At 34.6% G+C, this 72,089-nt stretch overlaps 4 protein-coding genes across 6 annotated transcripts; 1 reads left to right on the plus strand and 3 right to left on the minus strand.

Annotated features, from left to right (window-relative positions):
• Nucleotides 1-8,290: 8,290 nt before the first annotated feature.
• LOC136230502 (EPIDERMAL PATTERNING FACTOR-like protein 1) lies at nt 8,291-9,002 on the minus strand. Its single transcript, XM_066019587.1, has 2 exons — nt 8,784-9,002; nt 8,291-8,707 (listed from the first exon to the last, which is right to left on the minus strand). The coding sequence occupies exons 1-2, from the start codon at nt 8,871-8,873 to the stop codon at nt 8,468-8,470; spliced, it is 330 nt and encodes a 109-aa protein (XP_065875659.1). The 5' UTR covers nt 8,874-9,002; the 3' UTR covers nt 8,291-8,467.
• A 9,345-nt stretch (nt 9,003-18,347) lies between these two features.
• On the minus strand, nt 18,348-23,238 carry LOC136230952 (uncharacterized). The gene is made up of 14 exons (XM_066020169.1): nt 22,925-23,238; nt 22,778-22,843; nt 22,608-22,686; nt 22,058-22,170; nt 21,030-21,131; nt 20,623-20,694; nt 20,417-20,526; nt 20,233-20,314; nt 20,054-20,146; nt 19,702-19,766; nt 19,330-19,342; nt 19,175-19,255; nt 18,737-18,845; nt 18,348-18,657 (listed from the first exon to the last, which is right to left on the minus strand). The coding sequence occupies exons 1-14, from the start codon at nt 23,045-23,047 to the stop codon at nt 18,560-18,562; spliced, it is 1,206 nt and encodes a 401-aa protein (XP_065876241.1). The 5' UTR covers nt 23,048-23,238; the 3' UTR covers nt 18,348-18,559.
• Nucleotides 23,239-48,885: 25,647 nt separating this feature from the next.
• On the plus strand, nt 48,886-50,945 carry LOC136229279 (UDP-glycosyltransferase 87A2-like). 3 transcript variants are annotated; one of them, XM_066017958.1, is made up of 2 exons: nt 48,886-49,584; nt 49,677-50,945. In XM_066017958.1, exons 1-2 carry the CDS (start codon nt 49,083-49,085, stop codon nt 50,549-50,551), a joined length of 1,377 nt encoding a protein of 458 aa, XP_065874030.1. In that variant the 5' UTR covers nt 48,886-49,082; the 3' UTR covers nt 50,552-50,945. The 3 variants fall into 3 exon arrangements, with proteins under 3 accessions (XP_065874030.1, XP_065874032.1, XP_065874031.1); XM_066017960.1 differs by having other exon boundaries at nt 49,689-50,945; XM_066017959.1 differs by having other exon boundaries at nt 48,888-49,584; nt 49,680-50,945.
• Nucleotides 50,946-51,239: 294 nt separating this feature from the next.
• On the minus strand, nt 51,240-54,041 carry LOC136229280 (uncharacterized). Its single transcript, XM_066017961.1, has 3 exons — nt 53,228-54,041; nt 52,011-52,121; nt 51,240-51,449 (listed from the first exon to the last, which is right to left on the minus strand). Exons 1-3 carry the CDS (start codon nt 53,867-53,869, stop codon nt 51,258-51,260), a joined length of 945 nt encoding a protein of 314 aa, XP_065874033.1. The 5' UTR covers nt 53,870-54,041; the 3' UTR covers nt 51,240-51,257.
• Between the last annotated feature and the right edge of the window lie 18,048 nt (nt 54,042-72,089).

Below are 72,089 nucleotides of genomic sequence, written 5' to 3' on the forward strand. Positions count from 1 at the left end.
TTTAACTGATATTGTCCATAATCTTGCAACTAATGTGCAGGAACTCCAGAAACAGATGACTCAAATAGCTACAGCTCTGAGTGAGATTCAATCTCAAGGTAAAATGCCCTCTCAACCGGTGGACAATCCAAAGCAAAACGTGAGCGCAATCACCCTTCGTAACGGAAGAGAAATAGAGCAGCCCGTTTTAAACAAGCCGGCCAACAAGAAGAGCGTCATCGAGGAAGATAAAATCCTTGAAGAAGAAGTGCAAAAGCGAGATAAACTCCCTCCTTTAGTTACTCCAGCACCTTACCCGAATCGGTTCGACAAATCGAAGAAGGAAAAGGAAGAGAAGGACATCTTTGAGGTATTTTGCAAGGTCGAGGTAAATATTCCATTAATTGATATTGTTAAACAAGTTCCTCGATATGCTAAGTTCCTTAAAGATTTGTGCATTAATAAAACTAAGAGAGTTGGGTATGAAAAGATCACCATGGGTGCCAATGTGTCGGCTGTACTTCAAAGAAAAATGCCCCAAAAAAGTAAGGATAGAGGTATGTTTGTTGTTCCATGTCAGATTGGGAATACTAGTATTAAACGGGCAATGTGTGACTTAGGAGCGTCTATAAATGTCATGCCTAAGTCTGTTTATTCCTCTTTAAATGCTGGTCCTCTTGAAGAAACTGGCGTCGTTATTCAACTGGCTAACAAATCTATTGTTTACCCCGAGGGGGTGTTGGAAGATGTTTTGGTGCAGGTTGATGGATTAATTTTTCCAGCTGACTTCTTTGTTATTGACATGGAAGATGATGATCGTTCCTCGGAGGCATCCGAAATCTTGTTAGGAAGACCATTCCTAACGACCGCCCGGACCAAGATAGATGTTCATAAAGGAACACTGACTATGGAATTCGATGGTAAAACAGTTCAATTTAATGTTTATGATGCCATGGAATTTCCTAACGAAGTGCATTCCGTTTGTGGTATAGATGTTATCAAACCAATAACAGAACATGCTTTTAAGTCATATAGGGAAGATGAATTACAGGTGGTTGTTGAAGGAAGCACTGAAATCGAAAGTGTCAGGAAGCTGCAAGTACAGGAGCTTGAAGAGCTACAGAATGAAGCTAATGAGAGCTCAATGATTTACAAATTGAAGACCAAGAAATTCCATGACGACAAAATGATAGTTCAGAAACAATTTCAAATAGGACAGAAAGTGCTCCTATTCCATTCACGTTTGAAATTATTTCCAGGGAAATTAAAATCATGTTGGATCGGACCTTTCTTGGTATCTAATATCTTTCCTTATGGTGCAGTGGAAATTCAGCTTTTGGAGAACGGGAAAGTGCAGAAAGTAAATGGCCATCGTCTCACGCCATTTTATGAGAATATCCCGATTGAAAGTGGTGAAGTTATGGAGCTACAAGTTCCTGGAGACTAGTCTTAGTGCTCGAATGTGTCTAGCCGAAGACGTTAACTAAAGGCGCTACTGGGAGGCAGTCCAGAGTTAGTCTTGCTCAAGACTAACACGTATCCTTTGTTCTTGTTTCTTTTGTTACTTTTATTTTTATTTTTATTAATTTTGGACTAACTAACTTAACTGCCACCTTCTTCTTCAGTGGGCTCTGTCTGTCCTTTGATAAAAAAATTTTTACAGGTTAGAAATGGTGATTTAAGATACATGGGCTAAGAGGTGGTTTAAGTTTTAATGAAGAAGAGGAAGCCCAACATTGAGAAAATAAGGGTTAAAAAGGTCAAATGGCTCACTTAACCCTTATTACCTATCCAAATTAAAAAGAAACCTACTTTCACCGCCACTTTCTTTCACCATTTTCATCTCCCACTACCACCATCTTCTTCCAACTCCCTCACTTCCACTTTCTTATTTCATTGATTAATTCCACCACTTATATTTTTTTTTATTTTTTAATTTGACCTCACCACCACTACTTTCTCCAAATTTCAATTTTTTTTTTCCTTTCATTTCCCCCACTCCCACTTTCTGATTCCATTTAACATCACCACCTCCATTTTCCAATCCTTTGATTTCTTTCATTTCTCACTTTCTGATTTCATTTAATCCCACCACTCACCATTTGATCTCACCCCCTCACTCCCACTTTTTGATTTCATTGGATTAAACACATACCATTTTTATTTTTATTTTTACTTAAATTCCACCACCGCCACCCTCATTTTCACTCCCTTCACTCACAACCGCCGTCGCCTTCAATGACGGAACCACCGTCACCTCAAACGACAGAACGAGTGTCACCGGTGAATCTGAGTTTGGTGGTCGTCGGCAAATCTGCTCCGACCGTTGGTGATTCTCCAACACCGGCTACTCTAGCAACTGAAACAGAAATGGCGAGAGAGCAAAGAGCACCCCCTACGTGAGCTGTAACAACGTCTCGAAAGCGGAAGCCGAACTCCATCCCTTCCACAACCACTCGGGGTCCCCTCCCCTAAAAAGGGCAGTAAGCTTCTCAATCACTCGTTTATTTATTTTTTTTATCTTTTCATTGGTTATTGAGGTTGCTGCCCTTGCCCCTAATTGATTAAATTCCGCACCGAGGACGGTGCGAGGAGAAAAGCGGGGGAGGGATGATGTATTAGAAGTGCTTTTATGTGAATATGGTTGTTGCATTTTGTTGCATTTTGATAGATGTTTTGCTGTCCATTCTGTTAGTTTAATACACTCTTTAGGCTAGAAATCTGTGAAACTATTGGCATAATTTTAGAATAGTGTGAGGTAGTCGTCTCGGAAAAAAAATATGTTTGAACTAGTGTGAGGTGGCTGCCCTTTGTTTTGTTTCATTGAGATTTTACCATTGCTAGCTCATTATCTTCCAAATAGTTGATAAAGTTGCTTGTTGTTGTAGTACTGAGTCCCCTAAGTGTTATCGAGTCTTGCGAGTACCTTTCTGAACAGTCGGAGTCAAGTAAATGCTTTGCCTACACGCTGACAAACTAAATTGTTTCCAACATCGCATGAAAACTCGTTTTAATAAGTTGACTTAGAAGCATCAGCACCACTTTACACCCCATTTCTGGTAAGCATTTGAGCCTAATGGAAAGAGCAAACACATTACGCATTTGCTCTATTTTCTTTTCTGAGTGCGTCTGCATAGCATGTTAGTTTTAGAACTTGCCATGACATACGTTTCAAGACCCGATTGATGAATTTGAACTGTTAAAATGATAAGGGCATTAGGTTTCTTTTGTTGTTAACCTTTCCACACTTTTGAACCCTGAAAAAGAAAAAAAATTTACCAAAATTTAACCAGCCTTTAGACTGCCAATTTGAGCCTTTTTCCCCATTTTTGATACCTTGTTTATTCCTTTGGCCAAGGATACGTTTTAAGCCTTCAGAGTCTAGTTGAAGTTTGTACAAAATGTTGGGTCGTTTGATTTTGTGTTTTGTGTCATATTTTGAACCACAAGCTCTTTAAAGAAGAGACAACAAGCTGTTGTGCTCTATAATTACTTATTGTGGTTATGAAAAAAAAAGAAAAAAAAGAAAAAAAAAGAAAAAAAAGAGAAAATAGGGGCAGAAAAAAAATAAAAATGAAAAAAAAACAGAAAAGAAAAAGCCTCAAAGAAAAAAAAAGAAACAGAGAAAAAGAAAAAAAAGAGAAGAAAAGAAAAGAATAAATAGGTTACAGACATTTGCCTGTCCTAGTTCGTTTACTGCCTTAGTTTCTTTTGTTTATGTTCTCATTAGTTTTCATGAATATCTCGGATTGTTTTCTAGATATTCATGTGAGATTATGAGTTTGTCGTCTTATGTGTTAACCTCGTACTTGTAAATATGCAGTTTTACTTTCGTTTTGGCCTAGTTTGGAGTAGTTTGCACTATTTTACTACTCTCGGATCCCCTAAAGTTTTTTTCCCTCTCTTTTCCAACCCATGAGCTTAACCTACGTTACACCCTTGTTAAGTCCCTTTGATTTTCTGTTTGAATTCATACTATATGGTGGAGGTTCGATTGATTGGCAAGCCTATGGTAACTACATTCTATGATTGTGACTTGAGTGAATCCTCTAAAATGAACTATAAGCCTAAACACAAGAGTGCATAGAGTGATCACGTGAGGGTGTTGTTGCTTCTAGTTTCTTGTTTTACACATTACGTGCAATGTTGTTGAGACATTTTGGGAGTTAGAAGTATTCTAAAATTCGAAAGATTCTTGACTTGGATGATTGGTAGTCAATGTCTTTATAACGCTTAGGGGAATTAGGAACGAATGACAAGACAACCTAAGAGTATGCGGAGTTAATGCCATGATCTGGTATGCTTGAGGGCAAGCATTGGGCAAGTGTGAGGTGTTTGATAAGTGCATAATTCAACAATAAACTACCCCGCTTTTGTGCTTTATAATTGTCATGTTTTGTTATTTTTGCGGGTTTTATTGTTTGTTTTTGGTATTTTCATCTATACAGGACAATGATGACTAAAGGGAGATAAATTGGGCTTAATTTGGGCCAAGCTGATGTCGGGTCGTGATCCGGAGCTGATTGGGCAAATATTGGTCTGAGTCAGAGTTAGTCTTGCACAAGACTAAGGCAGTTACGGGCTGACAGTTTCCTGGTTCGAATAGGATTGCTTTCCTGATCCGGATTGGACAATTTGAGAACAAGATTTTCAGATAAAGCACGAAATTGTAGGAGACAAATGAGGAGGCAATTAATTTCAAATTTGAAGAAGGATTCTAGAGCTAATTTGAAGGGATTTTAATTCCTTATTTTGAGGAGTCGTAATAGACTTAAGGACGGCAGAATTTCCAAGTCCAGAACTTCAGTTTTTACATTTATTTTTCCAGCAGAAAGACACATACGTTCAATGGCTATTGATAGCTAATTTCTTAATTTCGGTTAAGGGTTAATTCAAGGGATTTTTCTCCGTTATCGTGAGATCGTTGTATTTCACTTTTCTCAATTTATTAAACCGTTTATTTGTTCATCGTGTTTAGAGAATTATTCTCAATTGATTGTTTGTTCTATGAATGATAACTGCAGGTTGTTTGTCGAATCGAATAATCATAAGGCTGATTTGGTTTATTAGAGTTTCACCTAAGATAGCCAAACAAAGTAGCTATTGACTATTTAAATCAAGCTAGCTTCGTATTTGGAAGAACGGACTCGAGTCGGACAAACCTGAGTTCGTCTTCCACGTGACATTAATACGAATCTAGTTGGGTTTATCTGAGCCAAATGAACAGATAAGTTAGTCCAAAATCGTCGATGCTGAGAGACGATTAACTAAGATCAGGTTCTTCTAATTCTTAAGCTGTCAATAAATTAAATCTTAGGCGCTGAGATAGGATTGTTTATTGATTAGGAACAACTTATTTGCCGTGCTTAACTAGTTCACTATTAAGGAAGAACACGCCAAACTGACCCGGTGAATACATGAGAATACAATTTTATCTGTCAATGATCGTTAACGTATGAATTATCCTGTGATTCCCCTTGACCGAATTCATCAAAATATTATTCACAAACCTTCTTTAATTTCTGTTTTGTTCTTCTTATGATTTTTGACTTGTTACATTTAAATTTAATAAACTTCACAATTCCAAACCCCCCATTTAATTATTTTGTTAGGTCATTAGAAGTTTTAAATCAATATTATTCCTTTGGGTTCGACCTCTACTTGCTCTATTACAAATTATTCGTTTAGGGAAAGTTGGGCTTCTGATAATATCGGGATATTATCCAAGGGATCAAAGGAGATATTTACCCAAACGACCGCGTATCGAACCGGTCAAAGAAGGCCATGGCGTATCAAGCAAAGACATCCGATGGGCGGATCACCGAGACTCGGTCACACGAGATCCGTAGTCAAACCTACGTTAGATTCGCCATCACCCTTCGATCCGCCAGCTGAACAGCTGAGCCGATTCCTCCATAAAGGTAATTAATGAGCTATTAATGAGCTAACAGACATACTTAAAGGAAACCAATAACTGCCATTAATGAAGCATTAATGGAGACTTTCTAGTTACTAAAGGTTACAAGTTCATGACTATATATAGCTTGCATCTCAAGCTATCAAGGTACACATTCTCACAATCCTAGCAACCCTACTTTGTCAATTCAGTTTATTCCTCCCTTCTCTATACTGACTTTGGCATTGGAGCTTCCCCCCGTCGAACCCAATGACGCCCCCACAGGGACAGAAGCTAATTGAAAATTCTCCACTAGTCATCAACGTTAGTCATATTGAGAGAGGATTTCGGTATACTCTCTCTGATGTAATATGTGAAATTCGTCATTCTTTCGACATCACAATGGGTTAAATTCATCCTAACAGATGGTTAGATCTACTCTGTGATTCATATTTGGTGAAAAAACTTAAAAGTTCCTTTTGGGCCTATGGTTTTCCGCGCTTTGCATTTGCTAACTCAAAGAGGGGTAGAGGATCATTGTACGTTCGTACGGAGACTTGGTTATAGACCCTTTTATAAGAAGGATTCAGACATCCATGAGTGGATATGGGAATTCTTCTGTATAAAGAAGATTAAAGACGTACACTTTGGCTTTCCTCGTGCATGGAATGGGAATCCCAAGTTTAAACGACCAATATCCTATGCTCCTAAGTGGAAGAGGCGAATGCGATAAAGGTGCTCCAATCAGTTCCAAGAGAGCATTGGAGATACGATTGGCGAAAGTCGCAAATGGGAAATTAGAGTGTTTCACTTACAATTCTTTCACCAGAGTTATTTATTTTACTGTTTTCCTTCTACTCTGATATGATCCTTCTTATCCCTGTGCTGAGAACCTGATAAATCGATCTCGTCTTTTGCAGAGAAGCAAAAGGCAACAGAAAAAAAGGTCCAAGAGAAAAAAGGCAAGCAAACCTCTTCTTCCGTCGAGGATGCTCCTCTCTCGAAGAGGTTTAAACCAGTCATCCATTTGTATGCCAACTCCACCACGGGATTTCAAATGTCATAGAGACATCCATTATTAGTATAATACTAATGATAGAATGATTTTAAAACAATCCAAAGAACGAAATATTGTTTTAAAATTCTAAGGATATTTTGAAATCTTAACCTATATTGACATATAATCTAAGAAACATATAAATTGATAACACACATGAGACTTAAAGGATAAAGTGCTTAGTTCTCTAGTTTTGGAAACGTAAGAGAAATTGTGTTTTTAGTCTATAAGTTTTTACATGAATTATGAATTTAGTTAACAAGTATGTTAAACAAATCATAATACTAAACGCACCAAATACATTGGATGTATTAGGTTCATTAAGTAAAACGAAGTATTTATCATATGATTAAAGGATGATAAAAGTACTTAAAGGCCAATATCTCTTCAAACTATTTAATAAGATGACTTAAAACACCACTGATTTAAACAAACACCTAAAACATCATATTAGATATGAGTGTTCTATATTACATGATATCTTAAAAGGTAAGCTAATTTTGAACTTGGATGTTCAAAAGGTAGTTTATTAATTATATCTGATTCACTAGGTTGTGAAGTCGGCTATAATCAGATAACATCTATTTTGATTAAATAGAAGGTGAGACTTGCTTTCGCAAGAAATATAATGAGAGCACAAAATAAATGTGCATAGAAAGACCTATCTAATTAGATTATCAAAGCAACAATTTTCTTAGAGGAAATAAGGATTGACAGATTGATGCTCTCGAATCATAATTAAAACTAAAATGTCATAAATTATATATAACATATGTGTCGATTTGTTTGTAAATTCCAAACAACGCATCGTTATTGATCTACCTAAAATACTAAATATGTTGTAGCATTGGATGCAACAAGATAGTTTGGATCCTGAAGCGGGTTACTGAGTTTGGAATAGAAAATTGCCATTTGTAGCTTTTTCTTCCCAATCACTAGAAAGTTTTCAAAAAATGGCAAGATTGTTTGAAATTTTCAAACACTCACCATCATAGAGCAATCGAAATTTTCAAGCACTCACCGTCACTCTATATCACAAAGCAATCTTCCAAACATACTCTATTAGAGATGCTGTAAGCTGTAGAGATTGAACCAATGATCTTACTTTTAGCGGTGGAAAATAATACTATTAGACCAAAAATAATGGATAGGATTTTTTTTTTCTTTATAGAGGATGCACATGTATTAAATTATACACCAAATTGCAATTAATATTTCCACAGTATACACATTATATGAATAATACTTTGGGCTATAAAACAAATTATTGAACACCATTAATGTTAAGGATACTCATATAAAAAAAAGAAACAAAAAAGTAATCAATAATTTGATAAAGAAAAGAGTCAATAATGTAATGTAAGGCTGGTGAAAAATCTGTACATAAAAAGTTAAAATTGTGTACAATTAATGCTGATACCTAATCCACCCCTAAAAAGAATCCAATCTTTTAGAAAGCAAGAAAAAAAAAAAAGAATGTGATCAGATGAACAAGAAAATCCAAATTCAGAAACTTTGTACAACATTATATTATTTCAAGGATTGTAAAAATGGCCATCACACCTACACTTCCAACCGAGTGGCTTGTAATTGGAGTACCTGTTACCAGAAGGATAAGGGTCAAAGAAATCGTCGACGACATGTTTGGGTTGAACTCGGTCGTGACTCGGAGCAGTAGGCACTTGAACTGCCATACACGGGTGGCATCTGTTGCACTTGTTGTGGCAACTCGGCGGTGTCGAACCCAGCCTCGTTTTATCCTCAAACAACAAGTCCTGCACAATTGAAAAAGATAAAAACAAATGAAATTTAGAGAAAGGGTGAAATTCAGGGAGTTGTTAATTAAATTACCTGAGGGGTTTGGTCTTGATTAAGAAAGGAAGAAACTATAAAAAGAGGGAGAAGAAGGAGGAGGAGTGAAAATGTAAAATTAGAAGTCATAATGGCGGTGGTGAAATAAGAAATTCATGTCACCATTAAAGAAGATGTACAAAGGAGGGTTTGAGAGATAGAGATAGAGATAGAAGGGCAGATGCAGAGAAGTTGAAAGGAACAACACAAAAAGGATGGAAAATCAGACACAATCCACTTTAAAACAAATAAAAGGGGTATTTTCGGTATACTTTTTCTATTTTTGTTTGCTTCTTGTCAGATTGCCCAAACAATTATCTATATGGTAAGAAATAAAGTAACTGATGAGGGAGAGATACTATTTATTTAATTAATTCAAACCAGACTCACTGTTTCACATTTGACTCCTTATATTTTATAAAAAAATCAATCTTACTATTACGATTGATGTAAAATACAAGTTTGGTTCAGCGGTTAGCTAATAACTATTGTAGTTGCAGTAAACTGTTAGTTGTTGCTGTTATTTGTTTGTTATTAGATATTTAATTACTAGTGTTAGGTAAAATTATATTGAACTGTTATTGTTCGGATTTAAAATGTCTAAAATGGACGTGTTTTAAATTAATCAACGTTGAAATTATAAAAGGAAAAATGTGAAAAAATGCTCATAATGTTTACAACTAGGAATAATTTTACTTTTAACGTCTAAAATAGTGCAATTTTACTCATAACGCTAGCAGTTAAGAGCAATTTTACCCCTTACATTAGCAAGTTGGGTTTTCAGATATTATTGAAAAATATAGATATTTTATTTCTTATTCTACACTAATTGCACATATCAGTATTTTTAAAAAAGAGATTTCAAAAATGTAATAATAAAATTGAAAATTACTATTTATAAATTCGGCGAAATATTTTTTTGTCCAACTCATACAAAAGACTATTTTTTTTCTTAAAAAGAAATTTTACGTCTAATCATATTTTGTAATCTGTTACTAATGATGATAAAATGATGCACATGTGAATTGTAGATCATAATATTGATGACCAAAAAGGCAGTCTGATAAATTATTTCTCAAATTTACCAAACTTGTCAATGTTAGGGTAAAATTGCTTTTGGTTGCCAACATTAGGGGTATAATTGCACTATTTTAGACGTTAAGGATAAAATTGCTCCTAGCTATAAATGTTACGGGTATTTTTGCATCTTATCCTATTATAAAATAAAAAATATGTTACACAAATTAATAAAAGTAATCTATATAAAAAATAAAAAATTTATTAAACGCAACAAAACCTTATTCTTCCGATAATTATGTTGTATAAATATAAATAATGTTAAAGAATAAACATATTTTTGTGGAAATAAGAATAATAATTTTGTCAATAACAAATAACTACAAACAATTATTTATGAAAAGCTCCAAATAGGAGCTTTTTGTGAAACGCTGCAATTTCTAGAAAAAATGTTAAACGCTGCGGCTGTATAAACCTAATTAAATGCTATATTTCTTGCGATTTGGAGTGAAACGCTAAACGCTCCTCCGAACAGTTGAAACAAACACCCTCTAAATTAGTTCAAAATAGTAAACTCAAAATGAATGATATTGGTATCCTTTATACTAAATTCTATCTTCCGGTGATATGAGATGACAACAAACAATTAGAAAGAGGTTAGATTTCGGCGAACTCCCCTTGATGTTTAAGTCAAAATGGTATTGAGGAGTACGAAATCAACTTGAAAGCAATGATTAAAAGACAGTATGTAATCGGTGACTTGGATAAAGGTTTGTGTACTTTACATGTGGCAACCTTCTATTGGATTTGGATTTTAACCTTCATAAAGCTCCGCATTTAGTGGGAGCTAGGAGCATGCTTTTGAAATCCGAACTGTTATTAGTCCAAGTGTATATTTAGACAGTTCCTAATGAAGATTCTTCATAATTGGCTTTTGTACCTCCATTAAACATGGTCTCAATGAATTAGATGCTAGATTCGGGCCGTAAGTCCTTACTCGATGGTTTTAGTCCCAATCATTTGCTATGGTATCATATATGTTAAAAAATATCAAATTGAAAAATAAAACTGTAAAAGATTTCATTTTATTAGTGCAAAACAATCAGAGTTGAAAGAGCAAATTAAACTTTTAAACATGTTGAAAAGCATTGATAGATATTTTGTAATATTGTGGGTTGCAATTAAAATAAACAAGGAGTTGTGTATACTGGTCCTAGTAGAGTACATATTGATATTGATTGTAATGGTATCTTTACCCAACAGTACTGTTCATTGAATACCTCATCTTTTTCATGTTTTTACACTTGCATATATATGGAACTAAAATGATAATATAAGACACAAGTAAGTTTATTTATATGGAAAAGGATGGTGATGGTGAATTTGAAAGGGATACTTTTTACAGAGATTTATTTAGGGAAAGACAGTAATTGCATATTTACATGTAGAGAGAGGTATATGTATTTAAAGTTATGATAGAAACAGGTAAAGCATGAACTAGTGTTAAATGAATGAATGTTTTTGAATGAGATTTCATATATTTAATTAAAAATAGTAATAAAGGAAGGTTTTTGAGTTGAAATATTAAAATGTTTCTCCAGATTTGTTTTTTTGTTTGCTTCGATTTATGAGGTTGGTTGGTAGCACTTCTTTTTAGTTCTGCTTCTACAGATTGACAGTGATATGCCACAGCCACAGTCACACTCTGCTCTTTTCTACCAATTTTAATCTCAAACACAGATCTTATTATTTTTTATTCTTTTTATCTTCCTCAACTTTTCCTTTCACCGATACAATTTTCAATATTTTATTTCACTTTCAATTTTCAATATTTTATTTAATTTTAATTCACTTTCACACTATGCTCTTAATGATCCAAATCCAGTCGGCAACACGATTACCCTCGTGATAAGAATGAATACACTAAATCTCTCACTGCATGTCTCGAAACTCACAACAATGACTCATACGCCAATTATAAGGATGATGAGCTACCATGCCACCAAATATATAACCTGCAATATTAATGTAATCAAATTCCACAATTACCATACTGAACCCATTTCCAAACGAGTTTGAGCCCAAAATAAGCTCCCCAAAGCTTAGAGACACCATTTAAATACCAATTTTAATTGCAAAACCCCATAGTTATTTCCCATTCGTATCATGCAGCACATCTCCGACCGATGCAAAGTCCATATTTCCTTTACAAGCTCTATTTCTATTCATCTTGACCCAATTTCTATTAGGTGGAGTCCAATTGATCTAGATTACACGAGTCTCCTAAAAAATAGAGAAGGCAACCGTCTCAAAAGCAATAGCAAACTCTTTATTTTTGTTAGTTAAGAAATGGATAAATCACCATCAAAGTACACCCCTTCAAACACTCATCCATTACGTCACTTCCACAATCACCAGGCACCAAGAGCAAACAAAATGTGCTAGTGGATGAACTGAAATTGACCTTTGTGCTATTAGGTTGTATCGTAACCAGCTTATAAAAAAACGAGCGGACGAAGGACTTTGAACCTGAGCTGGAATGAGATTCGTACAAACCCTCTCCTCCTTCACACAATCCTTCAATAAATGCAGGTTTCACAAGTATAGCCTACTTTGTAGGTCTTCTCAAGAAGGGATAGATGGGTAATAAATACACCTACCGAAATGACAACAGTCAAATAGAATCCACAACATAAAAAATGGGCTTCCAAAATGAAACAATTGAGCCCATCATTGCAGAAAGGAAATAAATAAAACCGTAAAGAGCTTTGACACAAGTTGGGGGGCATTTGATATTGTATGGAACTAAGGACCAGACATGTGGACCAATATGGAGCTTAAAGCACAAAATGTAACCGTCCATATAGGTGGACCAATAATGAGGCCATATTCAAAAGTTACACTCCTAACCCCCATGTCACGTCGTAAAATGCGGAAAAGGAAAAGACGCACAAGTAAAAGCTAACATCTGTTTACATGTGGAAAGCTACTCAATGATAGGTACATTTTAGATTGTCTATAAATAAGTCATTCCTCACATACCACAAGGTACATAATCACATACATTCAAACTCTACGTTCAAGTCTATTTACTTTCTAAGTAAGATGCTGACTTAAGCATCAAAGAAATGGACGCCAGATTCCGGCCTCTCTTTGACCATTTGTTCATTCTATTCAGGTGCTTTTAGCCTAATGATAGCTCTCATTTGTATAGGGTTTTTAGGCCCCTTTTAGCTTCCTTTTGCTTTATTTCCTTTCAGTTTTATTATCGTTTTGTTGTCTTTTAGTTAGAATTAGTAATTTCTGTTATTTATTGCATTTTCTGTGTTTTCAGGTGTTTTTAGGCCTATTTGAGCATTCCCGAACCAGACCGAGCCTTTTGGAGCAATTCTGGACAATTCAGGGACCGTCGGAGCACTTTTGGGACTCGCTAGGGACCATTAGAGCATATTTCGGAAGCCTAGGGACCAAAACGGATAAAAACCAGAGTTCTGCCCCATTTTGGCACTTGTCTCGACGAGACACAAAAGCGTCTCGGCGAGACAAGGCCTGTCTCGACGAGACACATAAGTGTCTCGACGAGACAGGTCCTCGTCTCGACGAGACATTGCCTGTCTCGACGAGACGAGGCGGGAGAGGAGCAAAAACGTCTCTCCCTTGCTGGAATGTCGAACTATTATGCCCAAAAAGCCCCTGTTAATATAGAAAACGACCTTTGTACCTCCGGAGACACTAGGGTTTCGCCCTATCTCTATAAATAGGGAGCTCCTCTCAGTTATTCGGGGACGGATTCAATAGGGAGCCGTCGTAATGTAGAATTTTTAGCTTTTTCCTTGCTTTCTAGATTAGGTTTATTTTCTGTTTTGTCTTTTCTTTCAAGAACAATTGATGGGAGAAGTTCCTCATCTTCTATTTCTGTAATTGGAATCGGCAAAACGGATTTTGGATTTCTATCTCTTTCCCTTTTATCTTTTACGATTATATTCAATTGAAGATGTTTTTCCATTATTCCTATTTTCCTATTGCTATGATTGGTTTGTCTATGAACTGATCTCCATCCAATTTGGGATGGGGATGAAATTGATTATATGAATATGTATGATTAGGGATCTAGGACCCTTGATTGATCAGTTTATGCATGCTTAATGCCTAGATATTGTTAGGAACAGGATTTATGCTAGAATGAACATTGATAATGATCAACTAGCCTGTTTATGTATATAATGTGCCTAATGCCTGTTACCCTGATATTAAATAAGATTATAGATAGATGAGAACCTGACCACGGAATCGTCTATACCGAACTTGTGTAAATCTGACTTCGCTAGAGACCACTAGGAACGAGGCTTTGTGGCTGGGCTACGGCTTTAGCCTTAATTGTCAATAAACCTAATGCTTTGCATGACCTAGGGTATATGCCTAATCAAGCCATCATCCGAATGCATGTGAATAGGAAGGACAATACTGGTCATATTAGTCTTTCACTTATGGCAATTACCTACAATCACTGGTAAAACACAAATCTGAACTCCCTAAACCCATACATAGGATTTAATCAAAGGATTCCTCAGCCTAGGTTGTGTCATCCATGAATTCACCTTCTACCCTGTCAATTGTTCACTTTATTTTGTTATGTTTATTGCTTTTAATTCAATTAGTTAGTTATTCAAAAACCCAACTTTTATCCAACCCTCTAAACAATTAGATCATTCTATGCAGATTTACTAGTTATAACGAATAGTCTTTGTGGTTCGATCTCGTGCTTAGCATAATATTACTTGTTGCGATAGGATACACTTGTCCTATTAAATGCTATATACTTTACGAGCATCACCTAACCTGGTCGTTATCTTCCGTAGATTGACAAACATAAATAAGGTATGATGATAGTGGAAGACTGACAAGCTATGAAGAGTCTAAGAAACGCAATAATAGAGGAGACGCAAAGAAGGATGAAAAGTCCAAACAAGTAACTGAGCCGAAAGTTTCCTCTAGAGCGCGGAGAGATGACAACCCCATCCCTTATCGATCTATATGAGAAGAAGAATTCACCGATGATAGAGAAATGACTAAGATAGGGCATTCGATGGGTCTCAAGGTTTACTACTCGGACATGGCATCACAGTCTCAGCTCCAGACGTCCCAGCTCTAGTGGACTGATCCCCAAAGGCTCAGCCCGATAAAGAACAATATTGCAAGTACCACAAGTCATCCGAACACGCTAGTGAAAGTTACAATTAGTTACATAATGAAATCGACAAACTCTTCCAGCATGGGGCCCCGCCAAGAGTTATTCGACATCTGGACAATAACCAAAGACAACGGGACCTTCCACACCGATAGAAGGATGCAAAGCAACCTAGGTATCAATGGGAGATTCAGGTAATTCGTGAGGGAGCGCCATCATACTTTAGGGGGTCCTCCTCCAACAAGAAATTAAAAGGACTGTTGGGAGAGTCCTTAGCAGTCCAACCGCCGCTTAGCACTCAACACTTAAAAGCTTTGATCATCGTCTTAGCAATCAACCATTTCAATGTCCATCAAGTTCTAGTAGACACTGATAGCTCTGTCAACCTCCTCATTTAGAAGGCATTGGAAGCAATGAAATGCAGCAGAAAAATGATACAGGAAGGAACTTTTCCCAGAGTTGGGTTGTCTGATATTGAAGTCCCGATCCTTGCGCTGATTTCTTTACCGGTCATTTTCTATGAGGGGAGCAAAGAGGTGGAATTTGTAGCGGACTAGGTGGTGGTCGACATTTGATTGGCTTATAACGCTATGATGGGCAGACCTCTGATCTCGAATGCAGCTGCAACGATCAACATCTTCGCCCTTACCCTCACTCTTCCGAGTGCCAAAGGTCTCCTGGTCATCATTGGGAATAGGCAACTCGCTAAGGAGATCCACTGGCAGACAACCTTGAAGCACTGAAAGACATGTGAGTATACAACCTTCAACCAATCAAGCCAGTTGTGAATTTTGATGTATCTAAAGGCCACATCATTAAGATGGGGAGCCAACTCTCCTCAGACCTATCAAAGCCCATTCAGACGGTCTTCCTCAACAACAAAAAAAAGTCTTCATCTGGACCACAACGAATATCACCAGAGTACCCCTCAAATCACGCAATTCATCAGCTTAACATTGATTCATGTCACACTCTGATCAAACAGAAGAAATGCCTCCACTCCCAGAACGAACAGGAAGTTATTAAGGCTGAAATTAACAAATTCTTAGTCGTTAAGTTTATTAAGGAGGTTCATTACCGTGATTGGCTCTCTAATATTATAATTGTAAAAAAGAGCAACAAGAATTATCATGTGTAGATTTTACCGATATCAATAAAACTTGTCTGAAAGAATATTATCCCCTGTCTAATATCGACCAACTCGTCGATCAAAACAGCTGGTTGCAAAACTTGTCTCAATTCGATGCAATTACTGGTTTTCAACAAATTTTGATGGATCCGAACGACTCTGAAAAAAACTCCATTCGTTACTCATGAACGAACCTATTGTTATTACATCATGCCAAGGTTGTAAAAAATGTTAGGCGCTCATCGAGCGGATAGGGCTTTCGAGGATTAATCAAATTTGTATTTTTGTATTTTTTATTTGTTAATCAACAAATTGTTATATAAATTCAATTCAAATATGTATTATACTATCTAAAAGTAATAATAATATAAAATTATTTAATATAGAAAAATATGTATATTTGAAACATTTATTTTTAAAAATGTGCAAATATCAACATTTAACAACAATATCATTGAAATAACTCAAGCAAATAAAATATAATATTCACAAGTAATATAATTCACCAAAAGCTATAAAACAATGTCCTTAAATTCTTAAATCATATCATGAAAACAAGTAGAGAACGCAAGTAAACCAAAACACCTGAAAGTAATAAACAAAATTCACAAATAATCAAGCAACATTGTTCAAAATAGAATTATAATAAACAAAAAGATTATTAATAATAAACACATTTGTCTCCAGGGGACTGCGCTCAGCGCATGTGGTGACCGACAACAACATAGTAGGACCCGAAATCTCACTTGTTCGTTAAAGATGTACAAAGGAGAAAAGAAGTCGTAAAGAGAAGAATATACAAGAGTTGGATGAGATGGAGAATAAGAATAAAAAGAGATGGAAATTTTCTTTTGCACAGATGGAAGATGGAGAAAAGAGTCGAAATAGAAGAAGAGAGTAAAAAAGAAAAAGGAGAGGGTAGATTTTTTTATGTTAGCCTTGGTGATTTCAGATTTCATGCCCATAAGAGTGTCAATCATGTTTCATGCCATGCCAGATTTAAAGTCTATCAACTCATCCAATTGTGTGTGTGAGACCCAATTTTATCAAGTTCAAGTATGTGAAAGTTTTAAAAGAAAATTCATGGTGTCAAACAACAAAAATGAACAAATTCAAGTGTGCAATTAATTAATTGTATATGAAGCCTAGTTTTAATATATGACTATTTAGGTGAAGCTTTGGGGAAGCCAAAAGAAGTAGCTTCACCCAATTCATCACTAATCAATACAGTGATTGAACAAGTACGTACTTACGTACGTGAAAAAGATCAGACATCTCTCTAGCTTTTCTGTTTTGTGCCCTTTTGCTGTTTCCATATCTCTCTCTATTTAACAATAATAATATCAAAAGTAATTCTTGCAGTATACATTATTTCTTAATTAAGTTTGCAATATAATAGGTAACCACGAGAACTGAATCATTTCATAACCCCTAAAACTAAAATAGGATTAGTTATTAATTTTCTGACTAGTTTGACAACTCGAGAATACAGTAAACTAACTACTTTTCATAAGTGAAGATCTAAATCTGAAATTTGAGTCATAAAAAGGGTAGGTATAGTTATAGAATACAGGCTATACACTGAAAAGGGCTGTGATGGTCCGAACATGTCACGTGTATGCTATGTTGAATCAGACGGTGATGATACCAATCTGTCACTGCCGCAACCATATTCTCTTCTGATCTTGTGGATCCCATTTCTCTACCCTCTATTATGATCACGTGACACGCACGCTCGTTGACAGTGATTTTACTATTACTTCTTTTAGCCACCTATATATACATATTCAGCTGATATCCCCAAATTAATCCTAGTGTTGTATTGTATGGTTTAAATATGCTTCTCCATGCACACACAAAACACTCAAAATTAATGTTGTGTGCTGCTGAACCAATAATTTGCTGACACATTACATATTTTAGAATCTAAAGTTTATTATTAGGGGCTAGGGTTCATATTTCACGATTATGATCAAGGCTGATTATGTTCCAATACATCATAATACAAGATGAGAAAATCAAAATCAAGGAATTAAAATTTATAACTTAGGTCAAGAAAACCAGTAAATGTATTAGGAAAACTATGAATATAAGCTGGATTGCAGTTTAATAACACTGCAGTCGTTGAAGTTTAAAATGAACAACAAACCCTGAGTTCAAACCATTCAAATAGGGAGGGAAAAACACCAGGGAATTACTAGCTAGCTGATTTGAGTAGAAACAGCCTTAATTTGCATTCTACCTAAGATTTTTTATTTGAAAGATAAAAAAGGACACAGAAGGTTAGTCTTGCTACTACTGAACTATAAGTATTTATTCTTACATGCTCTCTCTAAATTCAAATGAAAGAACATAATATGAAAACAGTACCTCCAGATCAAGCAGTTAGATGAATGCATATGGGTTAGCCTTTTGAACTCTATAATTGGAATTAACCGCGAGTCATTGAGAATTCAGACAATTACGTCGATATAATTCTTCGTCTACAATCACAGGTGGTATACTCCATGTTCCATGAGGATGTCCAGATATGTTCCCGCCTAAAGTCCAAAATGAATCAAATTACTGAACAAAGGATTATATTCCAAAATCCTAATAATTTGAATGTAAGTAATTTACCTTCTTTGGTGGCTTCCTCGCATCTTCTTTGATAAGTCGAGGACAGCTGGGGATCCAAAGATTTCAGCAAAGACTCGTACTTCACTTCAGCTTCAGCAATGTACTTTGCCTGAAAAGTTAAGAGAAAAACATTTTCTCCTGAAAATTGCCACTCAACAGAAAGCCCAGAGATTGACTCATCACAATCAACCACAACTCCTTCAAATAAAAGCAGCCATTAACACAGCTACCTAAAAGGCTTGCACTCGACAAGTTTAAATACCTATTGTATCCAGCTAGCTTCTGCCACTTCTAGAAACTCACCTGATTGCTCTCCCTCTCTCTAGCTAAATAAGACTACCACACAGACATTATCGAGCTTACTCATCAAGAGCAAATTAGTACTCCTCACAACGATGAATTCCATATTAAAAATACCCAACAGGTTGAATCACTCACCAGCATGACTGGAGCCATTAATGATCCATATATTCTGACAAACATGCGCAAAATATTGAAATTATTCTCTAGTACGTCGTCCTACATAAGTTATTACAGGTGTTAGCAATGAGATGAGATAAAAGAAGGGGTAACTCACACAGAATTTCACTCACCTCATAATCAAACCTGAAAGTCCATTATCAACTCAGCATTTAGATGAACTGATCATGCTTGGAATAGTGTTGTCGCATTCAAAGAATGATATGATTAGTGGTCCCAGTATAATTCATGACAAAGATATAGCACAGGAGTTAAATTGCTTTTTGTAAGTTCCATCAAATGATATAGCATGCATATTTATACGAAGACATACAAAGTTCTCTAAACTAAAGAAGATGCCTTTGAATTTACAATGAAAAGCAATTCACGAAAGTTCTACTCCGACCAATTTGATATCTTTCTTTGACATAAAAAAAAAAGTACATCATCATGTAGACTAAGCATAAATTGCAAAACAAAAAATAAAAAGTAGAAAAAGAACTTACAAGTCATCAGATACTTCCACGAGGAATTCTGAAGTTGATAAAAAATCCATATGCAAGTCATTCACCTTAAGAGCAGCTTCAGAGAAATGAGGATTAAACAAATAGATCCACATTATGGCAAAATTTGCAGAAAACGATAATCTGTGGCATTAAATTGTCTAACAAATTTGAAAGGACATACGATCACGGTTTGATGTCAATGACTAGAAAGATGATGTAAAGTAGCAAGATAGCAATTTCTTTAATGAATATAATGTAAAAGACAAAGGTACTTCCAAGTCGCACCTTATTAGGAGAACAAGCAAATATCTGTTTAAAATGCAATATAAATGACTGAACTAACTAGAAGTACCTTTTCTCCTCTCAACTGATACAGTATAAGATTCAGTACTCGATAATCAAAGGATTTCAGATGAATTGCCCTCATGACATCTTCAACAGTGATCTGAGAAAAAATAAAAGGAAAACAAGATCTGACTGCTGAGCCCAAACTACAGAGGTTTTGCAAGCAGGATGTTATAATATTTGTACCTCCTTTTGGTTCATAATTGCCGGACAAAGCTTTCTTTCCAAAGCCCAGTATTCCTCTCCACTTCTCAATTCTTCTGTAATCCTTTATCCATCATGAAAAAGAAAAAGAAAAAGAAAGAAAAGGTCAAGGTTAAGGCTTGATTGTCGAAACCCTAAAATCCCAGAAGGGAAGTTAAAGTTTCACCTCTCCGTTAAAAGGCCGTGACATTCAAGTTGTGTCACAAGTGGACCAAAAGGATTGTTTTTAAAAACATCCATACACTCAGCAATCCAGCTTTCATTGCCTTTTGGAATCTAGAAGGGGTCAAAGGAATGATTTAGCCAAGTAAAACTCAATACAGCAGTCACAACATTTTAGCAATGAGCAAGCCAAAAGTTCAGTATTACAACCTCGTATTCTCTTTCTAGAACTGCAACATTGTTGGCTGGTAAATTTGCTATCTTCTCATTCAAACTATCCATCTGCATTTAAGATATATGAGATAGAAAATCACAGCCCTAAACAATAAAAATTAATCTATGCCTGCAATTTCTTTATTTATTTACTCTAAATATCTTCTGAGAGAAAAGAAACAAGGAACAATTTCTAGATAACGCTAAAATAAGTAAGTGTTCATTCCCTTCAAGAAAAATGCATGATTCATGCTTTCTTGTCAATAGAAGTACATACACAAGCCCCTTATAAAAGTTAGCTTACGTTATAAAAAAATTGCCTTTCAATTAATTTGATAAAAATATCAGTTGACTTTCAATTATTTGCAAGAATATAACAGAATAAATAGGTTTGCACTAGTCACCTGATAGATGTAACTTTCTGTGAATGAAAGCACGGGTAAATACTTGAATATTGATTGTGGTGAGTTTGCATCCATCCCATGAAACATAAAATAAGATCTGCACTGTTAATTTGACAAAACAAGATTACATCACATGTAAAAGTTGTTCACACAACCTTTGCCATCAAATCATACACAAGTTTGTTTATACAACTACGAATTCATTTTGGTTCATAACATAGAAAGATCTATAAACAACTGCAAAGCAACCAATAACGTGAAAGAAACAACTTTCAGTATTCAAAAACAAGGAGATGAGATCATAACTTTAATCCTACTAAATCAGAAGAAGAATTTTGGTTGGTAGTAGCCACACAACCTGCAAATATTAAGGTCCTCCATCTCCAATTTGTCTATCACAGTTCACTTCATCCGTACAATCAATGTCAACTTAAAGGTCATCATGAAAGTAATGATAACGGTGATAATTTATTAAGCTTCAGATAGACCATTATTTTAATTAGAAAAAATAGCCAAAGTGCAGAAATTGAATGATGCTTAAGATAATTAAACTGTAAGTTACTTTCTGAGCTAATTTTTCTCCATCTCCCCTTTTCAGTATTTGATAAATGTGGCTTGCACTTTTTATGTTGAGTATAAAAAAAAAGGGATTTTTATGTTGAGTATATATACATAAAATCAATATAATCCCAAGTTTCAATCAAGTATCTCCAATCAATTAAACTTTCATATAAAAGAAGGTATCAGATTGAAACGAAAGTTAATACAATTCCATTTACAAATCTTTATGACTAGCATTAAGTAATTTTTATTGATAATTAGATCCATAGTAACGTCATACCAAGAAGATAGGAGATATATGTAGTACGTACATATAAATTCACAAAGGCAAACAGCAAAGATGCATCACAGTTGAGATCCAAATACTCATATTTTGATCATTTTCCAGGAAAAAAATGCTGGAAAGGAATATTGAACATTCAATTTCATAGTTTAAAACATGCTGCATGATTATTTAATTCACTTACAAAATCCTCAAGGGTAGAATTTGCCCGCTGCATTGAGTCCAAACTAATGAAAGCCGTACCTTCGAAGTCCTTTTGCTCCAAATCACTATTTCCAACAGAACTTGGTCGACAGCCTACAAGTAAATGACATTACCAAATAAATACCATTCTCAGCATTTGCAATAATCCAAGCAAATTACAGGCACCTACTAAGTCCGCATGTTAAATACACATATGCACGGACAAGATTAGCTTAGGAGGTGGATCGAGCAGGAAGTACATGATGTATTTAAAGAGAAAACTTCAGCACGACTCGAATGGGTAGCTTATTCTGCGTGGATTTGAGCAACATATTACACTTGGATGGCATTTTCATTGAACCATTATAAAAGAAGCACAGTTGATGCCTATTATACGCAAATAAAAGCAACTAGTGAATAGAATTTTATTTATATTTAGTAAAATAACTGTAGGAATTGATTTTGAGAATTTCTCTCCAAGAAAATTATTTACTGGTAATAAATAGCAAGAATTAGAGGTTATGCCTTCTTAGAAAGGGATTGAAGCTAACCATTAACCTTCTCTTCTATTTGCAGTGGAACTTGCCGATTAAACAAAAGCGACGCTTCCCGGAGAAAAGAAGCTGAAATCTGAAAAAGAAGAATCAAATTGATTAAAATTAAATAATGAAATTTCAAATGCGAAGATAGAGTTGCAGATATACAGTTGATTGTAATTCACCTTAGGCATTTGTTCAGAGATCAAAGTGCACTTCTCGTTCAAATCTAGGTCACCGCAAGGTTTTACCTATTAACAAAACAGGGAGAGTTAGAGTAGTTACCTGTTGTTCAGGAATGAGAAATGAGAGATTACAGATAGATATCAAACCAGGAGGAGGATTAAGTTAGCGAGGAAGCGATCAGAGTCTTGATTAGAAGATGAAAGGACGCCTTGAGATTGCATTAGTGTTAACATTCTCTGTGTCTCTTCCAGCTCTCTTAATTCTTCCATGGCGCTTTTCGTTTCCTCTAACTTACAATTAGCTTGGATTGGGGTTGATGATGGTTAAGTACTGGAAAGTTATGGAAAGTTAAGTTAGGTGGTGTTTGATAAAACTGAAAATTACTAACTTCATTAGAGGCATTGATAAGAAGAATGAGGCTTCCTTGATCATTTCATTTCATGTTATGTTAAATTGGGATTTGATAAGCTTTTGATATTTGACGAGGACTAATAAATATGAAGATAAAGATTTTTTTTTTTCGGGGGTAAAATGGAGGGTTATGAACCCTGAGGAAAAAAAAAACCTAGGTTAGAATCATCCGAATATCACTCCACCTATACAAATCAGAAAAAAGAATATTATGGATGTGTGTGGGAGGCTCTCACATTCGTGAAAAACCAAAGACAGTCGTTTTATATAGTTAGCCATACAATTCGTACCATAATTCCTTTTTCGGAACACATGAACCATTCGAATCTTCCATCCCTTTCCACATAGCCCACGACATTCATTCACAAGCCAGTATCAGTAATGACGGTTCTCAGTACATTCCTGAATTGTCTGAACCACAACTTTGGAATTTCAAAAACCACCCGTCTGTACCTTTTGCCTATGCTATTCGAAGTCCAAAATAAAAGCTCCATAACGCAGCTAACACTGTCGTGCAAATCCCTAGATTGACTGCAAATCCATGCACCCAGCCGCCCTGAGCATTTCGTAAAACTCCACCCGCCGATGCCGAGTCGGGGTTCCCTTTGCTGGCACCGACGATGTTCATGTTTCATGTTTGGTACATAAGATAGGAATATAGATAAAATAATATATTTTGCTATATTATTCCTATTTAATTTACATAATATTAATTTGAAGAATAAGATTGACTTTTCCATCGTATTAAACCATCCCTTTTATTCTTGATAAGGGACAATAATAAGGATAAATATTGAGATAAAGATATAGATAAAAATAAAATAGTTGGAAATTAGTATTCCATGTTTAATATGTTGGATATGGATACAGATAAAATAATACATTTTATTATATTACTTCTACTTAAGTTACATAACATTGATTTGATATGACTTTTATTTATCTCTAAAACAAATATGTGATAAAAGAGTCTTGCATTTTTTTTATCTTTATCTCACTTTATTTATCCCTCCTACCAAACCGTCCACTTAGGTATGAGATTTGAGGGATAAGACTTTTATCTCTCTCCTGTCTCCTTACTATTTCTAAAACAAACATAGTAAAAAGAGTCTTGCATTATTTATCTTATCTCACCTCATTTATCTCTTATACCAAACACTCTGTTAACATTTGTTTCGATGTATTGTGGTTAAAGTAAGTTAAAGTACTAAAACATTGTTACGAAAATCGTTTAATTTAGAAGGTTAAGAAATAGGGTAAATAATTATAAGGTATATATATTTATATTTGACACATTAATTAGCTCTATTGTATTATTATAAGATTTTTAAGTTTCATATCGATCAACCCTTTAATCTTTTCATAGTGGGATGTGACGATGATTGAAGAGATTTTTGAGCCAATTGATGTGCATTCCATTTTAGTTTAGTTGTGTCAGTGGGTTGTATGGAAGAGGATCACGTGATATGGAATTTTGAGAAGAATGCTAAATATTCATTAAGGTATGGGTATAGGCTTGTAGCAAAAATTAATCTCCCAACATATAGAACCTTTGAGTGGGGGTTGAGTGGGTTAGGATGTGGGATCTAAATATATCTCCTAAAGTGAAACACTTCTTGTAGTGGTGGTGTTGTAATTTCTTGCCAAATCATGAAAGGTTTTTTCTTGAAAGGCATCACCATCGACAACTCTTTGTGTTTTATGTGGGGCATTTGATGAACATAATCTTCATAATTTCATAGACTTCCCTGTGCGGTTGATTGTTGGAATGCTCTAAGTTTACGACTTATGGGGGTTGATGCAAAAGATTTTCCTTCACGGATCTCGAGAATTTTTGTAGAGGCGCTCAATGAGAAGGAAAGAGAACATATTTGTCTCATTATCTGGGAAGTCTCGAATTAAAGGAATCATAAGTTATGGTGAAATTCATTAGCTCTGTGGTCTATTAGTATCACAATTGCTTGCGCCATGTTGTTGCCCCAAATGTTAATAAGCAGTCGTGTATTAACTGGTCTCCACCCACTCTTAATGCGCTCAAGTGGTATGTCGCGATTTTGTGGGGACGTGTGGTTGCTTGCTCTTTTAGGATGGTGGCTAGTTGTTGGTAGCGTGCTGTTGTAGAGGCTTATTGCTAAGAGGAAGCACTCAGCTGGATTCGTTTGTAGGCATGGTGAGGAGCATGGATGGATTGGATGCCAAGGGTGTTATTGATTGCTTTCACAGCAAGTCGAAGGATTGGTCGGAACTAGACAGAATTGTTGGTAGCTGCTGGGTTTTAGTAAGTATCTATAGTATTTCTTTTATTTCTCAGGTTAAGCTTCAGGCTAACAAAGTTGTAGATACTATAGCTAGAATATTGATTTCTTGTTAGATCATATTGATTGGTTTTCTACTCCTTACTATATGTGGGCCCTCGTGGTAACTGATTCTATTTTTTATTAATATTTTTCTCTTTTTCTATAAAAACAAAAATAATTCTTTAATCTCTTGTATGAAAGTATAAAGTTTCCCCTATAATAAAAAAGAAACTTATCTTTTAGTTCTTTTTTTTTGATGGAAAATAAGCTTTTATAACTAAACAACAGTATCTTTACAAATTATATCAGCAATTGGTTCAGGAACACTTTCTACAAACACTTGACATCCATCATTTGACAGAGCTAGGTGAGCAAGAGAGTGTGATGTGTTGTTTGCTGCTCTTCTTACATGTTGGAAAGAAACAGTATCAAAATGAGGAATCAAAGACCATATATCTTCACAAATTAAGCCCACCTCATTTTGAAAGGGAACCTGGGAATTGATAGCAGATATCAGAGACAAAGAATCACTCCTTGAACTTTCCAAAAGCCACCGTCAAGAGCAGTTTTTAAACCAAAGAAAATTGCAAGCCCCTCCACAGACTCAACTGAAGAAGCTGCACACATATTATTGTACGCAGAGAGCAGCGACAGCCCTTTGTCATCCCGAATAATCATCCCAAGACCACACTTCAGTCCCTCCTCATTCCAGGCTGCATCGCAATTCAACTTGACAAAAGGCGCGGCCGGAGGACTCCATCGAGCTTCACACCCCGAATCTAGAACAAGAGAAATCTCCCCTGCTGGTTTTGTCATTGGATCGAACACATTCAACATTGCAGCTTTGGAATTCATATAGCAGTTCCTTCGCTTTCTCCACCAAATTCTGCGGGTCGAAGCCTTTTCCTCCATGTATAATTTTATTTCTATTGAACCACAACATCCACAAGCAACACAATACAGAGTCAAGCCACACTTTTCCTGAAAACTTAGTAATATTTTGTAGCCAATCTGCAAATCCAGCCGAAAATAATTTATCAATTCTAATGTTTCTATCAAAAAATTTCCAAACTGATTTTGCAAAAGGACAAAAACAGAAAATGTGCTTCAGGTCTTCTCCAACAGCTCCACAGAAACAACAATTTTTTCTAACGTTAAGTCCCCGATGTTGAAGATTAGAAAAGCAGGGAAGAGCATTTTGAACAAAACGCCAGCAAAAAACTTTAACTTTTGGGGGAATTCTTGCTTGCCAGATGTATTTCCAGACCCTTCTTTCCGTTAATAAATTGGAACTGCTTCCCTCATTACTCCTTCGGATTTCCTCAGCAGCCATGTAACCTGTTTTGACAGAATAGGTTCCACGTTTATCATAGGACCAGAATAGTTTGTCATCCGGTAGTCTATAACTGATAGGGATTTTGAGGATCGAGTCGACTTCACATGGTAAGAATGCAGAATTCAATAAGTCCCAATTCCAGCATCGATTTTCCCTATCAATTAAACAACTCACCATAGTAGAAGGAGGGGCGTGAGAGAAGATCAGTGGCTTCATGTGTTTTTGAGTGGATATCCAATTGTCTTTCCAAATATTAACACTAGTTCCATTACCAATTGGCCAATAGATGCCTTTATTTAAAATGTTTCTCCCCTTTAGGATACTTCGCCAAACGTAGCTCAGATGCAAACCAGTAGAAGCATTTAAGAACGAGGAGTTAGGATAATATTTAGCTTTGAAAACCTGTCCAAACAGAGAGTCCGGATCAGATAATAGCCTCCATCCTTGCTTTGCTAGCATAGCAAGGTTGAAAGATTCAACCCATTTGAAACCCAGACCTCCATTTATTTTCGGCTTACAAATCTTGTTCCACTGCACCCAACTAATTCCCCTTTCAGAATCATTCGGACCCCACCAAAAGCGTCGCATCATCTGTTGAATTTCCAAGCAAAATGAACTCGGCAAAGCAAAGCAACTCATCACATATTGAGGTATGGACTGAGCAACTAATTTTATAAGGACCTCCTTACCTGCTTGTGACAAATTGCGTTCCTTCCAGCCATTTATTTTCTTCATCAATCTATCTTGGATGTAAGCAAACACATATTTCTTGGATTTGCCTATAATTGATGGAAGCCCCAAATATTTCTGAAAAGCTCCCACTTCGTGCACCCCCAATGAGTTACAGATGAGATTGCGCCAATCAGGGTGCACATTTTTTGAAAAGAATACCTCAGTCTTATCATAATTAATCTGTTGCCCAGAGGCCCTTTCATAGCAGCTCAGAACATTTTTTATATGATAGCACTCATCAATATTAGCCCTAGCAAAAACCAGAGAATCATCTGCAAATAGCAAGTGGGATATGTTAGGACCATTTCGACCAATTTTGAAACCATGAATAGTACCTCTCCTTTCAGCAGTACGTATTAGAGCAGATAACGCCTCAGCACATATAAGGAACAAGTATGGTGAGATTGGATCACCCTGCCGAAGCCCGCTAGAAGGAGTTAGAAAACTAGCTGTCTATCCATTTATCAAAAAAGAGAAGGATACAGAGGTAAGACATTTCATAATTAAAACCACAAAATCCCTTGGAAAACCCATTTGCAGCACAATTCTCTCTAGGAAGCACCATTCTATTCTGTCATAGGCTTTACTCATATCAAGTTTCAAGGCAAATGAGCCTTTCTTCCCACTACATTTATGTTTCATCGAATGAAAAACCTCAAATGCGGTAAGAGCATTGTCAGTTATTAGACGTCCAGGAACAAAGGCGCTCTGAGACGGGCAAATGATACGTGGGAGAATTTTTTTAATTCTATTGGCAAGCGTTTTAGATATTAGTTTGTAAAGGACATTACATAGACTGATAGGGCGTAAGTCCTTCATAGAAGACATCTTGCTCTTCTTCGGGATCAAATAAACAAGGATATGGTTCAAATTTGGCGGCATAGACCCCGTATTCAAAAAGTTTAGAACAAAATCACGTACCTCTTTGCCAATCAGACCCCAAAACTTTTGATAGAAGAAAGTCGGCATCCCATCTGGTCCAGGCGCCTTGTTTGGGTGCATTTGCTTCAGTGCTTCATCAATTTCCTCACCACGAAAGGGACTTGCTAGCTCAGCTAACTGGTTCTCTGATATGCACTGGTCAATAATCTCGAAAGGGAATTCAGTTCTTAAATTTAATCATAATAATTTTAATGGTTTTTTTCGTAATATATACATTAATAATTTCGATACTTGTATATATTAATTACAAAAAAGTATATTATTAATCCTTTTAAATTTTTTTATCATAACTTTTTATCTTTAACATAATATATTTAAATTAAAATCAAATATTCTCATAAATGGTTTAATAATTTTTTCAAAAAATTCATATTTTTATCGATTTAATTCATAAAGTTTATTAGAGATAGAAAAAAATCAATTTTACAATTTTATATGATTTTACTACTATTTTAATCATTTTAAAATATTTTGATAATTTTTTAATTTTTCTACTCTACTAAATTAATTTTCTATAATTATATAAAAATTATTAAATCAATTACTTAATATTTGAGGGGTTATAATTATGTAGAGAAAAAAACAAAAAATAGGAAAATATATGTTTTTATTATTAAGACATAGAGTAAATGGTAACTTCGGTATTTTAAAATTTATTTAGTCTAATTTAACTATACACACAAACGTAAGAACTAAAGAGGACATAAAAATAAATGTGGTTGGAGCACTCTCACTCCTTAAGATATGGTAAAGGTTCGAACCTCGCTCACGTATGGGGCTATCGATTTGGCGATCATTTAGACACTTTCTAGGCCCTTCACGGTGCGACTAAGGATTAGTCTTTTAGAGAAAAATATGAATATTCAGTACTATCGTTGCTTATTTGTTGATAATTATTGTTTATATTATTTTTTGTCTGAATTTCACTTAGTTTTTTTTCTTATCATGTATTTTTTTTCTTTCATTCGGTTGTTTATTTATGTTTATGTTTATGTTTTGTTTTTGTTTTCTTGTTTTTTTTTTTGTCATTTTTTTGTGTATTTCAAGGTCTTGTAGATTTTTACGAATGACGAAGCGTAATAAAAAAAAGTTCATTTTAATCTTCATTGTGATAATAATGAAGCATCTATTTCTATTTCAAAGAGCTCTAAAGTGAAAGCTTTGGTTGATATAATGGATGATTTGAATATTCTAGTTCCTCTTTCTATATTTTGAAAGAGAAAAATTGATAAGGATGGTGGTTCCGATAGGGCTGTAATCGAGCGAGTCGAACCGAGCTTTTGCCTGTCCATCCTCGGTTCATTAGAAAATTAATGAGCTCAAGCTCAACATCTCATCTGTGAGTTGCTCCTAACAACTCGTTAACTCTATTCACGAACTTCGCTCACAAATTGCTCATTAATTATGTTCATTTGAAATTTCTTTAACATAAAACTACATAAACATAGTTCTGAAACCTACAAAAGTAAAGTTTACATAAAATTACGTTGTTTTACATTTTCTTTTATAGAAATACTATTATTAAAAAATAGTTGAACCATACTTTCTTACAAGCATTTTCATAAACAATATAATTAATGTTGTTCATGAGCTTGTTGATGAACCTATAATCGAGCATGCTCATGAGCTTTTGAGCCGAGTTTTATCGTGCTCAAGCTTAGATCGTTTATAAATTGAGCCGAATATGATCAAGTTTTTATCGAGCGAACGTTTTTCAGCTTATGAGCATCTCGACTCATTTACATCCCTATCTGAAGAAGCCAAAAAAAAAAAGTTTGTGCAGAAGTTGCATATAGAGGAGAAGAAGATTAATGGGTGAGAAGAATGATATTATAAAGTTAAAACAAAAAAATTCACTAAAGAAGTTGATGATTAAGTATTTTCGTATATGTGATAGGAACCAAATGTTAGGGATTCTTGACAGTTTTAAATCTTTGTCTGTTAACAATTGATTGAATAAAACTGTTTTAATTCACCGAGGAATAAAACTTACTCGTTCTATCTCTTCTAGAGATTGCTGCAAAATCCACAAAGTAGTTGATCTCCACAGTCTAGTGCATGAACACCTCACGAGATGGAATCGATGTTAGTCGAAGAACGGAATAATAGGGGAGATTATTTTAAGCTGGCTGAATTCCCTCTTCTTTCACTAGGAGGGCCGAAATTCTCAAGTAGATAATTAGGTTAGGATTTATTAGGGTTTTAATATTTAGTGTATTTATAGTCCTAATAGAATTAGGTTTAATTTATTAATTACAAACTTAATGTAAAACTATTCTAATTACATAAATAAGTACCAAAAGTATTTATACTATAAAATTAATTATAGTTTGATTAAATTTAACTGTCCAAATAAAATAAATCACACTAGTTAATAAATTGACGTACTAATTTAATTAATTATTCATTGAATATAATTCCATTAATTTGTAAATTAATTAATTACATTCTGTAAACTAATTAATCAATTAGACACTCAATCCCTAAATCCATTAATTGATTAGATTGATATAAAGTAACAATTAACCAATTAATTTAAGTACTAATTAATTACCTCGATATTTTACTGTTAATTATTTAATTAAATTCATCCCTCTAATGTACCGTTCTATAGGCTTCAACTCAGATATTCTATTTGCACGATCATATGGGTCTGTTCTTAGTTGGGAGTGGGCTCACGGCCCACAGATTGTAAGTGGATTCTAACAAACCATTACAGCCCCCAAATAAGACAGAGTATCAGCAATCTAAAGATACAGAGACCCTGTAGTTATAAAGCAACCGAGTCTAAAGATGCAGAGACCCTCAATGATACACTTATTTGCATAATATCCAAAGTACAGAACCTAGTAAGTATGAAGCAACTGAGGCCTATTGGACTCTACAATATGGCTTACAAGATTATCACAAAACTTTAGCCAACTGATTAGAAACTGTCCTTCCAGATATTATGTCTCCTCACCAGAGTAGCTTTGTCCCTGGTCGTTAAATTGTGTATAATATTATCATTTTCCAAGAAGTTATTCATTCAATGCACAACAGAAAGCATGGTAAGGGTCATATGATCATCAAAATTGACCTAGAGAAGGCCTATTACAAACTTGATTGGAACTTCATTAAGGATACTTTTGAGGTGGCTAGTTTCAACCGTACTTGGAATAGAAACATCATGGAATGTATTCGGAGTCCTAATCTTTCTGTTCTTTGGAATGGTAAGAAATTGGACCATTTCCAACCATCTCGTGGAATCGGACAGGGAGACTCTATTTCACCATATATCTTAGTGCTTTGCATTGAGAGACTTTCTCACTTCATCAATTTAGATGTCAATGAAGGGATGTGGAAACCCATTCGGACTTCTGAGAGAGGCCAAACGCTCTCACATTTGTTTTTTGCGGATGGCATTGTCTTATTTGCAAAGGCTTCCCCAGATTAGATGATGGTTATCAATGACTTTCTGGAGACCTTTTGCATGTGCTCGAGTAGAAGGTCAACTTCTCCAAGTATGGTATTTTTATAGAAAAAATGTGACCTTGGACCAAGCCGAAATTATCAGTAGCATCTTTGATATTCCGATCATGTCTGATATTGGGTTGTACCTTGGCATGTCCGCCATTCACGGCTGTCTGATAAATTTTTCCTTTCAATATGTTGTTGATAGAGTCTAGAATTGCCTATCAGGTTGGAAAGTAAGGACTTTAAATCTCGCAGGTCCACTCTGGTAAAATCGGTCCTTACTAGCATTCCTTTTTATTCCATGCAAACTCTCTCGCTACCTACATGAATTATTGATGAAATTGAAAAAATAACAAGAAGATTCATGTGTGGGGGGTGGGGGGGGGGGGGCAATGTTAGTACGACTAAAACTAGCCTCATTGATTGGCATATGGTGACCAAGCCAAGGAGCAAGGTGATATGGATATTTTAGACCTCCGAAAATGAACCTAGCCTTCTTGGCAAAATTAGGATGGCGTTGCATCTATGATTCGGATCAACATTGGAGTCAAGTCCTTCATGCCAAATACATTCGGACTAACCCTACATCTAACAAGCTAGAGCACAAACGAATCGCCTTTCACAATTAGAGAGGTATTGTAAAAGCAAAACATGTGATTGTGATAGGTTTGCGACATAGAGTGGGTAATGGCGAGAACACACTATTTTGGACCTATAAATGGTTGTTGGACAGACCGATTATTTTAGCTATCAATGTAGAGATTCCTCTTGTGGAGAGGTTTAACACTGTTTCTTTTTACTGGGACTCGAGTGGGTGGAAATGGGATTTGCTTAATAAGTATATTACTGATGAAATTGCTAAAATGCTAAATAGTATGTTGATTAATATGGATCCTGCCAACCTAGACAACATGTGTTGGGAACTTTCCCCTAATGGCTCCTTTACAGTTAAGTCTGCTTACTGTTCCTAATTAAGTACTTTGGTAAGTTTGAAGGACATCAATTGTAAGAGTCTTTGGCAGCTGAAAGTTCCTCACAAAATCTGCACCTTCTTATGGATTGTGCTTCATGGAAGATTACTAGGTAATTTTGAATGGAGCAGGCATGGCTTTACCCGAATTGATATATGCCATATTTAACATTCCCATTCCTAGACAACCTTGCATATCCTTAGAGATTACTATAAAGCTAAACAAATTTGGAGCCATTTCATTTCAAATAATCTTTGGAATTTTTAGACGTTTTTAAATTTGCAAGATTGGATTTTGTTTAACATTAATCCTTTGTTCATCATGAGCTTATCATTACGTGGAATTTTTTTTTCTCTACCACAACATGGTGGCTCTGAAAATGGTGTTGCATTAAGATCTTCGAGGGGACAAAGCATGAGACCGGAACAAGGATTGGCTTCCTCATATCCACTTTAAACGATACCTCTAACGCTTTCAGGATTGGTGAGGATCTTAGTCGTATGCCTATGACTCGAAGAGATATCCATGTTCGTTGGCAGGCTCCTGTTCTTCCCTATTTCAAACTGAACACAGACATAAGTAGTAAAGGCAACCCATGTATTTGCAGGAGAAGGTGGTGTCATCAGAAATTTGGAAGGCAGTGGGTGTCCGGTTTTGCAATCAATATCGGAATTTGTTCTTCCATTCAAGCGGAACTATGTGCCATTTACAATTGTTTGGATCTAGTTTGGAGCATGGGGAGTACACACATTATTGTTAGAGAGTGATTCAGTCTTGGCCGTTTAATGGCTAAATAGAAGATGCGGGAACTCTAGCTTATGCAACAACCTCATATTCGCTTACATTGAGCTTTTTGATAGAAACTAGAAAGTCAGTATTCTCCATACATTTAGGGTCCGTTTGGTAAGAAGTAATGGGCTTTGTAATGAAATATCCATTAGATTGAAGGGTCATTACCATGTTCATATGGTTTTCTTCTACGAGATCACCAAGGGCGATGTTTTGCGGCTCGTATGGGCTATCTTGCAGATACAGTTAATCCTCCCTTGGCAGAGGCTATGGCGACCCGCGAAGCGTTATCATGGGTCAAGGATTTCAACCTAGGACACGTCGAATTTCAATCTGATTGTTTGGCGGTGGTTCGGGATATTCAACATCAAAACATTCGATTATCATATTTGGCTGATGTTATTTGTGAGTGTTGTGATTTATTACGAGATTTGAACACTTGTTCTATCTCTTTTGTGAAACGATCAGCGAATTTAGCAGCCCATAGTCTTGCTAAAGCTGTTACTTCTAGTTCTGTTCGTGGTGAGTGGGTTTGTCCACCATCGTTTATACTTGATGTTCTATCTTCTGATTTAAGATAATAATAAGTTATGTTTTTATTCAAAAAAAAATTTGTTGTAATGGAATGAGAAATCCATAGATTAAATTTTGTTTAACAACTATTGTAATCCCCATTACATAAAAAAAATTGGATTGAATTTTCATTACATCCAACAAGTAATCCTAATTTCTATCTTTAAAGTTCTATCTAACCTCTCATTTGTCAAATCTCACTTTTCATCATTCTCAAAAACGCAAAAACTAGAAAACCTAAAAACGAAAAAAAAAGCAAAAAAAAAAACATGAAAAATAAGAAAATGAGAAAATAGAAAAAAACAGTGAAAATGGAAAACGAAAAAACGAGAAAAATGTAAAAAAATACTATGAAAACACGAAAATTATATACTAATTCCACGATTTTCATGTTTTTTTTGTTGATTTTAATTATGTAAATAAAATTTTACGATTACATTTAACTAAGCAAACATAAGTATTGTAACGGTAATTATATTTCATCATTTTTTTTACCAAACATGGTAATGGAATCACCGTTCCATTCCATTACAAGTTTGATTACATTACAATTTTAATTATATTACATTATACCAAACGCATCCACAAGGAAAATAACCAAGTAACTGATAAACTTGCCAAGTGTCAATATGGGTTCACGGGTTGTAAACGTGTCGTGTCGACTTACTCAGGTGACCCATTTATCCTAATCCTGACCCAACCCATTTAATAAATGGTCGACTCGGCACGAGTCGTTTAAGAAGCGAGTTGAACGTGTCAACCTGGCTAACCCATTTAATTTTACAACTCCATACTAAAAAAAATATTCAACTAAACAAAATGAAAAAGAAAATAAAAACATGCATAATTGCATATGAAAAAATAAAATCCAATACAAACTAACAAAACAAATTCAATAAGATAACATCAAAAGTCTAAAATCCAAAACTTACAAACAAAATAAAAAAAAAATCAATTCTAAATAACAAATAAACTAAAACTAAAACATTCAATTCAACTTAAACAACAACGGAATTATAATCTTGTTCATTAGTCTTTAATTCAATGCATTCCAACTGAGTCATCAATTTCTTTCAACTCATCCTGAACTATTAAATTTAGAATTTGAGCAGAACATCTCATATGAAAAAAATCTCCATGGTTTAATAGACCACCCTTGTTATTCAATAAATTTTTCAACAAGTCCACACATGTATCATTTGCACTTGCATTATCCAAAGTGAGTGAAAAAATTCTACCAATAATTTTCCAACCACACAAGAAATTGTAAATTTTTTCACACAGAGCTACACCATTATGTGGAGTAGGCAAATAACAAAAGTTTAAAATTCTCTTTTGGATATTCCAATCTTTATCAATAAAATGTCCGGTCAAACAGATATACCCATCTGTTGTAATAGAAGACCAACAATCAGAAGTTAGACATATCCTACTAGAAGTTGACTCAACAAAAGACTTACTTGTGGCTAGAGACTGAAGCGTTCACCGGATGTCAATGAAGAGAGGCAGGCAGCACAAATTGTTAGGGAAAGAAAGTTGGAAACATACCGTGTTCTGTATATATATATATATATATATATATATATATATATATATATATATATATATATATATATATACACAGAACACGGTAGGTTTCCAACTTATATAGGGGAGGGATCAAGTGAGAACTCTCCCTTAGATGAGGACACTTTCATAGGTGAGAACCAATTAAAACTACGCCGTTTTGGTCATTCTACAAAACACCTGCTATTCCAATAAACAAATCGCGCAAATCACTCACAGCAAAATCACGATAAAAAAACGCTCAAATCCCTCACATCTTCTCCATCATCGTTCTTCATCATCGTTCTTCATCAGCGATCTCCATCATCTTCTCCATCATCGTTCTCCATCATCTTCTCCATCATCGTTCTCCATCATCGTTCTTCATCATCGTCAATTAGATCGACCTCCTTCCTCATCGTTCCGTCATTAAACACTCCAAAAATAATCTGAAATCGCAAATCAGATTAAGAAAAAACGATCTACAATCAAAGAAATAGCATCAATCGGGTAATTTTATCTCCAACAACTATAAATAAATATTAAATTGTGTTCTATTTTTTATGTTTATAATTATTCAGAAATTGCTTAAATCTGAAACAGATTGGAAATCATTCAGATTCTATTCCGAAACAATGGAATTGCATGAAATAATAGATAATGATCTACAGGAGAATGATGATAACCATGAAATTTCTCTGTCTTCAACTATTGAAAGAGGTACATGTGTTCTTCATAATTTCTCTGTTCTTCATAATCTAAAAAATCTTGTTCTAAATAATTGTTCATGTGTTATATAGATAATAGTACATATTAATCATTTTTTATTTATAATTAGTTGTAAAAATTGTTGAAAAAATAAAATTGAGTATATTGAAATATAGAGTTCACTACGTTCTTCAAACTGTACCTCATGTTCTAAACAATTGTTCATATGTGCTATATATTATCACATATGTTCCAAAATTGCACTTAAATGTAGTGTCAAATGAAGAGCAGCCAAATGATTCTTCCACTGCAATTATATCCTACACTCCATAAGTAGAAATTGTGCTGACTCCTGAAGGAACAAAAGAATGGAAGCCATGTTGCTCTCCAGAAAAAATACCTATTGTAGGAACAAAATTTAATACTATTGATGAGGGTATTGAATTTTACAAAGCATATGCCACTGAAGCAGGATTTAATATTAGAAAATCTACAGTTAAAAAAAAAAAGAACACAAATGTTGTGATTTTTCAATACTGTTTGTGCAATAAAGCAGGCCATAAGCAGAAAAAAAATGTTGAAGATACTGAAAGACAAAAACCGAGAAGAAGATTAATCACACGTGTTGGATGCCAAGCACAAATTGTTTTAAAGTACTGCAATGATGGAAAATATATTGTCTTTCGTTTAAAAGAGGAACATACACACCCACTTTACAGTCCACGCTGTATGAAATTTCAAAAACAGGAAAGAAAACTGACAATACTACACAAGAAGTTGATTGTTGATAATTCTAAGGTGAGTCATATTCTAAATTTACTTTCCTAACAACATCTACAATGTTTTCAAATTGTATTTACTTTCTTTATAAAATTTGTTCATGTGTTTTGTGTAGATGAATATCGGACCCGTAAGAACATACAGACAAATAAAAGAAAATGTTGGAGGATACAACAATGTAGGAGCATCTAAGCAAGATTTCAAAAACTTCCACAGAGATTTAAAAGCTTACATTTATGAGTCAGATGCCCAAATGTTTATTGACATTTTCAGCAAGAAAAAACTTCTATGGTCTGCTTTTTTTCCGACTTTGATATGGATGAAGACGATCATCTCTGTAGAGCTTTATGGGCATACCCTATTTGTAGAAAGAATTATGCTCTATTTGGTGATATGGTAACATACCAAACAAACAGGTATTATATTAGGCAAAAAACATCCTGAGGCCCCCGATCTTTCAATATTTGGTGCATTAAGCCCTTGATCTTTCATTTAGACAGATTGAGCCCCTGATCTTTCATTGTTTGGTGCATTAAGCCCTCGATCTTTCATTTAGACACATTGAGCCATTGATCTTTCATATATGGGTGTATTAGGTCCTCTTGTAAATCAATTCATATATGGGTGTATTAAGGGCCTGTTTGGTTCAACTGTTAGCTAATAGATGTTGTTGTTGCTGTTAGCTGTTTGCGGTTGTAGTAAGCTGTTTGTTATTAGTTGTTTAATTATTAGCGTTTTACTCCAAACCGCAGGAAACATAGCGTTTGGTTAGGTTTATATAACCGCATCGTTTAGTATTTTCTCTGGATACTGCAGCATTTTGGAGCTTTTCACAAAAAGCTCTTTTTTAGAGCTTTTCATGGATAGTTGTTTGTAGTTACTTGTTATTGACAAAATTATCCTTCTTATTTCCACAAAATGTGTTTCCTTTTTGACATTATTTTTATTTCTAGAACACAATTATCGAAAAACAAAGTTTTGTTGCATTCAATAAATTTTTTAATTTTTATTCTTTATATAATTTATTTTTATTAATTTGTATAATATATTTTTTATTTTATAATTTATTTGTAGATTAATTTAAAACATGTCCATATTAGAAATAAATATATACTAATAGTAACAGTTCAGTATAATTTTACCAAACACTAATAATTAAATAATTAATAACAAACAACCAACGGCAACAACAAACAGCTTACTACAACAGCTAACATCAACAGCAACATTTACTAGCTAACAGTTGAACCAAACAGACCCTTAATACACCCATATATGAATTGATTTACAAAAGGACCTAATACACCCATATATGAAATATCAAGGGCTCAATGTGTCTAAATGAAAGATCGATGGCTTAATGCACCAAACAATGAAAGATCAAGGGCTTAATGTGTCTAAATGAAAGATCGAGGGCTTAATGCACCAAACAATGAAAGATCAGGGGCCTCATGATGCTTTTTGCCATTATATTACATGTACCAATTTCTTATTGCAATGTTCTAAATATTTATTGGCATGTTCTAATATCTTATTGTCATATTCTAAAATCTTATTCTTATATCCTTAAAACGTTTTCTTATTTCCACAGATATAACATGATCTTTGGCCCCTTTACTGGAGTAAACCACCACAAAAAATGTGTTACGTTCGCTGCTTGTTTCATTGCTAAAGAAGATATTGCATCATTTGAGTGGGTTTTCAAAACGTTTCTTAACGCAATGGGAAGCAATGAACCTACGTGCTTAATAACAGATCAAGATCCAGCAATGAAGATTGCAATAAAAAATGTTTTCCAAAAAACAGAACATAGATTCTGCATGTGGCACATTATGAAAAAGATGAATGATAAATTAGGTAAGCCTTCTAAAGCTTTGTTTACAATTAAAAATTTTACTGCTTGATTGTTCTACTATATGTTTTGATCAGGTATTAAATTGTATGTTCCAATGTATTAAATTGTATGTTTTGATTGTTCTACTTACTGGGTTTCTTAATAGGTCGTGCAATTATGCAAGAAACCAATTTCTTAAAAATGATTCAACCAATTGTCTGGAGTGTTGAGATTGAACCTGAAGAATTTGATGAAAAATGGAAAGCAGTTTCAGAGTTTAATTTGGAAAAACATGAATGGTTATGTCAAATATTTGAAATCAGAAAAATGTGGATTCCAGCGTACTTCAGAGACTTATTCCTAGGAGGAATTATGAGAACTACATCAAGGTCAGAGAGCGAGAACAACTTTTTCACTGCTTTTACAAATTCTCATTTAAGTCTTATAGAATTTTATTTGAGATTTGATAGTGCAATGGATGCACAAAGGCATAACCAAGCTCACAATGACAATGATGCCAAACATAAAAGACATGTATGCAAAACACCAATGGGTATTGAAACACATGGAGCTGATGTTTATACAACTACTGTCTTTTATGAGTTTCAGGAAGAGGTTTATAATGCTTCTTTCTTTTATGGAATAGACGGATTCTATAAACAACCTCCTTTCGAAATTTACACTATCAAAGAGCAAAGGACATCAAAAAACTTTCAGGTTATGTACAACAACATTGAAGACGAAACAAAATGTTTGTGCAAGAAGTTTGAAAGACAAGGCTTACCATGTAGACACATGGTGTGGGTTTGGAAGGCAAAAATGCTTGAATCAATTCCTAACATGTATGTGCTTAACAGATGGACTACATTAGCAACAAGTTAAAAAAAACATCAATCTGCACGGAAATCTTATGGAAGAATGTGCTGCTACAATTGATAAGAAAACATTGCTGAATCAACTATGGTCAGAGATTAATGTTTGTGTCTATTTGGCTCAAGGTAATGAGGAAAATATAAAGGATCTTGTGAAGAAGTTTCAAGGAATCAGAATGGATTTAGAAGCTAACATCACTCAAAAAGACACTGAGAAAAACAGAACTTTTACAAAAAATCAAGACATTGAAATGTTGATTGGAACTAGTGTACCAACTGAAATTAATGTCAAAGCACCAAAAATATCAAAGAACAAAGGTACAGGTGTACATATTCCAAAAGAAAACAGTGATAAAAGATTGAAGAGTGAAAGAGAGAAAGCTGTTGAGGAAAACCAGAAAAAAAGAGCTTATGCAGAGTCTGTAAACAGCCTTCTAACCATGATAGCAGAAACTGTCCAGAAAAGGAGAACAACTAATCTCTTATATTGTTTAGAACATATGATATATTGTTTAGAACATATGATACATGTTTTAGAACAACGATTTAATCTTTCCAATATACAATTTATTGTCACAGAATTATTATTTTTCTATGTAAGAAGTTGAATATTTGTTATTTTTATTTCTCTAAATTTTGTTATTTTTATTTCTCTATCTTTTTACCCGTATTTCATTCAATGACATAATTATCATATTTCAAAGTATTATAAGTATAATAATTATTTCATGTTCCTTTATCTTTTTATCTATATTCTATCCAATGTATGACGTGTGCCAAAATTATCATATTTTAAGTATTATAAATATGATCATTATGACATGTATCATAAATCTTGATGACAAGATTCATTTTAACTTCAAACTTCTCATGCTATTCTGATGAATTTCCATATGATTACACATTTTGTTAAACAAGTCTCTAAGCTGCACACCTTTCCACTCTAAACAAATATATCCAATCTATACTTCATTGTTGTTATCAAAATCGTGTATGTTCCAAATAATATGTCTTATGTTCTAACATATATAACATGTTAAAAAATAAAACACAAACTTTGCCAACAGAAACTTCTACAATATATTTTACAAAAATTACAATAACTATCCCATATATATTACACATTATAACTAACTGAACTATAATACTTGTACAAAAAATATTCTAAAATTCCAAAATACAATGCTAGAAATATTTACAGCAACTACACAATATAAAATTAATATAGCAGCAATTTCTTTGTTTCCAGAATCTGACAAAATCCTCCAACAGTACTCAACTCTAAAATTCTTCAACTGACCAACCTATAATATTACAAAATCAATATTACTAACATTCTCAAAATAATAACATCAGCCTATCATAAAAAAAGATTTTAAAAAAAACTCACAATATTATCTCCAACTCCAATATCCCATTTATTAACATATTGTGCAAAATATGATTCCATATGCTTCATAAGGAAAACACCACAATCATCATTGTTGGTTGTGTCTTTCCACTTCAACTTCAAATGTCTTGCACTATAAGCACTGATATCATTCAAACACTCAGGGCTTTCTCTTTTAATATAAAGTGAATATGCTTTCACCTGGAAAACATAAAACAACACCTTATCAATATTAAAACATATCATCAACTATTCAGAACATACAGTTAGTTTTTCCAAACATGACAATAAATATATAGAACACAATAACAAAACTAAAAAACAGTTGAGTAATATTACCAAAGCCTTTGGAAAACCCTTATATTTACTAGAAGGTTGTACACCTTTCTCAAGAGCCTTGTTATCAATAACGTCTATCTTTCCAGTAAAATGGTTGATAACAAAAAGATAGAAATGTGCAGCATAAACAACCGGAAAGAACACCTAAAAAGATAAAACCATTAGCAATCATAATAATTTCAAACAAAAATTTCAGTAAAACACAATTTACTTTTAATATAATTACCAAGTGATAACTCTGTAAACTATCTACTTTAGCCTCACGAAGTTCATAATTAATCCTATCAAAAAAAGCATTGTGTCTTTCACTGTACTTAGTAGTTCCAGGAAGTCATTTATCAGTACATAGTAACACCTATACAAAAATACAACATTCATATTAATATAATCCAATTTCTTTTTAACAAAAAAATAAATATCAAAAAGTAAAAACACATACAAATGGTACAGTAGAGAAGAAGAATCTATGCACAGTTTGACCCCTGCTCTTCCTTTTACAATTCAATATTCGAGACCACGCATCAACAACATTACAAACCAAATGATTCTTTCCTGACAAGGTCATAATCTCCTCTCTATTGATTGTGGACAAACAATCACTATACAACAACTCACTTCAAAAAAAGCAAACAGAATAAAATAAAAACAATAAGTATATCTTAAAGAAAATTCAAATTAACACAAACAACATTCAATTAAGATCTTACTGTGGGTCTCCATTACAGAAAGCATATTCCACCAACATTCTCCTCGAACCAAGCATATTCTTTAGTAAATGCTCAGACTCAACAAAAAATGGAGACTGTAGATATACAGGCAACTTTGAAATCCCTTTTGCACGATTTCCAACACCACATTTTTGCGCTTTCTCAACTACATCTTTGTCTACTCTCCTATTAACAACATAAAAAAATAACAAAAGGGGAAAAAATTAACCATGTTCCAAAACAGAAACCACATACTCTTAAATTCTATTCTCATGTTCTAAAATATAAACCATATGTTCCAAAAACACATACACATGATCTAAATTACAAAAATTCTTAAATATCACTTACATTACATTACTATCAGAAACATCATCAGCAAAACAGTCATCAAGTCCAGTAACTCCTACTCTTATCACTTCTTCCACAAACTCTTTCCGAACTTCACCCAAATCAAATTGACTATATTGCATACCACACCTACTTTTCCACTACAAAATAAAAAAAAATTAAAACCATTAAACAAATTATAATTTCAAAATAATGCAACAAAACATTTATTATAAGTGCACTATACCTTTTCAGCAAACTTCAAATCATTGTCCATCACAATATCTCTCATGTTTTATGATCTTTCTGCTCTAGCACACCCTACAACACAACAAGCACAACATTAAATCATGTACATCAATCTAACCTTTACGTTCTAAACAATTTCACACATGTACAAAACCAATATACAAGTTAAGAGTTACCAAAAGTGCAGTCCATTTGATTTTAATTTGATCATTCTCAGAGTATAATAGAATAGCGCTGTTAAAATGAAATTCATTAAAATCAGGTACATACAGTAAAACCTCTATAAATTAATAATGTTGGGACCATGAAATTTTATTAATTTATAGAGTTATTAATTAATCGATAAATTAATAATTATTAATTTATAAAGTGATTTTAAATTTTTTAAAAATAAAATTGAAATTACTAATTTAAATGAAGTTTTTGTCTAAAATCAATGAACAAATAAAATTAAATGTGCATTATATAAGTTAATTGAACTTGAAAGTTCATTGTGTCGAGCACTATGCAAAATTCAATTGAATGCTTACAAGTCCAAAGTTTAGAAGAAATTGTGAGCGTTATGCAAAATTCAATTGAGGATGAAGCTGAGGATGATTGGGTACCTTTGAAACAGTCACAAGAAATGAAACAATTATAGCATCATCCTTTACCATTTTTTGTTACAATTTGACAAGTATACACTAGAACTTTTGAATGCACTCAGAATAGTTAGAGATGAAATTCAACTAGATTTAAATTTCAAGAAAAAACAAAATATACTATAGATTCATATTTTGCTAAATTATCCTAAGCGGTGCCTTCTATGGTTACTTTGTTTTTTACCTAAGCATAGCCTTTACCTATCCCTAAGTATGTATATCTATATATATTTTATATATGTATTTGAGAAATTATTAATTTATAGAGGTAATAATACAATGTATTTATAAAGGGTTGTTCTAGAAAATTATTATCTTATTAATTTATTAAAATTGATCATTTTTTTGAACTGGCCCAAGTCGGGACCAGAAGAAATTATTAATTTAAAGAGTTTATTAATTTATCGAGTATTAATTTATAGAGGTTTTACTGTAATCTTAATCTTAAAACATAATTATATATCAAATAAACTATAAAACAAAATATAAACAAAAAACATACTCATTCACAACATTCATCCATACATCTGCCTTTGGCAAACGCCTTCTCAACGGATCCAACCAATAAGCTCTAAAAATTTTCAAATCGATAACTGACAACGTCCAGTGTCCACTTAAAATAATACCATTATTATTTCAAAATAAAGAAAATTACTTACAAAAATATTAAATAAAATAACTAAAATATTCATACCCTGTATTATATGGACACAAAAAGATAGACTTATCCATTGTGGACATCTTCAATCGATTCATCAACTCATATGAGCGATGTCTTACTGTTTTAGAACTTCCAATTGAATAAGTGTAATGAGGATCAACAAAATAAAACAATTTGTCCATTCCTCTTTTCTTCAACAAATTAAACAAGTAGCTACATAAAAACACAAAAGTAAATAGTCAGAATCAACTACAACTAATATAAATAAAACTATAATATTTCAAAAACAAAATACCTCATATAGAAAATTATAACGTTGCAAGTTATCTCTTCCATATGAACCATAGAATATATATCCTGCCTCAACAATAATGCTTTAGCAGCATGTCCAAACAATTCTTCACCAACAACATAGCTAACAAAATTGCCTTTCACCAACTCCGAATTAGCCCATTTGCACAGACTCTGTAACTTATCTGGAATATTTCTAGGCAAAACTTGCAAATTTACATCCACCGCATCTTCTGTCTCCACGTTATCAATTCCATCATCAACAACAAACCTGTTGACAAAACAAACCACCTTAAAACATAAAAAAGAATAAGATAATCAGAAACATAAAACCTATGTCCTAAACAATAAGGCATATGTTCTAAAATATAACAAACATTAAAAAACATAAACAAAATATAAAATAATTCTTATCACATACATTACTTCAGTATCAGAATTATTCTTCACATCTGTAACATCCACTTTCTCAACAAATTTTTTTGCTTGTGTAGATCCACCTTCAGCTTTAACAAAATCATGCAACTCTTGACTCAACAAATTAAAATTTGGACAAGAATATTTTTCTTCAGATTTCTTCATTGGAGTTTCACTTTCTCTCTGATCTTTCTTCTCTCTTTTTATTCTTTCAACTAAAGCATCTATCTCATCAAAAAAATCAGAATTAAGATAAGGATGACTATCTTGAGTAGACAAATCACATTCAAAATCTCCAGTCATTCCTGTATCTTTTTTACTTTCAGCTTTGTTCTCATTAACAACTTCTTCTTTCCCTCCTTCACATTGAGTAACTGGATCTTCATTGCCTCGAGTATATTTACTCCATAAACTCTTGATCACATTACCCATCTCAACGCTTGTACCATCTTCACCAAAAACAACATTAGCTTCTCTCAACATACAGTACATTTCATTAACTTTAGAACCCAGTTCTTTAGCTAATGATTGGAACTTAGAAAGAAATTCATGCATATACAAATCCATAATAAAAAAACAGGGCAAGTTATAAATAATAGTAAGCATGTTCTACAATTTAATAAGCATGTTCTAAAATTTAATAAGAATGTTCTAAAATTTAAAAACAAAGGGAAAGTTGTAATAACGTACAAAAATTTCTGCTGGTCCACTAGAAGAAGCTTCTCCACATTCCTTCCTATTGCCTCCTTCAGCATCTTGATTATCTTCATTCCTATCCGCTGCTTCTCTTTGCAAATTTCCTTCATCCCCATCCATACTTTCTCTTACCAAATTTTCTCCTACCAATATTCTCTTCAATACAATCCCACTTCCAAATCCCCTCAACTTCTCCAAAGCCATCCTCTTTTGAATTCGTTCTTTATTCCAAACAGATATCAATGGATAATCTCTTGGATTAACAACATTAGCTCGTTGAAGCCTATCAAAATAACTTATCTAGAAAAAAATAACAAAAATGAACAAGTTATACACAAATTAAAAAATAAACAACAAACAAATATTGTCAAACACATAATAAAAAAAAATAAAATTATACTTACCAACAAGAAAGGAAGGGGGCCTATGAAAAAAAGTAGGACTCCTCTTCCAATCACTGACAGAATCCAACAAATGCTTATATGCAAAAGAACACCAGTCCAGATTTGCAATCTCATTAACATTCCGACAACTATAAAGAAATTTATAGTTCATAGTTTGGTTCTTGGTTGAACGAATACAACAATTCACCGCATAGAATACGAAATGCAACAAAAACTCATCACACAATGGTTTTGTCTTCAGATCATTCAACTTGGCAATCACAGTACTATTAATTGGACTTCCACTCTCAAGTCCAAAATAACACCTCCATTGAGCAAAAAAATCTGAACAATCATCTTCCCCAACATCTTGTGGCTCCTCAATCTCCACACCTCCACAAGGCAAACCATAAACAGCTTGAAAATCTTCCTTAACAAACTTCAACTCTTCACTATTGTCCAGCATAAGGCTACACCTATCTACATTAAAACTATTGACAAGCCTTTCACAAAAAGAAGCATTATGAACATCTAAACTCAGATCCAAAAAACCACCAAATCCAATCCGTTTAATTGCATCCTTATGAGTCTCCGGATTATCATTAAGAATACCCATAAACTGCTTAGAAGGTATTCTTTGACCAAGAGCAGTCTTATTCTTTTTAGAAATATTTTCATCATCACCTACACTAACAACCTTCTTCCGCTTCTTTAAAAACCTAGAAGCAACAGATAGGTTTCTTGCAAACTTAACTTTCTTTACCTTCCTAGCATCAACATCTTCCTTCAAAGCATCAACAGAAGGTTCAGAAACTTGAGAAGAATCAAAACCTTTGCTAGATACACTCATTGTTTGCCGCCTAAACGTACCTTTACTAGATTGACTACTTGTTTCCTGCTTCAACGCACCTTTAATAGATTGACTCCTAGTTTGCCGTCTCAACAAATTATCAGACGGAACAACATAACTAGAGAGCAAATCATTTATCAGCAGGAATGGCTGACATTGAAGGTCTTTTAGAAATGGAAGGTCTCTTAGAAGTCCTCTTAAATCTTCTAGATGTCTGTCTTTTTGCACTTATAGCTTCAATAGGAACAACACTCTTACCTTTTTTTCTTATCTTTCATATCTTCATCAGAACAATATTCTTCAATAATTTCATTCAGCAAATTCTTATCAATCACATTACTTGGAAAAATCTCTTCTCCATTGCCTCCCATTTTCTACAAAAAAAAACCGAACATATACTCAATATTTTAGAACAAACAAATGAAAATATAGACCAAAACATAAAACAAATGCAATAACTCATCAACAAAACGTAAACTAATTTAACAAAGCAATAACTCATCAACAGAACATATGTTCAATATTTTAGAACAAAAACCATACAAAATAATACCACAACAAACTTTCAAAGTTCAAACAAGCAAAACCCTCAAACAAACCAATATCTCATTAACAGAACAATTGTTCAAAATTTTAGAACAAACACATGCAAATATAGAACAAACATAGAACAAAAATAAAATGATTTTGAAACTCACTAAATTTCAAAATCAAACCACAACAAACTTACAGATTTCAAACAAATGAAAAACCTACAAATCAAAAGGCAACAAAAATAAGGTATCAAAACTTAAAAATAGAGAACAAACATAAAACAAAACAATATACCATTAACAGAACATAAGTTCATAATTTTAGAACAACAAACACAAAATATAAAACAATAATAAAACAACATAAAAACATTCTCAAACTCAATACATTTGAATACAAAAAAAAAACATATAGAAACTGATTCATAAAGTTCAAACAAACGAAACCCTAGAAAATAAAAAAAACTACACAAAATCGCTCTCAAAATCAACGAAGAAAATAAAACAACAAAATAAACAAAGAACATAAAGCAACAAACCTCGTCCAGACGAACAAAATCACGGAAAAAAACGAAAAAGCGAAAAAATGCAAACAAAAACAAAGAACAGAAAAAACGAAGAAGATAAGAAACTAACCAAAGTCCAGAGGAACAATACATGGTATAATCGATGAAATACACGGTATAACCAAAGCAAATCTTCTATCAAAAGCAAAGTTGATCGACTGTAGAAATGAGAGAAGATAAAAATGATGAAGGAGTCGAGGAAGAAGTCGAGGAAGAAGGAGGAACGAAGCGACAGAAGTTTTCAACTTCAAAGAGACGCGCCACTTGATACCAAAACTCACCGTTTTTGTTAAACTAATACCCCTAAAACGACGTAGTTTTAGGTGGTTCTCACCTAAGAAAGTGTCATCACCTGAGAAAGGGTTCTCACAAGAGCCCTCTCCTATATATATATATATATATATATATATATATATATATATATATATATATATATATATATATATATATATTAGGGTTAAAAATTAAAATTATTTTAATATCCATAAATTTTTTTTATATTTACATGATATATAGGTTAAATGGGTTATATGGATGGGGTTAGATGGGTTCACGGGTTGGGGTGACACGATCCATAGACTCGTCTAAATTATATGGGTTACAACGAATTCGCGAGTTAACCCACGATCCGACCCGTTTATTTTACGAGTTAAGCGTGTCAACCCATTTATGACCCAAACTTATTTATCTCAACCCTAATTCCTTTATTTCTGTGTTACGGGAATCGTGTTATCGTGTTGTGAACCATATTAACAGCCCTTTGCTCTACCTATTCCCAAAGGCCTTCATGTATATAGCCAGTATTATTTTTGTGCTTCTATGGAATCCTTAGATGATGCTATTGGTGTCTCGTGGTCTAGAAATGTGGTCTTGATTAGATCCCCTCGATGGATTTGAAAATATATGTTAGGACTAGATAGTTTTTTGTTTTTAATCATCCTATAATTCTGTTTGTAAATAGAGTTGGTTAACCAGTTAAGAAATTATAGTGTTGAGTTTGCAGACATGGAAGAAGGAGCAATTAACCCAGACTCAACCGTCTGCCATGTGGTGGCGATGCCTTATCCTGGCAGAGGTCACATCAATCCGTTGATGAATCTCTGCAAATTATTAGTTTCCAGAAAACCTAACAATTTCATCGTCACCTTTATCGTCACCGACGAGTGGCTTGGCTACATCGCCTCCGACCCTAAACCTGATTCAATTCGCTTTGCAACCATACCTAATATTCTTCCCTCTGAGAATGTCAGGGCCCTTGATTTTCCCGCCTTCTATGAATCTGTTATGACAAAATTGGAAGCTCCTTTTGATCACCTACTTCGTCATCTTCACCCGCCTGTTACTGCTATGATCAGCGATGTTGAGTTACTCTGGGCAATTGAGTTAGGAAATCGGAGGAATATTCCGGTAGCTACGCTTTCCACCATGTCAGCAACATTCTTTTCAATGCTCTATCATCTTCATCTGTTCGCGCAAGATGTTCAAAGTTCGCCTGTTAATTTGTTAGGTATGATCGCTTCATATTCATTCCAATATTATTACTCCTGATGTATTTAGGGTTCACTTAATTTAGAGCGATGACTTTATGCTTCCATTTAGTAGAGAATGCAGACTATATCCCAGGGATTTCTTCATCAGATTTGGCAGAGCTTCAGACAATGTTCCTCAAGTATGATTTGAGAGTCATTCAGCTTCTACTGGAATGCATTTCCAAGGTGGAGAAAGCACAGTATCTCCTCTTCACATCAGTATATGAGCTTGAGGGAAAACAAGTTGAAACTCTAAAACCAATTCTACCAATTCCTATCTATCTTGTTGGCCCTTCTATACCTTATTTAGAACTAGAAGCCAATGATGGTCATAGTAGCCCTGACTACCAACAATGGCTAGATTCACAACCTCAAGGTTCTGTCCTGTACATCTCAATGGGAAGTTTCCTTTCTGTTTCAACAAACCAGATGGATGAAATTGTAGCTGGGATTCAAGAAAGTGGTGTTCGGTACTTGTGGATTGCCCGTGGTGAAACGTCTAGGTTAAAGGAGATCAGTAATGGTGATAAGGGGTTAGTTTTGCCTTGGTGTGATCAGCTCAAGGTGTTGTGCCATTCTTCTGTAGGAGGATTTTGGACACATTGTGGCTGGAATTCTACTCTGGAAGCAGTTTTTGCTGGTGTGCCATTGCTTACTTTCCCTTTATTTTTGGATCAGTTTTCAAACAGCAAGCAAATTTTGGATATATGGAGAACTGGTAGTAAGGTGCAGGGGCTGATAGGAGAAGAAAATTTGGTTACCAGAGAAGAAATTGCTCAACTAGTCCAAAAGTTCATGGATTTGGAAAGCAGTGAAACGAAAGAATTAAGGCAAAGAGCAAGAGCAATTAGAGATATTTGTCAACAAGCTATCGCCCTAGGTGGTTCATCTGCTACAAATGTTGATACGTTTATCAGAAACATTACTCGTAGAAATTGCCCCTAAACTGCTTATGTATGCTTTCCTGGGTGAAAAATAAATTGTTTATAACTTCTACTTTCAGGATTTACTTGAAACTTATCATTATGGTTAGCTTGTTTTAATGTAAAAAATGGCTTAGCTGCTAATGAGTTATCTGGAGTTCCATTCAGTAACCTGCTTTCTTTAAACACTTTGGCTAAAAAAGCTCAGTTCAATTCCTTGAAGCACTCGTCAACAACAAAGATAAACGGATTTGAATAGCCTACCGTTTAACAACTCACTGCACCAAGTATTTTACATGAGCATTAAACATCATTGAAGAAAGAAACCAAGATTGTTCATTACCTTCAACAGAAGGGAAGATTGAACATGCCTCAGTATTACAAAAAAAAAAAAAAAAAAAAAAAAAAAAAACAAACATGTAGGAGCACAATTAGAAATGCGTGTCTCAATTGTACAATTAAAGCCTTCCAATCTATTCTTTTGGTTCCACATACACCAGCGGCAGTCTGGCAGATCATTCACATCAGTAACTGGGAGTAATTCTATGTATGACTATCTGAAAGCCTAAGATATAGCTGCATTGCTACTACAAATGTCTGCCTAAGATATAGCTGCATTGCTACGACAAGGGCCTGCATTCCATGCTGAAATGAGGCCAAGCAAATTGATCTGACCTTACGGGGTGAACGAAACAAAACAATCTGAAAAATGTTGTTGCTCCAAAAGTTTAGGATTTATCATTGTTGATTCCCTTGCTTGCACTAGAAGCTGAAGTTTCATGGGTTTCCAACTGCTTTGATTCCTTTGTGAAGTCAGAGTTATCAATTGTATCATGTTTGCTGGTGTCCTGCCTCTTTTCCCATAACTTTCCACTCTTTCCGATCGCAAGAATCAGCTCCAATTGTTTTTGTTGCTGCTCCTATATTGAATACTCAAGATGACAAATGAAAGTCAATCAAATGTATTCAACCAACATTGAAGTAAAAAAATTATCTTACTATCAATCGTTCAAGCAATAGCCAATGAAGACATCAATACACGCATACACACACACACACTTCGTTATGCTAGAATTATGCAAGTGATGCTGGTAAACAGTGCGCTATATTCTTATACATTTACTTTGGTAAAAGTACACTAGTTATATACTGAACACCTTCAAAAGAAACCTGGACAAGTGTTAGACAAACTACCCTCATATTACAGGAGAATCGTCCTGAGATCAGACAGTAGCAACATTTTGACCCATTAACCAGAAGAAGTGAATATTCTGTACGGAAGAAGTGTTGATACAAAATCAAGTAGATACCAAGCTGACCAAATATGAAGCAAAATATTGAGCAGGCATATCTAATATATTTCTAATGCCCCAGTAGAGGGAAACCCTTGTTACCCATTGACAATCAAATACTAGGTCCCTTGAGATGTCAGCAACTCAAAGAATGCCCATAGACATGGTCAGATATTTTGATAAGCTTACCTGCATTGCCAACAAAACCTTATGAATTTCACCAAGCTCCTTCTCAAGAATATCTTCTTGCATTGCTAGTGCTCGAGTTGCTTCAGAATTCTTTTGTGCCAAAGCTGCAGTCTTTAACAGAGATAGTCAGCAAGTTAATTCATATGAAAAATTGGAGAAATTGGTTGATTAACTTAGGAAAAACTTGAAACAAATTCACCAATCATGTATGTCATAAGACCAAAATCTCTCTTTCTGAGTATATAGCCTATTCAGGCTCCAGTTATCCATTCTCCAATTTAGTGCCCAGGTGGCCAAAATAAGACTCAATGCTGAAGCAATATATTGAGCTATAAAATAAGAATTTTATAGACATTCAAATACAGTCTTAGATGACATAATAACTGAAAGTTGCATTACCAAAACCAAACCAAAATTCATTTGAGAGACAAATTGCAGAGATATAAAAGGAGAGAGAGAGATGAAGAAGAGGAAGTAGAAGGAAAAAAAAAAAAAAAAGTGCTGCAGTCAAGATGCTGCTTATTACTAGTAAAGCAAAGCAGATAGGCATGCATATACTGGAAGGGAAAGCCAGAGACTGCCAATTTGGAAAATATCTTTCTCTAAATGCTATGCCCTAAATTGGAAATAGACTTTCTTATATAACAGATTCTACTTCCTGTGTAATGAATAAAATGGATTGGATACTAAATCAGGTAGATGGTCAACTGCAAATAACACTCGAATCCTCAAGTACCAAGAGTAAAAGTCTGTTAAAGTACTCTGAAATTCAACAGTTAGTCAGTTATTAAAAGTAACACAATGAGCTGTGATCCTACATAAGAGATAAGTATAATTTATGCATAAGAAACAATAATTGGTGTTGTATGCTGCAGAATGCCAAAACTTACTTTCATTTAAATCCGCATGGAGTCAAACAAGTGAAAAATTAGCAAACATAATAACTAGATGAGTCTATGTGCAAAGGTTCATCACTTGCAAGCTGCAACTAACAATTCTTACTTAAGCTATCTTCAATATAACAAACTTCCAGGATTTCGCATTTGGGATTCTAAACTAATAACTGATTCAATAGGAATTTATCAATATTAACTTGAACGATTTCTCAACTAATAACCAAACTTATTCTTCCCCGAAATGTAATAATTCAAACCAGGAATACAGTTGACAAAATCAATCGCAGGTCAAGAATAAGTAATAAAAGAAAATGAGTATACCTCAGCAATGGGATCTTTCAAAGCTTTCCTTGTAATCCGAAATCGAATGCCCAACTTCTCAAGCTGCCTTGATAAGACGCGAACAATCGTAACAGAACTCTTCAAATCCTCCTCCAATTTCTCAATTCTCTCCACCAAATTCACACTCTCCCTACCCTCCCTAACTGTTACTTTACAGAATCGCAGCCATTGGCGCCTCCTAATCCACGCGCCAATCACCATGCCACTCATCATCACCACCAATCCCCAAGCAAGCACTCTATTACTCCCTAGAATTCCCAACACCGTCCTTTTCGAGCTCAAAGCTGTAGAATTCACCGCATAACTGATCGTAACAATCGCCGACGAGAAAATACAAAAGAATTCAGCAATTGACAGAAAGACATCGAGATTAAAACTATCAGAAACTTGTGAATGTACAGTATCATCGGATTGATATGCTTTAAGAGGAAAACAGAAGGTTAGGTGTTGGGGTTTGTAGCATGAATTTCTGTAAATTGAGGAGGTACTGAGATGACAGGAAGGGATTGGAGGAGCGAAATTAGGGTTTTTGAGAGGAGGGATATTGGAAGGAGTGAAGTACAAGGGGAAGCGTGAAGAAGAAGGTGAAGTTGAGAAGAAATGTTGACAGGCGACCGCCATTGTCGTTTTGACTTAGGGTTTTAACCGTTTAGAATAGAAATTGGGCATTATCAGGATTTTGGTCGGAGGGGAACGGCAGAGGAGAGAGAGAGAGACAACGAGAAGAACGAACAAGGTATGATATTGTATGGCGATGGTTTCAATGGTTGGCGCGCTTGGAGCTAACTGTGTATGTTAGTTTTACCAGGTTGTAATAGGCTAAAATGCACACCCAGCTGCAAATGTAGACTCTAATTTGGCTACGACTGTTAACTACTCTATCCTACTGAAACTTTTTAAAATTAATCCAATCCAGAAACAGTTTATAAATCAAATTAATGATGTTAATCTAACGATATTTTCTTAAGAAGAAAAAAAATATATTAAATTTAGATATAATTAATTAAAATATTACAATTCAGAAATACCGAAAATAAATTTGAATCTGTATTTTCAATATCATATATTGTGATAAACAGTTATTTTTGGCACAACAGTGATACTTCGGGTTCGTTTGGTTTATCTACTATTTGTTGTTGTTGCTGGTGTTTACTGTTATAGTTTGCTATTAGAAAAAAATGTTTTCCAAAAAAACAGAGATTCCCTCATTTTGTAAAATGATGATTTTTATGTGTAAAAAGCAAATAGGAGATGTCAAACTAAACACTTAAAATTCTCCATTTTGAAGTGAAAATGCAAACAAGATTAAGAGATGGAGCAACCAAACACCCCCTTCATGTAGAATCGACTTCATAGTTGCCAAAAAAATTATTTTTCCATGAAGAAAAACATGATAACAACCATATAAGAAGACATACCACAATCACACATAAAGAGAGAAAGAACAAAAAAAACTATAAATAAAGAAGAAACTACTAAATTTATCATGATAGAGCAATACAAAAAATTATTCTATAAAGAAAAAACAAAACAAAGAAATGGTTTAAAGCATCTCCAACAGAGAGTAGTACTCAAAAGGTTGCCAAAATCTAACATATTATTTTAAACTATAATATTTTATTTCATCTTTCATCTATATCAAATTTGACAACTTTTATTAAAAAAATGTTTCATAAACAACTCTAAAAATTATCGCTATATCCTACAAATCATTACTTTATATATAATTTATTTTAATTATAAATAGGATAAATTTCAAATAAAATCCATATGGTTTCACTAATTTTCAAATAAAGGATTGTGGTTTACTTTTTGTCAAAACGAGGATTGAGGTTTCGCACTTTTAATAAAACACGGACCTTTTGAATTAATGCTATTAAAACCATTTTTAACGATCTGAAAATGAAAATTTTCAAGAATTAAAGTTATTCAATATCATATTTGTTATAGAACTACATTTTTTATTTTCGAAAATCATCTTTTTTGGAACTTTCTCTCTCTACACATTAACTTTCTCTCTCTTTACCAAACATCATCTAAATAACCTCAAAATAAAAAAGTTGAAGAATTAAAGTTGCTTAGAATATTAGTAGTTCTTAAAATATGTCAGTTTTGAAGTCGTCAATGGTGATTTTAATAGTATCATTCGAAAAAGTCCTTATTTTTCTAAAGTTAAAAACCTCAGTCTTTACTTTCAAAAAAAGTAAATCACAGCCCTTTATCTGAAAATTAGTGAAACCACATGAGTTTTATTTGAAATTTACCCTTATAAATATTATCACAAAAATGGTTTAATAGTAAGCTTTTAAATCATTTTTTTTATATTAAAAGAAAGTTAAGCAATATAAAAAAAACAACATTTCTTAAAATTTTAAACAACCACCATCCTTCAATAAATTATACGCTTTGAAAGTTGTTAAAACTATTATCACCCCACCGAGTACTCAATCAAACACCCTCTTTTGTGTTGGGATTTAGTATCCTATAAACAATTGTTCTAGGATATAAACTTAATGTAAATGAATTGTTCTTTATATCATTTGTTTTAATGAGATATATGTTTTATAACTATATAAAGGCAATCCATTTTAAGCACTAAATAAAGTCTAATAAAAGAAAATCCGTAAGTTTGTTTTAAAGCAATTATAAAGTGTTCATACAAGCATGAAGTGAGACAAAACTTTATAATAAACTAATAAACTTAAAAACCACCCCAAGTCAAGTGATATGTTTAGGATTGATATTATCACTGTTGAGACTTGCATGTAACAATGTCTTCTGTCCGATAGAAAACTGATCTCACAAGCTTCATATATACAGATATCTGGACAGTTACATGGATCCGATGAAAAGTAGTTCATTAGGATTGGGGACCCGGCTTGAGATAACATGATGGGTAGATTCATCCTTGTCACCTGTTCATCTCATTGGTATTAATAGGTGTAAATAATCCTCAGACTCAAAGGAATATTAATTGGTATTCTGGATTACGGAATGCGACGCTTTGACTCTGGTGTAACACGATCCTTAACAGAGATGACTCTGGGGTGTGAACAGCAGACGTTGGGTATCACAGGAAGTGATTGCGGGATCGTTATATATTGGATTGAGCATTTATCACTCCCGATAAATGGGAGATATGTCCATGGATCGCTTGTGGAAGACTCGACTCTAAATCCTTGCAAGGTGATAGCTTAAGACTTGAAATACAGATTTCACTTAACCTATCTATTTTGAGTTGACTCGGCCTGTACAAGTAAAACGAACGTCTCGCTATATGTGACTTGACATTACCCATAGTCATAAGATTCAGTTCAAGGACGTAGTTGATAAAGGATCGAATTATACCGTAACTAATATTGAAAGGTCAACGACAGAATCAACCTGTCTTCTTATAGCTCTAGGGGAATGATTACGGACTTGCTAATCACATACTCTGTACATCATTCCGTTATGCAAAGATTAAATATAATTCTTTGAAAGTTAATTTTAATGGTTGCATACGACTAGAAGCAATAAGAACCTAATGGGTCACACATAAGACTTGGAACCCAAAAGAGAGACATATGTTAATTAATTGATGGAAGCCCAACTGAGCCCAGTAAGGCCCAGTAATAGAGGGGGTCTAAATTTATGTATGTAAATACATAAATAATTAATTTGATTTTATCTATTCTAATTAGATTAGGATTATGAATTAAATTAATTAAAGGATAAATGAGTTAGGAGTTTTAATTAGATTAAATTACTCCTATTATTATCCAATAAGGTTATTATTATTATCCTTTATATATTAGATATATTAATGGATAATAATTATGAATCCTATTCCGAATAGAATTCTTATTTCAATAACCTAATTCTATCTAACTAGGGATTAGATACAAGAGAGAGTATAAATACCCCTATAGGGATTTTCGAAATCCTCCCCCTAAGAATAAGCTAGAGAATTTCGAATTCCACCCTAGCAATAAGAGAGAGAATTTCGACCCCTAGCTCGAGGACGAGATTTTCCACCGCTTCCTAGCGATTCAATTGATTTCATCTTTCTTTCTTTATCCTTGATCTTGTGTTGATTAATTAGAGGCAATCTACTTTGGTCGCTATTCAACAGTTGATTCTAACTTGATCTTATATTATTTTGTTCTGTGCTCGGGAACTCGAAGTAAGAGTTGTGGGCACTTCGTTTACAACGGTAGATAGAACATCAAAAGGTATTTCTTCTTATCCCTCTTTATATGAAATAACGGTTAACGGATCTTATGGTTTATGGAAATAGGTTAAAATTTTTATATTTCCGCTGCTATACGTTAGCCTATTTTTCCTACATTTTGGAGATGTTCTTATCTTCCGGCTAAAAGCCAAAAGAAAACTCCAAAACCTGAATGAATTAGAAGAGTTTTTTAACGGCTAGGTTTAACTCTCAACCCTTATTCCTTATATTGTTAGCTAACACACAGTTTAATCATTGTTATTTGCAATAATACATTATAATATTTCTAACTTTTTTTTTTTTGTTACCATCAACTATTTGATTTTTACTTGTTAAAAATTAAGTTAAAATATATTAATCATACAAAATAATAGTCAAACATACATATAATAAGAATCAAATATCAGAAATATTGATAACAAATAGATAATTATGTATTCTCAAAATTGGGCATTGAGTCCGCAAGTCGGCTCTTCGAGATCTGTATATATGATAATATACTGAAAACCAAAGGTACAGTAGGCTGATACCCTCATAATTAAAGAGAAACTCGACTCTCAAGAGATATTAAGATATTGGCTCACTTACCACCGATAAACCGAGTGTCAAGTGTCAATGCAAATACAAGGAAGCTTCGCACATAAAAAGTCTCTCATTGGAAGATCATGTTGTTCCAATAGAAGCTTGACACCACAAAATGTACTAGCAAAAATCATAATAGAATGTGTAACAACCTATAAACATTGGGTTTATAGGAATATCTCAAGTATGCCAAAAACCCTAACCTATTTTTTTCATTCTTAGATCTGAGATCGAAACTGAATTAGGCATCTGAGTGCTTGCGTTAGGTAGTCGACAACTCGTTTGTTTTGCAGATTCATACGAGGCTTTGCTAAATATTTGTTTTGGTGAAAAGTAAATGCAAGAGAGTTAAATCTTCATCTTAGTACCCCTATTTCCATTCACGAAGCATAGAATGCTAGTTCTGTCTCACTAATTAAGAGTAGGAGTAGTTTAACTTGGAAACAAAAATCTTCACCTTATTGAATCGCCTAAATAATGACCAAAGAGCTAGTACATTCAATACTTGCAACATAATTCCCACGGATTCAATATATGGACTTTCCAGATTATTACTTGATAGTGATGGGATACACATTTCCTTAAGTTAGTCATTTGTAAATAAGTTATATGAAAAACATCAATCTAGGAAAAATGCTCTTTGAGATTATCCCAAACCCCTTTTGTATTATCAAGCCATAAAATGCTTTTAGCAATCGAAGGAGAAAGAGACTTTTGCAACCAAGAAAGAACCAAATTGTTGCACCTCTTCCATGCAACAAGCAAAGGAGAATTCTGAGCAGGCATCACCCCATAAATTCAAGCTTGTTCTTGGAAAGAAGGGTCATCCTCATATTGCGACACCAATCACGATAATCCGGACCAAAAAAAAGGAGGAGAAACCAAAATTAAAAAAGGGTTTTCCCAGGATGAATATAATAAGGGCTGGTAGTTTGCTCTTCTACTCTCACCATTGAATATTAACTCTGAAGAAACATATCGAGAAAGAATACTCAGATCAAGAAACTAATTATAAAGAAACAGACATAAAAAAAATACACAGATGAAGAAAAAATACTTAATTGCAAGGAAAACCTAGAAAGAAGAAATCAGAGGAAAAGAAGAGATCCGACAAGAAGAAATCAGATATAAACAAAAAAGAGAAATTGAGATAAGAAGATCAATCGAACTGATTGAATTTACCAGAAATTGAAATTAATAAGAGATTGCGAAAAGTTTGACCACTCTAAATTAAACATTTCATCTCATCTTTCATCCGTTTTTAGTTCATTCTCCTCTTATTTATTCTTATTAACTATCCGTATGATCTATCATTTCTCCCTTCACCTGTTTTCCAGTTCTTTCTATTTTTAAAAGTTCATTATCGATTTATTTTCTTCATTCAATACACAAATATTAAAGCTATAAAAGCTACAAGTCACTCAACTCATTATGCATGTTGATATAAAGATTGACATCAAAATTAAAATGTGAAATGGTAGAACTAGATAAGATGTGTTGAAGATAATTGAAAGCAAAAGGGAAGGAATGGAATGTCGAAGAAGGAAATAAGAGACTATTGTTGTTCAAAGAATTCAGTCATTAGGAATAAAAAAAAAGTAACATTTTACTGAAATCTATGATGAATAAGGGACGTCATGCCAAATATTTGGCTCTTGCTATTTGATCGTTGACGATTTGAAGTTCATAACAGCTTTTTTTATGAATTAAAAAATGAATTGTTCAATACTGCTCCCAAATTACTGTTACCGCCCTCATTTGGACTTTTTTGCCCTTCTTATAATTTTAATAAAAAAAACTAAAAATTCTTTCTCTAAAATCACAAATTCGAACAATAATAATTGAAATTATAAAAAATAATTGATATGCGATAATTTGAATCTCGAAAATGGATGATTATGAGCCCGAAACAATAAAATTTACATTTTTTTTCTCAAAAAAATCATGAACATAATGCATATTTTTTGTGACGATTAGCATTGTTCGTCACAAAAAATTAGAGAATTTTGTATTTTTTTGTCGTTAAAGGTATACAGGCCCAATTTTGATCTAGGTGGGTGCTAGATCCGCCCAGCCAATGGTCTGGGCGGATCCAGCATCCGTCTAGCCAATGGCTTGGGCGGATATACCACCCGCCCAAGCCATTGGATGGGCGGATACGGGATCCGCCCAAACCAATGGATGGGCGGGTGCTGGATCCGCCCAGACCATTGGCTGGGCGGATCTAGCACCCACCCAGACCATTGTTCTGCACGTTTACTTAGTTTATTGTTTTTATAAACATATTAAATTAATAATAAATATATCCATGACTATTTGTATAAAATGGTTCTAATAGTACAAAAAAAAGGTCTGAAATAGTTATTGCGGTTGGGTTGGGCCATCTTTAAGAATGGGGATAATCTCGGATCATATAAAAGTAAGACGACCACAATCATTTTATACCCATCGCATTGAGTCATTCACACCCGCCAAATGTGTTAAAATGTCGAAAGGGTGCCTTAAAATGTAGTATTTTGATTTGATCAATTCTTGGAACATATATTGTGTGTGAGAGAGATCGAATCAAGCTAATCAATATCAATTATCGTGCACTCATGTTTACCTGTACTACTACTTACTTATATAAAATAAAACCTTAACACATCTCACTTGTCGAAAAAATTTGATTAGTTTCCTAAAAATTTTAAAGTCTTCCGTAGCTTTCTAAACCTATATAAAATATTCAGTTAATCATCTAAATTTATATAAAATATAATCAATTGATCACTTAATTATAAAAAAATAAATTACGAAAAATATATTGCATGCGACTTAAAAAAGTAAAACAATCAAGATCGGAATATTGCGATTGTAATATTAGAGAATACATGGTTTATAGTTGAGCAAGTAATAACTTCATTTTTACTCTATTCTTAAATTATGTAATAAAATTCTTAAACACGTAGAATACATCTTCCGCATTTAACTTATTTTTATTTTTTGCAACTGAATGATTAATTAATTATGTTTTATGCAAGTTCAGGAAGCTAATTGAATATTTTATGCAAGTTCAGAAGACTGTTAGGATATTTTGAAAGTTCAGGAAGTCAATCAAGCTTTTTTGAACAAATTCAGATACAAATAATGTATTAAGTCTAAAATAAAAAATATGGTTAATTCCAATGATTTTTTTATTGTCTAAAGGAGATAAGTGCTTGTCAATATTCTAATATCAATGATTTTTGGATTGACACTGTTAATTTAATTGTTAATGATCTTAAAATATAAAATTTCAAGAATTTGATAATATTTTAAATAATTTTAATTCGTTAACTTTTTAGTTTTGAGATTATTTACATATTGTTTGGTGAGTAGGGAAAGTTAATATATAAAAAATTGCTCAAAAAATAATGATTTTAAAAAATAAAAAATATGATTCTATAATAAAGGTAATACTAATAACTTTAATGTTTTAAACTCCATTTTAAAGTCGTTAACGGCAAATTAACAATATTACCATCCTCGTTTTGATAACAAAAAAACCACTATTTAACTACAATGGTTTTTAAAATTAACCTTAAATAATAATAATAATAATAATAATAATAATAACAACAATAAAATTATCCTACGCCTTTACAAACTGTCTTTACTCTTTCAAAATTTTATTGGAGAGAGAAACCATTTAAAAATCCACGAACCAAAAAATTGAAAAAAACTAAAAAAAAACTATTAATCAATTTAATCACATTAAACTAAATAATATAATAAAAAAATAAAAAACATACAATCTTAATTAATAATAATTAAATGCGAGTGAGCTAGAATTTGCAGCAAATATTAACTATATTTGAAAACAAATTAATAACGGTCAGATACATCTGAGAAATGTGGAAGTTGCTATTTTTCTTGTACTAATAAAATCAACTGACAAGACTGCTTCTTCTTTTTATATCGAAAAATGCTTATAATTTCATTATATAAAAAAATACGATAAATAAAATCTACGAAGGAATAAAAATAACTACAAAGAGAAAAAAAAATCTATAAAAGAAAAAAAAAATACAAAACAATAATAAAATATTGAATTATTTCTTGATACTACCAACCCAAGTAAATCATTTTTTCCACATGTTTTATGCAAAATTAGATTATTATTTCTATTAAATTATTTATTGCAAAATTGAATTAGTTTTAGGTCACATATTACACTATCATTTTAATTCATTTTGCTTGTCAATAGGGACGGATTCACAGTGGGGGCAATGGGGACACTTGCCCCCACTGAGTTTTATAATTTTTTTTATCCTTGTGGTATAATTTTGGAACTTTGAAAAATTTGCCCCTATTGTCAACCATTGATGGCGGCGTAAACTTCACTGAAAAAATGTAAGAAGATGAAGAAGGTTAGATTAGGTTTGTTTTCTTTTTTTATTCTCTTTTTACAAACAGTGTCGTTCCACTTAAGAGGGACGGCATCGTTTTGTTTACTAAAAACATAAACCCCGTTAGTTTTGATTTTGTTTCAACGTTGATTTAAATATTGATTTATCTCCAATTTTAGCTATTTTAGCGCATATGAAATAATGCCAGAATGACCCACATGTTGATAAAAGTAAAAAAATATCATTATGCTCCTAATTTTTTATTTTTTGGTTCATTAAACTCTTGATCTTTTATTTGTACACATTAAACTCTCTGATCGTTTATTTTTTGTCCTATTAAGCCACTGTTTGCCAATTTAGTTAGTTATGAACATCTAATTTTATTTATATCGTCTATGTTTGAAACTACATTTTTTACAGTTTGAATTAACGTTTTTACGATTTTCCTATAGCCACATTATACACATTAAAAACTATTCAATTAAGAGTCATTTTTAATTTAATTTAGGCTTAATACATCATTTGCCCCCTGAATTGTCCAAAAAGTTTGATTGACCCTCTTAACTTTCAAAGTGTCTAAATAGCTTCCTCAACTTGCATAAAATGTTCAGTTAACCCCTCAAACTTGCGGAAAATATAAATCAATTGATTACTCAGTCGTAAAAAGTAAGTTAAATACAAAAGATGTATGCCACGCATCTTAAAATGTTATTACATAATTCAAAAATAGATTAATAATGAAGTTATTACTTGCTCAACTATAAAACATATCTTCTCTAATATTAGAACTGTATACTCCGATCTTGGTCGTTTTACTTTTTGTAAGCCACGTACAAAACATATTCTGAATTGAACTTATTTTTTTGCAACCGAATGATCAATTGATTACATTTTGTGCAAGTTTAGAGAATTAAGTGAACATTTTTTATGCAAGTTTAGGGGCTATCGAGAAAGTTTGAAAATTCAAAGAACCAATCAAGCTTTTCGGACAAGTTCAACCCGCTATTTAAACCTTTAATTTATTGTTAACACTAAATGCTTTTAAATCATCATGTTATGACGACATGGTCTATTTTAGAAATAGAAAGTTAGACATGAGTGATTTATATCACATTTTGTGTGACTATATAGAAAATCACTAATTAAGATATTCAAATATACATTATTTTCTTTTGGATTTGAAAATTTTGATCAGGTAATAAATGATAGTTTATCTCCACTAATTAAAAATCCTGGATTCGTCCTGCTTGTCAATTGTAATTGTTTTTGTTATCCTGATTGCTGAGTATGCTTAAAAATAATGCAAAATGTTTCCAAATCTTTTTTTAAAAGGAAAAAAGAAGTTTTATTAAGAATCTCCAAATAAAACGTTAAAAAAGAGAGGAGAACATGATCCCACACTCCACAATTAAACTCGGGATCGGAAGCTCTCATTAGAATACGTGCTACACGATTCGCTGATCCATTAATGAAACTGATACAACAATTAGTGACATCCGCACAAAACGATTTACAATCAGAGATAATAAAACCAAAAGTAGAATCTTTTCATCTATACTATGCACGAGTGGGGTTTGATTTTAGTTCCTGTAAAATTCATTTATATTGCAGAAAAATGTGCGTTACATTTACATGAAGCCGTGAAACATCAAATTAAGATTAGCATGTATTATTACTAAATATTAACTTTTCAACATAAATAACTCCATGTTAGGGAAAATTCATAGCAAACAACAACATTTAGTTTGAACGGATAAAATGATAATAAAAGAAAATAATATATTCAAAGAATGAGTTTATTTTGTCTTTACTATCTATTCCCTACCAAAAAAAAATATTCAAAGAATAAACTTAAGAGGGCTAATTAACAAAAACAAAATTGACTTAAACCAGAAAACCATCACAAACATGTGAACCACAAAAACTGGGAACGAGATATTGTATGATTGACTAAAATATAAAATTATATATAATATTAATGCCCACAATATCTTAATTCTTTTTTATTTATTTATTTATTTTGAAAAAAAACTTAACAAAATATGTTATATACTAACTAACACAAACCACCACAGAATTAATTAATGCAATAATAAGGCTCATAAAGAATACGGCCCACTGGCCAGGAAAGACCAAAATGGCTACATCCACCAACATCCTAAACTCAATAGCATTTAAGTCCAATTAACCAAATCCACAACATCATTTAAAGGTCAAATACATGAATATCATAAATATAAAACCAAGTGATAATATCAGTATTAAACCAAGTGATAATATCAGAGATGAATGACAATCTAATTGCTACTTTTGAACCCTCTGAGTTCAAGACAACACTGTTTCAAATGCAAGCAGATAAGGCACCTGGGCCTGATGGGCTAAATCCAGGTTTTTATCAGCATTTCTGGAGTCTAATTGGGCCTGACATATGTGTTGCTTGCTCTGGTTGGCTATACAGGTCTGAATTCCCAGCAAATCTGAACGATACAGTAATTGCACTCATTCCAAAATGTGATAACCCCGAATGGCTAAAAGACTTGCGCCTTATTGCCCTGTGCAATGTACTATATAAAATTATTGCTAAGGTTCTTGCTAACCGGTTAAAAAAGGTTCTTCCATATATTATTTCTGAGAGTCAGTCAGCTTTCATTCCTGGTCGATCAATCATTGATAATGTTCTGTTGGCTTTTGAGTCTCTACACTTTATGAAGCGAAAGAACAGAGGAGCTACTGGCAATGTGGCACTGAAAATTGACATCAGCAAGGCATATGACCGTGTTGATTGGGGATTCTTACAAGCAGTACTGAATAGACTGGGCTTTCACGAGACTTGGGTAGCATGGATCATGCTATGTGTAACGATAGTGACATATTCAGTGGCCGTGAATGGCGAAGTGACTGAGCAATTCACACCTGGACGAGGGCTGAGGCAGGGTGATCCTCTATCCCCGTACCTATTCATACTATGCACTGAAGTGTTCTCCAGACTCTATTACACCGTGCTGAAACTGAAGGCCTTTTTCAGGGTTGTCGAATTAAGGCTAGAGCCCCCTCTGTATCCCACCTATTGTTTGCTGATGACTCATTCCTGTTCTTTAATGCTTCTCTGGAAGAGAGCAAGGTAATCCTAGATATTCTACACACATATGAGAGAGCTTCTGGACAAGCTATTAATCTTCAAAAGCCTGGTATTTTCTTTAGCCCTAATGTATCAAGCCAAATGCAACATGCTATACAAAATCGTTTACAAGTCGACTCCCCTCTAGACACTGGTAAATATTTGGGCTTGCCCTCCTTGGTGGGTCGCTCCAAAGCCTCTATTTTCAGCTTTCTAAAGGATCAATTGAAGAAAAGGCTTTCTAACTGGGGATCCAAGTTGCTATCCAGCGCATGTAGAGATGTCCTGATTAAAACAGTAGCTCAAGCTCTCCCCACATATTGTATGAGTGCTTTTTTGCTTCCAAGGTGTCTGTGTGATCAACTTCAGAGGATGATGAACTCTTTCTAGTGGGGAATGAAAGGTGATGGGAAGAAAGGAATTCATTGGTTCGCTTGGAATCGGCTCTGTAAACAGAAAAGATGCGGAGGTCTGGGATACAGGGATCTTCGGTCCTTCAACCTCTCTCTGCTTGGTAAACAAGGTTGGAATTTTATCAATAACCCCGATGCTTTGGTAAGTCGTTTGTTCAAAGAAATATATTTTTCGGAAGGTAACTTCCTCAATTCCAACCTGGGCACTAATCCCAGTTATGTTTGGAGTAGCATTTGGGGTTCAAGAGAAGTTCTTCGGCTAGGTATGAGATGGAGGATTGGGGATGGAAAAAGTATCTGAATCTGGCAGGACCCGTGGCTGGCGCACGACGGAAATTTCATACCCACACCAGGTGGTGACACAAATTTAGTTCATGGGAGGGTCTCAGATTTGTTTATACATGGAGGTGGCGGATGGGATCGGGAGAAGGTGAATGGACTATTCATAAGGGAGGAGGCTGAAGTTATACAGAGTATGGTAGTCCCAAGACAAAAGCGAGCAGATAGGTTAATTTGGAATTTTTCCAAGGATGGACGGTACTCCTCTAAATCGGGATATCGAGCCCTGGAGCAGTCTAGACAACCGCAATTGGAGATTCAGGGTTGGGAGGAAATGTGGCAGCTTTGCATTCCGCCGAAGATTAAAATCTTCCTATGGAAAACGGTAACCAATTGTCTGCCCACTAGGCTCAATTTACACTCTAAAAAGTTAAATGTCCCTCTGAACTGCTTATTATGCTCTGGTGAAATCGAATTCGTATGGCATTTGTTTTTGGAATGTCCGTTTGCAATGGCTTGTTGGCAGAAGGCTGGTTTATCTCCACCATGGGACAGTACATTGGAATTCCCAGAATTCTTCCTTCAACTATGTAAGCGTTCATCTGAGGATTGGTTATGCAAGGCTGCAGTTTTGCTATGGATTATTTGGGGTCAGAGAAACGCAATGCTATGGACCGGGAAACACGATTTGCCTGAGGTTGCTGTCTCGTTTGGGCTTAATTTCTTTTCTGAATGGAAGTTGCAGCAAAACACTCCAATGATACGGAAGGAACAGCAGCAATCTGTAGTTTTTCAATGGACTAAACCGTCCCCTGGCAGGCTGGCTTGCAACGTAGACGCTGCCGTCTTCAGCTCCTGCGGATCGTATGGGTGGGGAGCAATTATCCGAGACGAAGCTGGAAAATTTGTAGCGTGTAGGAGTAGCTCGGCCACTGGCTCTCATCCGGTTAAACTTCTCGAAGCTCTGGCTCTACTTGAAGGAATGTACTGGGCCCAGCAGATGAACTTCACAAACATTGATTTCGCCACTGACTCAAAAACAGTAGTGGACGCAGTCGGAGCCTCGACGCATGATCTCTCTGAATTCGGAAGCACCATTTTAGATTGTCAACAACTTCTATTAAGTCGACCTGATTATCAGGTTTCTTTTTGTCCTAGATTAGCGAATGGAGCAGCTCATACTTTAGCTAGGAGTGCCCTTTCCAATGCTAATCCGTTTATTTCTTTAGTTTGTCCGAGTTTCTTGGAGTCTGTACTTCTGAAAGATAGTTCTTCTTCTTAATAAAGCTCTGGGTTTTTCTTTTCAAAAAAAAAAAGTTAAATCACCAAATTTAATTTTTTTGGTAGAAAAGAAAGGCTTTAAAGTCCAGAAACACACAAGAAAAAACAAAGAATAAGAACACTTATGCTTTAACTAACCGAGGCAAGCTTGCCCCATTTTGATCGTCTAGAAGGATGTCGCTGAGGCCTGCAGGCGGCCTATCACACTCGTGATGACCCAAATGAAAAGTTCCTGCGAAATTCTCCATCAAATCAGCGGCTGTATTACCTTCTCTGAAGATATGAGCCACTTTGACATCCCACTCCTGCTCCATCATCCGCTTACACTTCTCAATAATCCAGAAAAACCGGTGGTTCGATGTGTCCTGCTCCGTAATCGCACGAACAATACTTAGAGAGTCCAATTCGATAATAATTTTCCTAGCACCCTTACTCCAAACCATTACAAGACCATAATAGAGCCCCTAGAATTCTGCAAGGTTCGTTGTACAGTACCCTAGGTTGCAAACGAAGCCCCCTAACCAGTCACCCTTATCATCTCGCATCAATCCTCCAGCCGCAGCAAGCCCAAGATTCCCTTTACTCGTTCCGTCACAGTTCACCTTGATCCAACTCGCAGCCGGGGGGTTCCAAGCTATGCGGATTTCACGGTTTCGAATTAAATTCCAATTCAAAATCGATTCACTCGCTATATACTCCTTTGCCTGAGAGATTACAAAATCAATTTTACTTGGGAGTTCCTGTCCAGAAGTGGCAAAAATTTCCTCGTTTCTCCAGTGCCAAATCCACCAACAAGCTGTTACGAACAAAGTAGGCCATTCAATGTTTCTCAATCTTACCTGCATTCTCATGTTTCTAGTTAACCAGGTCCGGACATCGCCATTATAAAAGTTTTGCCTCCACCCGGTCGGAACAAACCAGTTCTAAATTTGCTTCGCTTTCGTGTAGTCACGCAATACATGTAACACAGTTTCAATCTCCTGGCAAGACGGGCAACCCACCTTAGAGCTCAAGTATTGTTTGACCCGATTTTCATTTGTAAGTATAGCTTGGTTCTGCACTAGCCAAATAAAATGCGTGATGTGTTCAGTTGCTTTTAGGCGCCATATTCCTTCCCAATCAAAATTTGTGTTATTCTGGTGATTTCCATCCGAGCCTGTGATAGGGGTATTTTACCCTATCTTTTAGCGTGATTTACGGGTTAATTTTAGAAGAAACAAATAAGTTTAATTACAAAAATATAGTGTTTTAATAAAATAACGGAATAAAGATAAATTCCGTGCTTTCAGTTAATTTCCCTTATTTTTGAGTAATTTAGGAAATAAATACATCAAGCTAACTCGGCCCCAAGATTTGTATTTCAGGTACGAGCAAGGTGTGAAAATCCACTCAAATATGCGAGGCGCATCATCCCATACGCAAGGCGTGAAACATAAAGTCAGAAATGATTGCCCTATCCACGAACACCATGCGGAATCTAGTCAGCATACGCAAGGCGTACACCAACTTACTCGAGGCGTGTAACACATGTCAGAAATAATTGCCTAATCCTGAAAAGTCAGACTGCATGGTCTCCCTGAGTCAACGATCCATACGTAGGGCGTACCACCTTACACGCAGGGCGTGTAAGGGAATTCTTCAATACAAAAAGATTAGAAACTCATTTACGCAGGGCGTGCCTCAAGCTACGCACGGCGTAAAAGGACCAAATCAAGCAATAAAAAGTCAGAGACTCAAACACGCAAGGCGCAGTCCATCCTACGCAGGGCGTGTTTGAGACATCAAGATCCGGAATTGGTCCACATGCAGGAGATTTCCGACGGAATGGGCATACATGCGGGGCGTACTCCACCATACGCGGGGCGTATTATGGGATTTCTGCACAAATAATGTTGCTCCATACTTGTACCTTGCAAAGTTACAATTCTACCCTAGCTTGATATGTATAAATAGGCAGCTCTTGATACACAAAAACACACCATTAGAGAGAGAAAAACTATACTTGTTTTGATTGTTGTAGTTTAGATTTGTTTTTAGGCTTTGTGTAACTAAACTCTTCCATCTCGAGAGCTTGTCCGTTGCTCCCGACATTTCATCAAAGTCCCGCTCCATCTCCGCACACCAAGCTCGAGAGCTCCACCATTCAAGTCCTTAGAGACGGCTTTTGAGTCCGGTTAGCTAGTTCCAAGGGTGGATTCTTCCCTTTACACTTGCTAATTAGCTTGATCTCATCCTATGTACTAAGCTTGTTTGTAATCCATATTTACACTTTCCATATTTATAATTTATGATTCATAATCTTCTTTTCTATATATGTGTTGATGTTTGTTACTTGTTTTGATATTTATAATTGATTGTTGTGTAGGAGAACGCGACTCCCGATGCCATTCGAGTTATTTTTAGGGATTCATATAGGTGTTGCCTTACCGGAAGTGACAAACCGGAAACCGTAGGAATTGACAAACCACGGAACCTACGGGCCCTAATTTCTGGTCCCAAACATTAGACACGCCTTGACTAGGAACCACGTAGTCTAAGTACTTCACGGGTCGGTTTCTCTACACGTAGTCGTCTTTGCACGAGCAAACCATCAACCGTATAAACATTAGAAGTCATTATTTGTCATAGTTATAACTTATCGCATTCATATCACTCCATAGAGTTTCGTTATATAAATTCGCCTCACACGTAGTTAGGAGTAGTTTGTAGTTGTGTCTCACACCAACCTCAAAGTATTCACCGCTTAAATAACATATAAAACCGAGTCGTTTAATATTTGCAGTTATAAATCCCGTGGATTCGATACCCGGTCTTAACCGAATTATTACTTGATACGACGGGGTACACTTGCCCCTAAGTAGTGACGTATAGTAGATACAGAGCACTTAGAGAGACCACATCCATAGTCATAGCGCAATCATCGTGATATACATTTCGTCGTTAAAAAGAACACTACTAGAGTGCGCGCTATCAAGTTTTTGGCGCCGTTGCCGGGGATTTATAACATCTTGCAATATTAGACAAAAACGTTTTATTGTTAGTTTAAGCATTCTTTTTGTATAAATTTTTTATATATACTTTTACTAACATCATTCTTTTCTTGTCGATATTATATTGTATTTAAATCTTTTCATGCACACCCGATCTCGGAGTGATTCTCTTATTCCTATTGATCTCGAAATTGAACGTACTCTTTGTAGGATTCGAAAAGAGAGAATGGCAAACCCCAACGCTGAAGTCAACCAACCCGAAGGAAACCAAAGGCCACACGAGAACAACATTCGCGGGGGCAACGACACACGTTCGATGATGGAGATCCTTGCTCCGCACCGTCCCCAAAACCGTAATGGAATTGTCGCCCCCACGATACCGGCAAACACGTACGAGATAAAGACCGGCATGATCCAGTTGATACAACAATGAGGTCAATTCGGAGGGGAACTCCACGAGAACCCTAACGAACATCTCGATAAATTCCTTATGTGTGCCGACACCTCTCGGCAAAATGGTGTTCCCGTTGAGGCTGTTAGACTAAAGCTGTTTCCTTTTTCTTTGACAGGGCAAGCGTTGGAGTGGCTACACTCTTTGGAGGCGGGATCCATCACGTCATGGGAGGAGCTCGAGAAGGAGTTCCTTTCCTACTATTTTCCACCGTCCAAAACAGTCAAGTTGAGGACCGATATCACGTCCTTTAGGCAGTTGGAATGCGAGGCCCTTCATGCAGCTTGGGCTAGGTTTCGGAAGTTGCTCCGAAACTGCCCCCACCATGACATCCCGAAGCACGACTTGGTAAGCACTTTTTACCATGGGTTAACCCCCACTAACCGTGCGACTGTTGATTCCGCTGCATGTGAGGATCTATTTCGGAAGTCAGCTAGTGAGGCCTACAAGCTCATTCATGAGCTCGCGAGGAAAAGCGTGTAATGGCAAGAGGATCGGCCTGCCGGCCCGTCGCGACACCAAATGTTTGTTGTGGAGAAAGAGGCTCTGAAAAGCTCCATAGCAGAAATGCATAAGAAACTTGACTCGTTAATTGCCCAGCTAAGCCTCAACAAAAGTGCACAGGTCCTGATGTGCAATCACTGTGGCGGAGAACCCGACGGACTCAATTGCCAAGCCGGCAGCCCTTTCGCCGGCGACATCGAGAGTGTAAGTTACGTACGAGGAAACCCAAGGTATAATCCTAATCAGAACTCCTATCACCACCACAATAATAATAACAACAGTTGGCGGCCTCGGTACCAACACCCGAACTTGTCATATGGCAATAATAATAACGTGTTGAGGCCCCCATCCGGCTTTGAGCAAGAATATCAGGAAAACGGGCTCAGGCAATCACAAGCCATGCCCGGTAATCGGAACGCTCCACCTCCCGGCAATGTACATGACCAATCGGTCACATCGTTGTTGAAGGATATATTAACCCGTCTTTTCGATAGCGAGGTGTTTTGCAGGGATCTTAGCCGCCAAGGAGCCCATCTGAACCGTCAACAACAAGAAAGGCCACTAGGAACCCTACCGGCGAACACCGAACAAAATCCGGGGGGCAAAAATCGGGAATCCGGATAGGCGATAACGCTCATGAATA

The sequence above is a fragment of the Euphorbia lathyris genome, chromosome 5 (genome assembly GCF_963576675.1).
Source record: "Euphorbia lathyris chromosome 5, ddEupLath1.1, whole genome shotgun sequence".
NCBI lineage: Eukaryota > Viridiplantae > Streptophyta > Magnoliopsida > Malpighiales > Euphorbiaceae > Euphorbia > Euphorbia lathyris.

Excerpts from the sequence above, each read along its gene's own strand:
- LOC136230502 (XM_066019587.1), bottom strand. The coding sequence starts at position 8,873 with ATGACTTCTAATTTTACATTTTCACTCCTCCTCCTTCTTCTCCCTCTT. Across the intron at positions 8,708-8,783 it reads ATCAAGACCAAACCCCTCAG|GACTTGTTGTTTGAGGATAA; the intron begins GTAATTTAATTA and ends TCAATTGTGCAG.
- LOC136229279 (XM_066017958.1), top strand. The coding sequence starts at position 49,083 with ATGGAAGAAGGAGCAATTAACCCAGACTCAACCGTCTGCCATGTGGTG. Across the intron at positions 49,585-49,676 it reads TTCGCCTGTTAATTTGTTAG|TAGAGAATGCAGACTATATC; the intron begins GTATGATCGCTT and ends GCTTCCATTTAG.
- LOC136230952 (XM_066020169.1), bottom strand. The coding sequence starts at position 23,047 with ATGGAAGAATTAAGAGAGCTGGAAGAGACACAGAGAATGTTAACACTA. Across the intron at positions 20,695-21,029 it reads CAGAAAGTTACATCTATCAG|ATGGATAGTTTGAATGAGAA; the intron begins GTGACTAGTGCA and ends TCTTAAATGCAG. Across the intron at positions 20,147-20,232 it reads CAATTATGAACCAAAAGGAG|ATCACTGTTGAAGATGTCAT; the intron begins GTACAAATATTA and ends ATTTTTTCTCAG.
- LOC136229280 (XM_066017961.1), bottom strand. The coding sequence starts at position 53,869 with ATGGCGGTCGCCTGTCAACATTTCTTCTCAACTTCACCTTCTTCTTCA. Across the intron at positions 52,122-53,227 it reads TGAAAGATCCCATTGCTGAG|ACTGCAGCTTTGGCACAAAA; the intron begins GTATACTCATTT and ends TCTCTGTTAAAG. Across the intron at positions 51,450-52,010 it reads AGGTTTTGTTGGCAATGCAG|GAGCAGCAACAAAAACAATT; the intron begins GTAAGCTTATCA and ends TATTCAATATAG.